Genomic DNA, 72,089 nt, shown 5'->3' with positions numbered 1-72,089 from the left:
AGTTAAAACTACTTTCTGAGTGTATCCTCTCATTGCTAGGTAGTTGAGTCTGTAATACATCTCAGATTTCTCTACACCTTATCACATCAAACTTTGTCAATCCAACACAACAAGCAATTCAAGAAAGAACTTTGGTAACATCTACCTTTAGTGCTAGGGATCCATATGCAAAGCACCCCACCAAACATAAATCTCTCATTTCATCAACAACTCATCATCATTTTCACCCAACTTCAACAAAAACTTATAAACAAAATTGCTCATACCAGATCACGGTCTAGACAACAAGAAATTGAAGAGGAAGAGGAGGAAAATATCAATGAATTCCAAGAAGCCCTTGGAGGAAATGCCAATGATGAAAATCCAAGTACTCCCACTCCAGAAGCAATAGAAAGGGTACAACACAACCCTCTCTTTAATAGACTATTTGATGAAATACTCAAGAGCAATGCCAATGCTCACTTTTTAAGACTTGCTCAAGAAGGAGCCAAACTACCCTCTGACTTTGATGTTGCACAACTAAGGCAAGCATCAGAATGCCAAAGTTGCAATGAGGATGAAAGAGGTCAAGATCAAATCAAATACAACCTTCATCAAGGTAATCCCCAACCTCCTCCTCCTCCAAATGAAATAGACATGTTGCAGCAACAAGTTGAAAATCTTTCCCAACAACTTCATAGTGGTGTGAAAACTAACTAGTTTTCACTTAATGACATTTGTCCCTATCCCTTTGATAGGAATCTTCATATGCCACCTATTCCACAAGGGTTTGAAACACCCAAGTTTGAAAAGTACCAACAAAAAGGAGACCCTCGTGATCATGTTAGAGAATTCCATTCATCTTGCCTCAAAGTGGCATACGAGGACACATACCTAATGCAACTTTTTCCCCAAAGATTGGGAGAAACAACCACATCATGGTTTTCCTAATTACCCGATGGCATTAGGACATTTGAAGAACTCATCCAGAAGTTCCTAGCACATTGCTCACACAACATTGAACGCGATATCACAATGGCTGATCTATGTAACACAAAACAAAAACTAGGTGAGCTATTTTTTCAGTCTTTCTACAATGATGGCGTCAAATATCCACCAGACGTTCTCTTTAGTTACCTGAACAAGAACTAGTGGAAATATTTATTTTAAACTTAAACAAAGAAATGGAATTTCACCTAGACGTAAAAGACATAGATTCTTTAAATGACATGATCACCAAAGGTTTAAAATGTGAGCGGCTTCTCATAAAAAAAGGGCTTATCAAGATATATAATGAGCCAAAGGATGGTCCTCACCCACGCTTCAGTAGTGACAAACCTAACTTATGGAACAAAAACAAAAACATCATCAACAATGAGGTTGTGGATGCAAGAACTATCAAAAGTGCACAACCTGTGGTTTGATTTACAGGACAAAACCCCCCACCCAAGAATAACACAGTTGCTCCTCCAAATCAAGGACACAATGTCCCTCAAGAGGAACCCAGACAACATCAACAAAATTTTAAACCAAAACGAACATATACTCCCTTAGGGGAACCCATTGAAATAGTATTACGTCAGTTGGTTTCTCAAACTTGGGTGTGGTGGAGGGATACTGAACATTGCAATTTCCATCAAGGGAAAGGGCATACGACAAGCAATTGTCACAGATCAAAATTGAAGGACATGACCCAAAGACAACAAACAATGATCATCTCATGTTTAAAAATCCACTTCCATCACAAGATCAAAGGGGTCCTTCCACTTTAGGGAGAAACACAGACACCACTGATTATATGCAAGCCTTGTATAATTACACTGTGAATCACCGATATGATGCTAGTGAACAAATTGCAACTATTACCATAAAAAATCCTAGTTCCAATTGCAATGTTGTTACACGTCGTGACAAGATTACCATAAAAGCAGCTTCAGAAGGAACCACATCTATCCCAAAGTAGTATAACCTTATGGACCAATTAGATAAAACCGCCGCACTAATATCTATCTTAGAGCTATTGCACCTATCTCCATCTCATAAAACCATCTTGGATCAAGCTCTCCAAGTAGTGTCAGTCCCTGCAAACCTAAATACAGATCAATTCCAAGCCATAGTTGGAAATCTAAGGTCGTCACCATGTCTCACTTTCTGAAAGTGACAACACATCCTTCTAGCAACCTCATAATGCCTCACTCTATATTGAAGGGTTTATCAACCAACATAGGATCAAGCGAGTCTTGATCGACAATGGAGCAGGCCTGAATATCTGTACACTACAATTGGTCACAACATTGGGATATGCAATTGAATCAGTGGATTGCTGCAAGAAGATAACAATCAAAGCCTATGATGATGTAGAGTGTTCATCCAAAGGAGCTGTGGTGCCACCAATCCGAGTAGGTCTAGTGGTGAAACACATCATCTGTCAAGTTATGAACCTTCCTCTACCATACAATTTATTGTTAGGAAGACCTTGGATATAGACCATGCAATCCATTCCATCCACTTACCATCAGTGTATCAAGTTTCCGCATAATGGTGTAGAAATCACAATCCTAGGCGATGCAAACCCCTTTGCATATTGTCATAATATCAGTCATCAACCAGAGATTACCATTCCCAACAACAGAGAAGCCATCTCATCCACATCATATGTAAGTCCAACCTCTCTTTCCAGTTCAAACACCACTATACCCAAGCAAGAGAAGCTCAAGATGAAAGTAGCAGAGGAAGGTCCTGGGGAATACAATTTGAGCCAACTCTTTTATGTTGGACAATTGCCTAGTTCTCCTAGAACTCATGGTAAACCTCAATGGTTACTTACAACACCTTTGATCAAGCCATCATGTACTTTGACATCATTCATACTCGAAAAGAGTCAAGAAGAAGAGACCAGAAATGAGGACTTAGCATAATGGATCTATAAAGACCCAATCCCCACAGACATTCCACAAGCTAAGCTTCCGATAGATTAGTATGGAAAAGGCCTTCTCATTATGCAAAGAATGGGCTATGATGGTCAAAGTGCTTTGGGACCTTGCAAGCAAGGAAGACATGAACCACTACAGCCAGAATTAAAGCCCAAAGATAACACAAGATTAGGCTTTCAAAAGGAGATCCTTCCTAAGCTAAGATTCAAAGGAAAACCCAACAAACCTCTATATCAACCAACTATAAAGAAGTCACTTTTGATTATATTAGTGGCACTACGCACCATAGAAACTGCCCCATTGAGGCTAAAATCCTAGCAAAACCATCCACAACACCAGTCATCCCAGCAACCCCATCAGCAACAACAATAACCTCAATATCACCCTTAGTAGCAGCAACTGAATGAGAACCCATAGCAGTATTGACAACACTGGCAATTTCAACAGAAGCAACTTCAACACTACCAACACTTCCCATATCAGATTCATTGATTCCCATAATCCATCCTATATCACCGATCATTTTATCTACAAAGGTACATCAGTCGATCACACCTGCAGTGCTTAACTCAAAGGACATCCTAGTATGGTATAGTAATCAGTTACTGGAAAGCGACTTAGAGACCAACTCGTATGAGTGGGAATTTGATTCAATATAGCTTAATACTTTAGATGAGGAAGATGCATCACCCCCTCCACCTCACAAAGACATCCCTATTTATGAAGAAACACATATAAAGACCTCTTTGGTTCTTGAGCTGAAAACACCTTCCACAGACCCTACATCACATCGTACGCCTAATTCTGACAGGGAGAGTACCATCAATGACCTTCACCACAATGTCTTAACCCTCACTAACACATCTAACGAACTTAACCTAATTGATGAGGTAATGCCCATTTTCCATCTTGAACTCATTGAATGGAACCAACCTAATACCCCATGTCTTGACCATTTCCAAAATGATGAGGCAATCATTGAATTTTTGAAACTATGGGATAACATACCGAGTGGGCATCACAAAGTTGAATTCGCTATAGAACTTAATAGTGTAGCATACTTTAGGGTGGATGCCAAACTTTTCAGCTACAAAAAATATAGCAATAAAACATGGATCTTCCAGTGAAGACCATATTGTGGAACTATTTGATCCCGTAAAAGTAAAAATAAAGAGCGTATCCAATGGTGAAAACCTCTCTGAGGTGCCTGAGGATGAAAGGTTTGACATTCTCCCCTCTAGTACACAGCAAGAATGATCAACAATTCTCATTGAAGAGACAAAAGAATACAACGTGGGGACTCTTGAAACTCCTCACCACATACATCTGGCATCTCTTTTAACTCTAGAGGAACAACTTAAGTTTGTCAAATTCTTCCAGAAACATCAAATTAACTTTGCATGGTAATATGTAGACATGCTTGGTCTTGATCCGGATTTAGTCATGCATCACCTCGCTATAGCAGAAGGAGCCAAACCTATCAAACAGAAGCTTCACAAGATGCACCCTCAGATTGTATTAGTCATCAAAGCAGAACTGAAGAAACTCCTAGATGTTGGTTTCATTAGACCAATTGATTATGCAGATTGGATATCCAACATTGTGCCTATCGGAAAACCAAATGGGGGCCTCCATATTTGTACTGACTTTAGGGATCTAAATAAAGCATGTCCTAAGGATGACTTCCCCCTACCCAACATCGACATAATAGTGGACCTAATAGCAAGACATGTCATGCTCTCACTTATGGATGGATTTTTCAGGGTACAATCAGATAAAGATCGCACCAAAGGTTCAACATAAGACAACCTTCACATGTCCATGGGGCACATACTACTGGAATGTAATTCCTTTTGGTCTAAAGAATGCAGGAGCGACCTATCAAAGAGAAATGACCACCATCTTTCATGACATGATGCATACCATAATGAAAGATTATGTCTATAACCTATGGAATGTAATATGTTTTGGTCTAAAGAATGTAGGAGCGACCTATCAAAGAGAAATGACCACCATCTTTCATGACATGATGCATACCATAATGGAAGATTATGTCGATGACTTACTAGAAAAATCACTGACAAGAGAAGGTCATCTAGAAATATCACAGAAAATCTTTGACAGACTGGAACAATATCATGTTCAACTTAACCCAAAGAAATGTGTCTTTGGAGTAACTTCAGGGAAGATTCTAGGATACATTGTCTCAAGCAAAGGTATTGAGGTCGATCCTGCAAAGGTCAAAGCAATCATGGACATGCCACCTCCAAAGAACATCAATCAGCCAAGGACATTACAAGGGTGACTACAGTCCATCTAAAGATTCATTGCACAACTAGCAGATAAATGCCATCCTTTTACACTCCTGTTACACAAAAAGATCTACTTTCAATGAGATACCAGATGCCAACAAGCATTCCAAATGCTTAAAGACTAACTCATGAATACACCATTGCTGATCCCACTAGATCTGAGTAGACCTCTATTGCTCTATATTTCAGCAATAAGTACATCATTGCATGCACTACTGGCTCAACACAATACAGAAGGGAAAGAGTGTGTTTTTTACTACATCTCTCACACATTGGTCGGCTATGAACTCAATTACACACCTATTGAGTGAGCTTGCCTAGCAGTAATCTTAGCAGCTACTAAACTAAGACACTATATGTTAACACATAAAGTACAACTCATTCCTAAAATCGATCCACTAAAGTACTTACTCAGCAAAGCAGCATTGACAGGCCATTTGGTGAAATGGGTGATGATTCTAAGTGAATTTGACATCAAATATGTGGACCGTAAGGCTATCAAAGGACAAGTTATTGCAGATGAGTTGGCCGATGCACCCCTCATAGGCGATCATCCTCTTATTTCCAATTTTCCAGATGAAGAGATATTCATGATCACAACAGTACAACCATGGAAACTATAATTTGATGGTTCATACACTAGGCATGGCTCGGGGGCCGACATTCTGTTTATCACACCTCAAGGTGACAGCATCCCGAAGTCTAACAGGCTCAAATTTCCATGCACAAAAAACATAGCAGAATATGAGGCCTTGATCATAGGACTCAGACTAGCCATACAATGGAAATTGAAAGAGTTATAGATATATGGCGACTCCCAACTGGTCATCCAACAAGTAACAAATGAATATCAAACCAAGGATGACAAACTCATGCATAACAAGAAAATGGTGAACAATCTAAAGGCATCATTTACTACTATCACCTTTGAGAAGATACCCAGAGATCAAAATTGAGTTGTTGATGCTATGGCTACCATTTCATCTCTCCTATATCTTCCATAGAATTCAACACACTACGAGTTCTTGGTCGAACAACTTTGGATTCCCACTTATGATATCCCCAAATCTAAGATGATATGTCTCCTTGTTAGTTTTGAATCCCCATGGTATGGTGAGTTCTACACTTACCTCCATGATCACACGCTTCCACCTAACCAATCAAATAACCAATGTAAAACCTTCATTCACCAAACCGCTCAAAATAGCATTATTGCCGAAACCCTATACCGATGCAGTCTTGATGGTACTCTCCTTCGATGTCTAGAATAGGATGAGATAACAAAGGCCTTGGAAGAGGTACATGAAGGAATTTGTGGAACTCATGCAAGCGGTCCATCACTATCCAAGAAACTCATGCGCAGTGGATACTATTGGCCATCCATGGAGAAATACTCCTACTACATTGTCAAAAAGTGCAAGAAATGCCAAGTTCATGGAGACCTGATACATGCACCCACACAAGAATTGAAACTAATCACAACACCATGGCCCTTTTGGCAATTGGGACTTGACCTTGTGGGTAAAATCCATCCATCTTCATCCAATGGTCACAAGTTCATCATTACCGCCACCGAATACTTCAAAAAGTGGATCGAAGTTGTTCCACTTACCCAAGTCACTGGCAAGCAGATCACCTCATTCATCCTAAATTACATCATCTACCGGTATGGTGTACCCATGTCCATCATCATAGATAACGGTCTTCCTTTCAAAAATCAAGATTTCTGTGAGCTCTGTGAGAAGTTTCATATCCAACACTACTTTTCCACTCCCTATTACCCACAAGGAAATGGTCAGGCTGAAGCATCAAACAAGAACATATTGAGAATCCTCAAGAAAACCATCAATGATGCTGTTCGTGATTGGCATGTTCAATTGAATCCAACACTATGGGCATATTGAACTAGCATTTGAACCCCTACAGGCACAACTTCCTACTCACTAGTCTATGGTGCAGAAGCTATCTTACCTATTGAGGTAGAGATACCATCACTATGGGTTTCCTTGCATAATCTCATCAATGATGAAGCATACAGAGTCTCACGTCTCCAAGATTTAGATCTACTTGATGAGAAATGACAAGATGCATACAATCACCTCAAAGCCTATCAGTAGTGCATGAGCAAAAGCTATAATCATTGAGTTAGACCTAGCACATTTGAGGTAGGTGATCATGTTCTTTGAGAGAATCCTTGTAACCAACCAAATAGAGAACATTAGGGAAAATTTGAATCAAACTGGCTGGGTCCATATGTTATCACTGCTGTATTTGGGTTCGGGGCATATTAGTTGGCTACTTCAAAAGGACAACTGCTAGTAGATCCAATCAACAGCATGCACCTCAAACGGTTTTATACCTAAGGTGCACAAAGCATCAAGCTCCCATACATATAAGGAAAAACACCAAAAACATTTAGAAAATGTCCTGAAGAAAATACAAAAACATTAAAATAGTAAAGAAAAATCATGCATCCAAATGGTGAACAACCACTCCGGTGGCATCTTGGGTAAGTGCGATGGTGAAAACCTGGCAAACAGGCGCCACTCGTAAAGACTATGGCTCCATTGTCTTTCAAACTTGTTGCGATCACATTCATTGCATCCACACATCCATTAGTCAAAAACCATGGCTCTTTATTGATCTGCAATTAAGGATAGTATTCCATGCGTCTTGCATCCCCCTTTTTCATAGTCATGTCTAAAAACTAGGGGCAATACCCTTGATCCTATTGATGGAAGTGGATTCTGCATTACTTGTGATTCAGTGAGTTCTTCATTCAAAACTATCTCACAAAATCCAAAAACATTCAAAACAATCATCAAAAACCCAAAAACATTGGAAAATTGTTTCACAAAATCAAAAAACATTTGAAAAACATCAAAAATCACTCAAAAACATGACAAACGCTTTTGTACATACGAATCCAAGTGGATAGCAAAAAAACACTGTGGAAATGCTACGTGATCATATGCAAAATATAGTCATGGATCACTATGGCTTGCTGATTACAGAGTATACCTCGACCATATGAGAATGAACCATTATCGAGGATCCATATTCTGTATCCTTTATTTATGATGTTTGCTTGCAGGTACAATACTCCATCCTTGGTTCCTACTGCCTCATCCAAGTTTGATATTATCATGCTCAATGATGAAAATAAAGCACTATGGATCATCATTCCATCCCATCTATTTATATTGCGTTCTGTTGCATGTCACCCATCCATTTAATCATTCATTATTCATATGCACGATTTTGTATGCAAGTGTGAACAAGTGAATATGAGTAGTTATGTGAAATTGAGTTGGTATTAAATATAATCACGACGGAGTTCTCTGATACATCATCAGTGCATCATGCAAAAGTTTCAACAACCTTGCATTCATTATCATAAATCACATCATCATTACATTTAGTTTCATTTGCATAAACCCAACTCATTTACTTGCATATAGGTTTATTAAAAATCTTAAAATCTTAATTAGTATGCATTTCAAATCATTTAGTTGCATTTAAATACATATAGCTCATTATCATTCATCATTATATCATTTCATCATTTCACAAATCATGACATTTAGATTTATTTATAAATTCCTCATCATTGCATTTACTATCATTGTTAGCCATTACTATGCAGTCATTTAGTGTCAGTTACCGATCATCATTTAACATCATTTAAAAACTTGTTTACCCTGTATTTTTTTAGATTCCCATAGTTGCATGCATTTATATATGTCTATCCATTAGTTAAGTGCATTCATCTATACATCTAGTACATCCTTATACTCATTCATTTCATTTCATTTAGGATTCATTACAATGCATTCATTATCCTTTTAATTGCATTTCGGTGCAGTTATTCATTTCTCATAAAGTTGCATTATCATAACATTATCATTTCACTTAGTCATATTTTATCAAATCATAAACAAAACCATTTGTCTCAACATTGGTTTATACATTACACATCTACATTCATTTAGATATCATCATATAAACATGTCTACCTTACATTTGTTTATCCATATTGCATTCATTTTTAACCATCTAAATGCATTTACATAAATCAAGCATTATATTTTCAATATAATCGAACATCATTGCATATCATTATCTCATCATTGTATCAACATAAAGTACATGATACTATCTATATAATCATAAGCATCATTTCAATATGCATACATCATCATCATGGCATTACATACATAAAGAATTTCACCAACACATCATGCACACATATATAAACCTACATCTACATATTAGCATCACATTCATAAAACATGCATATAAACATCATGTAGGAATAAATCATCATACAACATGCAAATAGGAATCATCTCATCAATGCATACATATAGCAAGTACAAGTATCCATCTAAGCATAAATCATAAGATCATCATCCTGCATACATCCATCCATATCATCAAAATGCATATCAACACAAAAATATGGGATCTCCTCATATATAATATCATATCGCCAAAAACATACATGTATCAAAGTACAATGAAGTCCAAAATATCGGCTACCAAGAGCCATCCAAGACATATTCCAAAATGATAATGTAAAAGCATACATAAATGCCCTCTCAGATACCACTCTGACCAGATACCGCACCACCATCACCACCTGCTCCCCCACTAGCCTCTGCACCACCTGATCTATCTCTCCGTGGAGGACCCATCACACCACCACTGCTCTGCATCCTCTGAGATCGCTCTGATCTTGCTCGCGACATCTGGGAATAACTAAGTGATCGCTGACTAACTGGCACCACCTGCTCATATAACCCCCACCAATAATATATCTCCTCCTATGCTCATCACATCTCCCTCATCACATCCCCAGTAGGACCCTATGCTCCTACTCCTGCTCCCACCCATACTCTCTCCTGCAATGCCACAAATATCTCCATGGCCTGATCTCTCTCCCGTAGCACTACCATCAGCTCTGACTCTTGTGCAAGCAGCTGCACATCTCTAGCAGCCACCTCTGCCTCCATATCCTCTAGTCATGTCTGCAAATATAATATCATATGGTCTCACAGATCTCCACCTATAGCTCCCTTCCCCATATCCATAGGTGCCTCTCTAGTGGCTCCCTCCCCTATATCCATAGGTTACTGTCCCTCATCTACATCCTTGCCACCTAGTCTCATGCCTACCTCCATCAAAGGTCCTTGAGATAGCCGCAATGGCTTCCCACCTCTCCCTCTCCGTTGTAACCGTCCACCACCCCCACCTCCACCTCTGAATCCATGATCTCCTCCAAAACCCCCACCCCCTCCTCCTCCTCCATCACCACCTACTCCATCCCCACCACCACCATCCCCTCTCCCTCATCCACCTACTACTCCACGACCTCCTCTCCTCCTCCATCTCTGACCCCTATCCTCCTCAAAATATGGAATCGGCTCTGTCGGATCTGATATCCGCGAAATCGGATGTGCCACAATGTACTGAGTGTACTCCTTTGACACCCCTGCATATACTACCCTTGGCCTCATATGCCATGGTCTCGCCTGTAGCGTGCGAAACTCTACCAATTCCTGATCATAAGGTAACACTGGTCCCCATAAGTACCTCTCTCAGACCACCCGTGCATACTCTCCCGATCCACTAGGCAATCCCTGTCGCTGTCCAACCTGTCTCAATACTCTGCCAGGAAGCTGTCTCTCCACATTGTAGGTTGTCCTACCAATGAGGTATCATTTCATAAACACATATGGAAATGCCTCTGCATCATCCTCCCATGGATCACACTCAATGTACGGCCTCTAGATCACTGTATCCAAATCGTCCAGTGCCCGCCGCCTTCACTCTAACTTCCCCAGGTGGGGCTGACTCATCATACCTCCATACATGTATACATATGGCTAATCCACTGCTTGGAATCTCAAGAATAACTAGTCGAGTAACAGGTAAGTGCTCCCAAGCCCAAATATGCAGCAACGTGATCCCCACTCCCAATGAGCCCACCCCTCGGTATGCTACCTCATGTAGATCCCGATATAAGTGCGATAGCACGCACGGTCCCCATGCAAACCGGGTACCCTCTGTCATCATCTGCTCGATCACCTAACCCCAACCAATGACAAGTCCATGTGATCATCAATCTGGACATAGCAGTCCCCCAAAAATCCCTCATAGCACTGTTGGTAATGACTCATACAAGGCTGCTATATCCTCCCAGGCTATCAATCCATCATCAATAAAGACATCCTCCTCAAAGAATCTCTGCAATGCTAATGTCCCCCATGCTCGGTCATATGTCACCAGCTCTCCTCGAATGGGAATGTGTAGGATGCACCATACATCCTCCAGGGTCATTGTCATCTCCCCCTTTGCCAAGTGAAACGTGCATGTCTCGCTATGCCATCACTCTGCCAATGTTGTCATCAACTCGTGATTCGTCTGAATCATGGGCATATGCATAACATCATACATGCATGGCGCTGCAATGCAATCCACCTCGGCCTCTGTCAATCAATCGCGCAACACCTATGTGGTGGGATGCCTCTTGAGCATTTGTAAGACGCGAAGATCCTCCTACACACATGCATCAACCATCATCATCAGTTGTTTTGTTTCAAACTTTCTTAAGTTTAAACCTAGACTATCAACAGATACTTTGATCAAGTATCTTCGAGTCTCAATAGGTAAGCAATCATGCAACACCTAGACTACAACAGGCATTTATCCTAATGACCTAAGTCTCATCAGGGCTGCTATGGTTCAAAACAACTCTCACCTCACCTCTCCATCCATCCATCATAGGCATTCAGAGATTCTTGTTCAAAGCACACTAGGGCATCTATTTTCCCAACCAAAAGCACTATTTTGAACACAACAGTGCTAAATCAACTATGCAATAGTGCTAAATCAACAATAATGCTACATTGACTATAGAATAGCACCACCTCACAACAACAACACTCAATCAACTACTCAATAGCGCTAAACAAGCAAAAGTGCTCAAGCAACTATACAATAGCCCTAGACTTGACACAAGCGCTAAAACCACTATGCAATAGTTCTATAGCGGCACAATAGCGCTAATTTAGTTGACAATAGCGCCAAAACATCATTTTAGCACTATTGTATTGACTCAACTTGGACTAAGCAAGAAAACATATCAAAAATGCATGAAATTCAAAAATTCAAATTTACATACTACTAGTCCGTAGTCGTCTGGTCGCTGGAATCGTCGAACTTGCTCTAATCAGTGCTCTGCTATGGGAACCGGCATCTTGAGTACTCCTTGCTCTTCTAAAAGCTCACTCCCAGAGCTCAAAATTCACTATGGCCATGAATGCAAATGAGCCTATTTTCACCCCTTTCCCCTCATTTATACCCTTCGTCATAACCCTAATTTTCCCCATCTCACCACCGTGGTCCCCGTGAACTTCTTGCGCCTCCTATTTCTTCATTTTATCTCTGATTTCTTCTATTTTTTCACCAGTCTTACTAAAATCTTATCTTCTATCACCCCGCAATTTTCATTCTTTTTTCAAGAGATCACCTGATGTTTCAAAAAAATTCGGCCCATCTCTCGAGGGGGCATACCACCCACTAAATTTATATTTATGGGGCATATTTCTTCACACCTATTTTTCTTTCTTTTGAACAACGTGAAAAACTGTACCGTCTCAAAGAGGGGAAAATGTAATCACATAAATCTGTCTATTTTAATTAAATGAATATTTTCTATTTATTTGATTAAAAATCCACTAGCCATTAGTTAATTAAATTAATATTTAATTAATTCATCTTCAAACATTCTCCTATTAATTAAATCTGTTATCCAATTTATTTGAATTAATTCATTAAACCAAATTCATAATCAATTAAATGAATAAATCCTATATATTCAATTTAAATCCCCCTTTCGTCTTTTAAATAAATAATTTAAAACATTTATTTAAATCATTCACCCCCCCAATTGCATTTTCCTACAAATGCAAGTTGCAACCACAAGTTGAAATAAATTTATTTATTTAAATTTAAATCCTATTTTCTCTAACCCACCAAACCCACTTGCAATCCTAACCCCCTTCTAGATTCTTCTAACCCTTTCCTAATTAGCCTAATCCATCCCCTAATTATTGTCACATTCGTAAGCAGCTTGAAGTCACTTCTCAAAGACTCCAAAGCCTTTGAAAAGCATTAAATGCTTTGTGTGTTCAACGATTTAACCTCCAAAGTCTTCCAAACCATTAATGGCTCTTACATGACCATTAATGGCTCTTACATAACCATTTATGGTTAATTCCACTTGCACCCATGGTTAGAGACTTTGACCCCTAACTCAACCCTCATGTGACCCATGTGTCTCCTCAAGCATTTATTGCTTTGACCATGGTTATCCCTTTAACCTTTGCACAAGAGTTTATCCATTGGATAAAAGCATTATTCTTTGAATAATGAATTTATTCACTCAACCCAACCTTGACCTTAACTCACAAGTTAACTCTTAGGTCATGTCAAGAATTTAATACTAATTCCCTCTCCTCTCAAGTCATCTCATGTTGACACTTGTTATCCTGGAATTGGGTTGAAAGCCCTCAGATGGATTGAATATCATTCAATCCTGACCCTTGTAGAGACTGTTCAATCTCAACCATCCATTGCTCCATTTTTCCTATAAATAGAGCCTATTTCTTCATAATCCAGATCCTAAAAACTTGTATGCATTTAACCTATAGTGAATTTTAGAGAGCATTTAGCATAAGCATTTACATTTACTCTTTTGGACTAAAATCAACACTAGATTAGATAATAATGTCATTTCTAAGTTTGTTCATGTTTGCATTTCATGAGCTTTTTATTTCATAATCTCGAATCTCCATAAGACATCCAAAAATTGTGCAAAATGCTACTGAGAGCTACACTCATTTGGGAACTTGGAGAGGAGAGGAACAAGGGAGGAGCCACTATGATGTTTTGGTCAGCATTTGGAGGAATTTGTTTTTATTTCTTGTATCTTTGAATGCTTTCCATTTCTTATTTAGTATCTCTCTTGATATGCTTGATTAGGCTATTGTTTAAATTCTGGTTTGCTAACACTAACGCTAGTTGTTTGTATTTTGTCATCCTAACAATCTCCTTTTTACAGAGCATCAAATTCTATGATGATTTTTATGTCTGAGTTCTCTGCCCAATTTTTCTCAACCCCTATGAATTTGCCCAGGTTTTCCCCTATCTCTATAAGGATTTTGGCATGCATTCGTTCTACAAGAACATTGTGGATTTCTATCCATTTTATTTCTATATCAAATTCAAAGCTTTTGGCATCAAAATTTGGTTGCCAATCTATAAATTTAAAGTTTATGCCTTTATAAAAAACATAATCTTCATGCAATAGTTTGGCCTTCATATTTTTATCATTGCATTCTAAATATATGAAATTGTTGGCTAGGGTTGTTATACTTACCTCGCTATGGAATTTTGATTTCCATCATTCCATAATTTCTTCTATTGGTAGGTTGTTCCCTCCCCATTTTGCGAAGAGGTCATGCCCTCTGCAATAATCTGCTAGGACCTCTTCTTCTACGGGAAATTTGATTTTGATGGGCTCTGAAGCAAGATTTAATGTCTCTAGAGTATCTACTTTTCTTGGGTCTTTGTGGGGCATTTTGTCCTACTTGGTGTCTAGGGCTGTATTGACCAATTTAGGGACATTTGTTGCCCTTCCTCCATTTTCCATGGGTCTACCAAAACCCTTCCCTCTACTAGTCCACAGGAACATTGTCTTTTGTGGTCTATGGTTGGAATCTCCGAAGTCAGAGTTTGTTTGAGCACCAAAGGAATCATGTTTGCCTTGGTTGCATAGCTAGGGATTTGTGATCTGATTGGAATCACCCACATTTGTGATTGATCCAATGACCTTCCTTTCTTCATCTCTATTCTAGCTGCTTTCCTTCTCATATCCACAATATTTGAAAGCGTATGTGTTGAAGCATACCTTACATATGGTTGCTTCTTTGCCATCTCCCGGATCCTTCCCTGGTTTAGATGTTTTTCACCATGATATTGAACTAAATAGATTCCATTTGCCTTCACAGCTCGTCTCCTTTCTGCCCTGATGGTTTTCTTACTTTTCACCAATTCCTAGTTGCGTTCTTGCCATAAGGGAGCTTTGTTAGATGTTGTGGCAATTTTGTTAGCTTCTCTCCTCTCTTTGACTACTTTGATGTCCGCATATCTGTTAGGTTGTAGAGCCATTTCGTGGATATGTTGCAGAGCCATTTTGCATAAAACACTTTTTTTATTTTTTATAATTTATAAATGACATGGAATTTTAAGTACAAGAAATGTCATTCTCATGGCATTACTTAATTCTAATACAACTAAATAATTATTTATAAAATATTTTATTACCAAATAAAACCTTGCATGGGACACACTATCTCCTTATAATGCACTTAAAAAGCCACATAGAAACATGAGATGAGGTATGGAAGAATTCAAAATTTTTAGGCCCTATTAAGTTGGGTTTTTTAAAATTAAGCAAATTTTAGGACCTTTCTCAAAGCAAAAATTATCATAATATTAATTTAATAAATTTTTATGTAATAAATTTTGATTTATACTATATAATGTTTAATTTGTATTTAGGGTTATGGTTATGGTTAGTGTTAGGGTTAACATCATGGTTAGGTTTATGTTAACAATTATGGTTAGGGTTAGGTTTAGTGTTTGGATTATTGTCAAGCTTAGGGTTAGGGCCTAGGGTTAGGTTAAAGATAATATATTTAGGGTAAGGGTTAGGATTAACATCATAATTAGGATTAGGGATAGGGTAAGGGTTAGAACTATGGTTAGGGTTAGGGTTTAGGGTTGCTACTTTAGTGAAAAGGTCGAGATTAGAGTCAGGGTTAGGGTTTATGTCAAATTTAGGAATAACTATAGGATTAAGGTTAGGTTTTCATGTAGGGATAGGGTTAGGGTTAGGATTGTGGTTAGTTGGTTTAGGATTCTAGTTAGGGTAAGGGTTAGAATCATGGTTAGGGTTATGCTTAGGCTTAGCTTTGGATTAGAGAGAGAGTTTGGTTTAGGGTCATTATTAGGTTGGCGCTTAGATTGCAGTTATAACTATATATCATTCAGGTCGGGATTTGATTATGATAACGGTTTACTTGTAGTTATGGTTAGTGTTAGATTTCAATTAGGTTTATCATTCAATTATAATTTAATCAAGGTTAGGGTTTGGGCTACTATTATATTTAAAGTAGGATTATAATAAGGGATATGATTCGGGATGAGAGTGGGGAGGAGCAAAAAGGCAGCACTGGATGGCAGCAGGAACGACACTGGCGAATAGAATAGCATTACCGATATGAGGTATTTTGGCTCCCAGTCCACGAAGGTTGGTTCTTGGAGCAATGAAGCAGACATTTCTTTTCCCATTAAGACTGGTAGAATGCAAGCGGTCCAGGAATCAGATAAAGTTGGGGTAACAGATAGGTTTCAGGGCTCCAAATATTTCAGTCTGCGGTTAAACCATGGAAATCCCTATTCAAGTGGCAATCTGTGCTCTATTGACCTGCACAAGTCAATGGTGAATGGTTCATTTGGAACAACAAAGGCTGGTTCCACAAGGCTAACCATCCCGTATCTAAGGACCCTAGAAACTGTTATCCACATCCTAAACCTAACAGTTCTGATGCACCGCTCGAGAGAGACATCCCTCATACTGACTCTTTTCTAGCTCCCCCAACTGAACATGGTAATTTCCAAAAATGGAATGGGCGCTTCAAGAAAGGAAACTCAAAGGTGGATCAAGATAGGTTTTGGAGATATAACTTCCATCCGATTAATTGGAACCCTCTACTGAATCTTGAAAGACACCCAGATTTTCGAAGAGCAAGCTCTCTCTCTTAGTGACCCTGTTTTCATAAACTGGTAAGAAAAACCTCAAGACCCACTATCTTTCTGGATGAGAAGAAAATTAATTATGCTTGGTAAAATTTTCTTGAGTCTTGCCTTTTTATCAAGTGGGGTGGTGGAAAGCGGGTTAAGGACAGCTTTGAATCTAGGTGTAGAGCACAGTGGGGAAAGGATATTAATGTTAATATTCTCCCAAATGATTTCTATATGATTGAATTTATGAGCAATAAGGAGAAATGGCAAGTTAAAAATAGAGGTCCATATATCCTAGATGGCATTGAAGTTCACATCATCGATTGCCAGCCCAATTTCAATCCCCGGACATATGTATTTCTAGATAGCGAGGTATGGATAAGATTATATAATTGTCCCTTAGATTATTGGCACATTGATGTCATTAAGGACATATGCAAAAACCTTGGTACCTTTGTATCAGTAGATGACATCTTGGAAGATAAGCTATGGGGAAGCTTTCTTAGAATTTGTATTAGCAAAAATCAAATCAACAAGATCCCCAACGAAGTCAGAATTATTGGGGCTGGAAAGATCTAGATTCGAAAGATTGACAAGGAAGATCAGCTGCATATTTGTCCTAAATGCTTCTTCTTGGATCATACCAGTATTAGTTGTGATATCTCAGCTATGATACATCCAAATTATTCCTGTATGCAATCTCCTATTGAGGATAAACTGCAACCGAAACCTCTCATTACCAATGACACTAGGAATGCCCTTTGCAATGATACTCTTGAGAAGGAGAATGTTGCGCTAATGGAGGCAACCCCTTTGATCATAGTCCCCCCCTCCTCTGGTCAAAGTGAGAGCCAACAAAATCTTCTCACACTACTAGAGAAGACCAAATCCCTATAGGCAGACATTGAATCCAAGATAGCGGACTCTCTTCCACCCTCCTCCTTTGTGCCTAGGAATCAATTGGCAATTGAAGATGGAAATCCATTCTCTCAGGGTATGGATAATGACAATATAGGGGTGTTGGGAGGGAAGACATGCTCTCCGATAGGCATTGAACTAGAAGATGGTGAAATTGAAAGCTCCTCCTCGGAGGGGGAGGAGGAATTTGAACCTGACTCAGAGCTTATGATGGAGGGTTCCTTAAAAGGTTTTGGAAAATTAGATTCGACTATTGATAAACTAAATCTTAAACCAAAAGGTGTGTCGGGGCGCAAGTCCAAATAAGTCATGCTAGCAGTAGTTGGTGCTGCCTGTGGTCGAACAAAACTTAATTTAGGGAAGGGAAATGCCCTTCCCCAGGAGTCATGAGACTCCTCTCTTGGAACGTCAGGGGAATCAATGCCCCTAACAAATGGTGCTTGATTAAGTGCCATATTGATGACACCAAAGGAGATATTTGGCTACTACAGAAAACTAAATGGAGCAAGGCTGACATTGAGGCCAAAATGAGAGTTTGGAAATAGTGGAATGGGAATTTTAGGCAATCGGATGGAGCTTCTGGTGGCTTGGGAATTATTTGGAACCCCATGAATGTTAAGATCTCACTTGTGGGAGAAGATAAGTATTGGCAACATTGCTTGGTCACTATTCTTGGACGAAATGAGAACTTCAATCTCTTCAATGTGTATGGACCTTGTTCTGCTGGTGATAAGTGGGCTCTCTAGGATCTCCTATCCATTAAGCTAATGAGTATTATCAATGGTAGTTGTGTAGTAGCTGGGGATTTTAATGCGATCCTTTCTGGCACTGAGAAAAGTGGGGGTATTTAGATGACTGGTACATCCCAGAAAGACTTCTTGGACTTTGTTGAGAAGAATCACCTCTTAGACATTGTTCTGAAAAATGGAATTTTCACATGGTCGAACCGAACATTGGGCTTCACTAATATTGTTGAACGACCTGACCAGTTCCTTGTTTCTGGTGAGTGGCTAGGCTAAAATCTAGCCTTAGAATCATAGATTCTATCACTCGCTAGATAAGATCACTACCCGATCTGTCTAGAGGTCACCTTGGCTCAAGTGGAGGGAGGTACTCTGTTCTAGTTTGAGAAAATGTGGCTCAGAGTGGCTGAACTACATGATCTTATAGCGGCTTGGTGGAATGAGTCGGTTTTTAGGAATCATTCGAGACTTCTCATTCTCAATAAAAAGCTCAAGTATATTAAGGTTAAGATCAAAGAATGGAATAATAACCACTTCAAGAATATTCATATGGAGAAATTAAGAATTAAGGTTGAACTGGTAGATTTAACCAACTCTATTACGTCTTCAGGAATGACTGAGGATCTATTCATCAAAGAAACTTCTCTCAAATCTGACCTAAATGAAATCCTTAGATGTGAGGAAATCCACTGCTGACAAAAATCAAGAGAGTTATGATTAAAGGAAGGAGATAAAAACACAAATTTCTTCCACTGGTCGGCCATTGCCAATCGAAATAGAAACAGAATATCAGAGATAATGAGATCAGATGGAGTCACTGTCAAGAATTACGAGGACATTGCACACGAAGCTGTAAGATTCTTTGACTCTCTAATAAATGCTGACCATCAGATCGATCATGAAGCAAGAGCCAGAGTTCTGAACTCAATCCCATCCATCATTTCCGCTAATCAAAATACAGCTCTTTGTACGCCCATTTCCCTTGATAGCTTGGAAAAATATATGTGAACAAAAAATGGCAGGTGGTGCTGGTATTCGCCAAATATCATTTATGAATTTAGCAATGGGTGCTAAACTGGTTTGGGAAATTTGTAGCAGTGGGAAGCAAAAATGGGCAAGGCTCCTGAAACATAAATATTTGGACTCCTTAGAACCTAAGAGGATTCTAACTATCAACAACCCTCCCAGGGGCTCGGCTATCTGGAATTTTATTTTGGATAGCAGGGAAATCATAAGCGATCAGGTTACCTGGGAGGTCAGGAATAATAGGGATGCCTCCTTTTGGTTTGATTCTTGGTCAGGTGAAGCTGACCTATGTCACAACCCCTCTCTAAAACCTGTTATGGAGGAAACATATCATCTCTGGGGGCATAATATATGTGATTGTGGTTATCCGATCGTATAAAATGGTATTGCTAAATGGAAATGGAACTCCTTGGATGAGCTAGACTTGGATTAATTTCAGAAGGACTTATTTACTGACATTCTCAACAAAAGGATTATTTTCCCCTCCCCTGATAAAGATATTATTAGGTGGTGTGGCTCCTCTGATGGAAAACACAACGTATTCTTTGGCTACAAGATAAAAGAAGCGGATATAGACAAAAAGGACTGGCTTGTTAATCTTTTTTTGGCATCAACACCTCCTTCCCAAAGCAGGTTCCTTTGCCTGGTTGGCTTGCCAGAGGAAAATCTTAACTCAAGAAAGGCTCCATTCAGTGGGTATCAATGGACCTAGCAGATGTCCTTTATGTCTAGATAAAGAAGAGACTATAGATCATCTTCTTCTTCATTGCAAATTCTCCAGTCACTATTGGTGGTATTTGATGGGAAAACTGAGAATATTCGGCCCCTTCCCAGCAGGGCTGGACAAATGGTATTTGCAATGTCCTAAACCAGTAGGAAAGCCAATTTTTTTTTTTTCTCAGCATCCTCCCATCACTTCTGATTTGGGAAATTTGGAAAGAAAGGAACCACAGAATCCTCCAGGGTAAAGATATGCGCCCTCAGTCTCTTCGTGTGAAATTTGAGAACCACCTGACTGAGCTCCTGAATGTGGCGGCTCAATCCAAAACACTTAAGAAATTTTTTTTCACAGATTGGGATTGTAAGATTAAGATGGTTCTTCCAAACCTACTCATCCCTCTGATTTTTTATCTGGGCACTCCGGTGGATCAGACCAATCCAAGAGCGGGGGTGATCTAGGACGCACCAGTGGTTGGGTGGAGCAAGGTAAACTTTGATGGTGCCTCTATAGAAAATCTAGGCCAAAGTGCTATTGGTTGCATTCTGAGGGACTCTAATGGTCTCTGTATAAAAGAAATCTCTGAAAAAGATTGGAGTGGCTACTAATAATGAAGCGGAATTTAGAACGGCATTAAGATGTATTCAGCTAGGGAAGGAGCTTGGGGTGTAGAAAATTCATTTGGAGGGTGATTCATTAAACGTCATTAACGCGATCCGCTGCAATAGCACCCCTTGTTGGTGCCTTAACTAGTGGCTTCAACCGATCCTGGCGCTGCTAGCGACCTTTAATGAATTTTGGGTTCGCCATATCTAGAAAGAAGGCAATGGTGAAGCTGATAGACTTTCTAAATTGGCTATAACCGGTAGTGACCCCCACTGAAGATCCACCGATGATTTTTTTTGTTGGGCCGATTGACATGCTCTCCTCACTCAAGTTGGGTCCTTTGAAATATGGCATGTGTCGGTGGGTCTCTTGATAGGTGCACGCTCTTCGTTTCTATCTGCCTCTTCTAGTTGTGGTGCAAACTGGTACTCTGCTCCCCAGTAGCCGTAATTCCCCCTCTCCACCTTTTGGTCTTGTTTTCGGTGGAAAGATCGACCGACTGCCTTGTTAACTGGTTAAGGTCTCCTCTTATCATTGTGATGTGATGCATTGCCGACACTATTGATCAGTGCTAGCTTTTGGCTCGTGGCTATTAAATTCAAGTGTACTTGAGTATCTAGTTATGACTATATACTTTCAAGATTTGTTAAGATCACTTGATGCTTAAAGTCAGTCGTCAGTAAGTTGAGGAGTTTTGGAGCAGATGGTTAGTCGGATACCAGCAGCTCATGTATGTGGGCATTTATTGGAGATGCAGTTGTAGGGTGTCATATTCTCTAGTTCAATTCCTTTCTATTTAATAATGGAATAACCCTTCTTTCCACCATATTTTTCTTTCCTCTCTTGGCAACTCAGTATGGAGACCCCAATCCTCCTCGAAGCTACTTGTCGATAGATGGCTTTCCTAGGCGAAATCACAGATAGGCATTTGCAAGAGATCCTTTTCTCTTGACATCCTCTCATTCTTCACAGCTTAAAGAGGATTTTGGGAAAGGAATTTCTTATGGCTTACCACAGGTATAGAGCCAATGCTGATATTCTAGCATTTTTTCTTGCAATATTAATCTACATGGGGACTAGTAAGCAGCAAGCAAAACTGCTAACCCAGATGATGTTCAACCACCGCCTGTTAGGGGAAATAGATGTTGTATTGGACAATATTGATGCCAATCTCATTATTCTGCTTCCCCAAAATTACTATATGTCACTTAGCAATGGAGCAGAGCTGAAGAAGCTTGTGATTGTTAATTCTTTGGATTTTGAATCCTTCCAAGCAACTTGGCCTGTCATCTTCAAGAACATTGAGTTCCTTCTAAAAGTAGCTAGTATACAAAGCGGTTTCATGTCGAATTAGAGGGTAATATTTCTCTATGGTGAAGATCTAGCGGTGACTGATGACCTCAGGATCTTTGAGAATGGTGATCTGGTGGATGGAAACCACTGGGGGTTTGGGCTGGGTGAAGAATGGTATCCAAATGACTACCGACTCCCTAAGGAGAAGGTAAAATTGGCAACTCATTTGAATTGTGGCCCTGAATGTCTTATTGTCCTAGATGCGGCTAATGCGCCCATGGGTGATGTTTCTGATGGCTCTCTATGACTCTGGTTGACTCTAAGCTCTCTGGTCTCTCTGCTTTTTGAGATTGTTTGTTTTTGTTTTATGACCTCTACGTCCTTAAGAGGTCGGTATATTGTTGTTCTCATCCAGTCCTGTGTTGGTTTCTCTTTTCCAAGGATTAGAGTGATGGTAGGGGGTATTCTTCCTGATTTTTTGCCCCTACTGCTCTTATTGAATCAGGCCTTGTATTCTCCTTCTTGTTTAACACAAGGGTATTGACCCTCTGCATATATTTACTTATTAAAATAAAAAATAAAATAAGGGATATGATTCATATATATGAGGGTTAGGGTTGAATAAGGATTAGAGTTCAATGAGGGTAAAGGTTTGGGTTAGAATTTAACTAGGATTAGGGTTTAGTTTAGGGTAGGGTTTCAAACATGGTTAGATTAGGGTTCAATTTTGATTATTAATATAAGTTTAAAATACAAACACTTTAAAATAGGATTAGGGTTAAAATGATAGTTATTACCATGTTATTATTGGGGTTAGGGGTTAGAATTGAATTAGAGGCATTAGGGTTAAGGGTTAAGGTTATAGTTAATTAGATTTAGGGTCCAATTACGATTAGGGTTTGATTATGGTAATGATTTAATTATAGTTAAGATTAGACTTTAATTAGGAATTTAAAGCCTATTAATAGCCTATTTTTTATTAATTTTAAACCCTAAAGTCAAATAGGGGCCTCAAGATGGATATCTCTCCGTGTATTTTATATAGATTAAATTAAAATTTAAGTTATATATGCTAGTGGCAGTCGTGTGGTGCAACATGGAAAGCATAAAAGAAATCAAAATTATAATTATATAGTATCTTTATATTAAAATAAACTATATAATAATATTATTAAATTATTATATTATTACAAGAGATATTAAATTTTAAATTTTTTTACACTATTTTCAATAATATATATGTGTTGCAAGACCAAAGCAAATACTAAAATCTACGATATATTAAACTTTATTTAATGGTAAGTATTATGGTTATGGTTAGTGTTAGGGTTAAGGTTAGTGTTATGGTCAAGGATAATGTTTAGATCATGGTTTGGGTTCAGGTTATGATTAAGACTAGGGTTATGATAATGGTTCAAGTTTATATCATGGTTAGGGTTAGCATCAACATTAGGATTTGGTTTTTGTTTAGGATTATGGTTAGCATCAAGGTTATGGTTATGATATAATATTAGGGTTAAATTTATGGTTAGGGTTAGAGTTTATTGTGAGGGTTACAATTATGTTTAGGGTTTACATCAAAGGTAGGGTTAGGGTAAGCATAATTAAAGTTAGGGTTAGAGTTAGAATTATAACTGGGGGTATTGTTAAGATTAAGATTTGGTTTATGGTTATGTTTTGGATCAATGTTAAGGTTAGTATTATGGTCAGGGTTAAGGTTTACATCATGGTTAGGATTATGATTAGGGTTAGGGTTTAAAGTTAGGGTGTATATCATGCTCAAAGTTAGCATCAAGGTTAGGGTTTGGTTTTGGTTTAGGATTATGGTTAGGGTTAGGGTTTACGATTATGGCTAGGGTTGGGTTTTAGTGTTAAGGTTAAGTCCATGGTCAGGGTATAGTGTGAAGTTTATAAATATGTTTCGGGTTTACATCAAATTTAGGGTTAGAATTAGGGTTATGGTTCAATTATATTAAGGTTAGGGTTGAATTAGTATTAAAATTCAATTAGGATTAGGATTTGGGCTAGATTAAGGTTAGGAACAAATTAGGATTAAAGTTAAATTCGGGTTAAGGTTAAGTTTAAGTTTAGGGTAGGATTATTGTTATGGTTAGGGCTTAGGATTATGGTTAGGTTAGTGTTATGGTTAGGGTTAGGGTAAGGATTATGATTAGGGTTATGGTTAGGTTTATTGTTTACATCATGGTTGGGGTTAAGGTTTGGTTTAGGATTATAATTTGGGTCATAGTTAGGATTATGGATAGGATTAGGGTTTACATCATAGCTAGGGTTAGGATTAAGGTTAGGGTCAGGGTTAGGGTTATGATTAAGATTATAGTTAGGGTTGGGTTTAGGATTATTGTTAGGCTTTACATCATGCTTAGGGTTAGGGTGAGGATTATGGTTGGGGTTAGGGTTTAAAATTAAGGTTAGGGTTGGGGTTTTTTTGGGTTAGGGTTTACGGTTAGGATTAGAATTATGGGTAGGATTTACTCTTAGGATTAGGGATAGGTTTTGAGTTATGGTTATGGTTAGGCTTATGATTAGGATTAGATTTTATGGTTAGGGCTAAGGATTATTGTTAGGGTTAGGGTTTATGGTCATAGTTAGGTTAGGGTTAAGGTCTAGAGTTATGGTTAGGGTTATGGTCTACATCATGGTTGGTGTTAGAGTTAGGGTTAGGTTTATGGCTAGGCTTAGGGTTACAGTTATGGTTAGGATCATGGCTAGGGTTAGGGTTTAGATCATGGTTAGGGTTAGGGTTAGGATTAATGTTAGTGTTTATATCATGGTTATGGTTATGGTTATGGTTATGGTTATGGTTATGGTTATAGTTAGGATTATTGATTGGCTTAAGGTTTAGGGTTCGGGTATTAGTTAGGTTTAAGGTTATAATTCTAGATATGGTTAAGGTTAGGATTTAGATTTACATCATGTTTAGGATTAGGGTTTACATTGTTGTTAGAATTATGGATAGGGTTAGGGTTAGCTTTAGGGTTATTTTTAGGGAAATAACTATCTAGCCCTTAGGATGCACCAAGATATTAATGCCATTCATATATTATTAATACATTGTAATAGATGATTGGTTCATCCGAAGGGTTGTAGAGTCATTCCCTATAATTAAGGGTTAGGGTTTAGGCTTATAATTAGGCTAGGTTAGGTTTAGGGTTACCATTATTATTAGGGTAATTGTTTAGAGTCATAGTTAGGAATATGGTAAAGTTTATGGTTTACATCATGGTTTGGATTAGAGTTATCGTTAGGGTTAGGGTTAGCAGTAGTATGTGAAAATATTATAATGGGGAATGCACATGCATTTAGGCACATTGCCTAGAGCTCACTGCTCAAATAATATTTTCCTGGAAGGCTACAACTGCCAGGAAGTCTCACTAACTTACAATAGGATTCAGACTACAATGCAGAAGAAATGAACTGAAAGAATAACATCTTCAAATGCTTGATTACAATTCCAGTTAAGCACAAATGTCTGCCCTGCAACATCGAAGGATAAATCACTTGTTCACACATAATCCTTTCTCTGATAATGCAGACACAACATCAACACCCAAATTACATGAATATATCACCTATATATACAATTCATCAAGGTACCTTGACAACAAGGTCATCTAAACCCTCAACCCTCAATTACAAAATTACATCACACGATACAAAGATCGACCATCAAACCAATCTAATGATTTACATAGCATAGCATGCTCCTACATTAAATTCCCAAATGATTACATCCACCAGAAATCATGCCAAGATCAACCGCAACATGCTACACCACCAGAAATAACGCATAACACGCAAATCATCACCGGTTGATAGAAACCACCAAAAACTCACACAATGATCAATGCATATTGCCAAAACAAATAGGTCATGACTAGGAAACACCAACAAGCATGTTAGAATCATTTAGAACAGTTGCACCAACACCACTTATCAAATCTTCATTGATCAACGTCTGAAAGCTCAAGAACACAACCAATCAACAACTGTCACAAAGAAAGATAACTTGCGGAGAACCAAATCACGATCCATCTAAACTGAACATACAAAATACCATTCAAGATAATATACCAGAATCTCAGCACCAAATCTGATCAAACCAGAATATACAAAAGAAAATATCAACCTCTGCAAAAGAGTGATCAACAAAACAATACTACAAATCGAATCAGAAAATATTCCCAATCTATAGTCACGAGAGCAAATGACAAGAATATGTTGGCATCAACGACAACAACATATCCTAGCAACAATAATGACCAACCACATCCAGCAAGATTAGGGTTAAAGTTGTAGTTAGGACTTAATTGTAGGGTTGTACCTAAATTTAGGGTTAGGTTATGGTTAGGTTTAAATTATAATAGCTTATTAACTAATTATGAAATTGTTATGTTTATAAGCTATTAAGAAATTAAAAAACCATGAGGAACAATTTCCTGGCATGAGATATTGCACCCCCCCTGGTTGTTACAATTTACTATAATAATTGAAAAGCATTATTTAATTTTTAACAACTGGCTTGAATTAAGCTCATTATTGAATGTCATTTTTTTTTTTTTCTGACTTTAGACATTACAGATATTACACTCCCCTAGTCCTGGTTGTTACAATTTAATATAACAATTTAATATAAGAAATTAAAAAACCCCCGAGGAGCAATTTCCCAACATGAGATATTACACTCTTGGTTGTTACAATTTACTATAATAATTGAAAAGTACTCCTCAATTTCCCAGCATGAGATATTACACTCTTGGTTGTTACAATTTACTATAATAATTGAAAAATAATCCTTAAATTTTGGAATTTTTGTGTGGAGATTATCTTGTAGGATCTTTTTTTATTTTGGTAATCATAAGAATATTACTCATCGTTACTTGATCACAAAGAATCTAAGCTTAGTCCTTGGGGGTTTAATGTTCTTAAGGACCTAGCCTCAAAGAATTCAAAATTTTTCAGACTTGATTAAGTTTTTTTTTTTTTAATAATTTTTTTTAATAACTAACTTGCATAAAGAAAACAAATTTAGGGGCCTTGCTCAAGGAAAAATGTATAGAAGAGTGAGTTGTATTGGCCATAGGCGATTTGAAAGAAAGAAAGAAAGAAATAGTTTTAACAAGGTTAGGATTAGTCTTGAGATAAATTGTCCGAAGTTAGGTTTAGTCTATGGGACAAAGAGATGATAAATTTGACTAAGCTCAATTGTTTGAGGTTAGGTTTAGTCTATAGGAATCAAGAGCCATTTGTCAAAATATGAATCAACGGAAAGAAATGCATGCTGTTTTGTTTGATATAGTTAGGACTTATTGTAGGGTTGCACCTAAAATTAGGGTTAGGTTATGGTTAGGTTTAAATTATAATAGCTTATTAACTAATTATGAAATTGTTATGTTTATAAGCTGTTAAGAAATTAAAAAACCATGAGGAACAATTTCCTGGCATGAGATATTACACCCCCCTGGTTGTTACAATTTACTATAATAATTGAAAAACATTATTTAATTTTTAACAATTGGCTTGAATTAAGCTCATTGTTGAATGTCATTTTAAGCTCATTGTTGAAAGTCATTTTTTTTTCCCGACTTTAGACATTACAGATATTACACTCCCCTAATCCTGGTTGTTACAATTTAATATAAGAAATTAAAAAACCCCGAGGAGCAATTTCTCAGCATGAGATATTACACTCTTGGTTGTTACAATTTACTATAATAATTGAAAAATACTCCTCAAATTTTGGAATTTTTGTGTGGAGATTATCTTGTAGGATCTTTTTTTATTTTGGTAATCATAAGAATATTACTCATCATCACTTGATCAAAAAGAATCTAAGCTTAGTCCTTGGGGGTTTAATGTTCTTAAAGACCTAGCCTCAAAGAATTCAAAATTTTTCGGACTTGATTAAGTTTTTTTTTTCTTAATAATTTTTTTTAATAGCTAACTTGCATAAAGAAAACAAATTTATGGGCCTTGCTCAAGGAAAAATGTATAGAAGAGTGAGTTGCATTGGCCATAGGCGATTTGAAAGAAAGAAAGAAAGAAATAGTTTTAACAAGGTTAGGATTAATCTTGAGATAAATTGTCCGAAGTTAGGTTTAATCTATGGGACAAAGAGATGATAAATTTGACTAAGCTCAAGCTCAATTGTTTGAGGTTAGGTTTAGTCTATAAGAATCAAGAGCCATTTGTCAAAATATGAATCAACGGAAAGAAATACATGCTGTTTTGTTTGACTTGGTGCATTAAAACCAGCATGACCGCTGTGGAACATATTTTCCCACAACTATTATACTGGGGTTGGTGCTTTGTCACATATAATAGCCAATCAACTAAAGTGTTTGTGAAATCAACTAAAGTGTTTGTGAAATTGTGAAGTTGTTACTTTAGTTTTCATGGATTTAATGGAATTGTGATTGATTTTAGTTGCAGTGGATAGGCAGAGATTCGATTTTTTCTGAACAACGGAGATCTGTGCTTCAAAACAAGGTCTTTGGTGCTTATCTTGATTCGCTTTTTCTATTTTATTTTGTATTGTATTGCAATGCCGTTTGTCTGTTCCTTGAAAGTGTTTAGTGTGGAAGCTAGTCTATTATGTTTTAAAATGATGCTCTTTTTTAAGCAGGCTTTAGTAATAGTTGGGGTTTAAATTTATTTTACATCTGCCGTTAAGCTTGCAAGGATCTGTTTGAGAAAGGAAAAAAATGCGAGACAAGGTTGAGAAATTGAAATAAGCTTTATTCTTTTGTTCTATCTTTTTTCTTCTTGGTGTTTAGAGGAGCTCGATCTTAATTTTGTATTTGAGTATTTGGTGGTTTTATTGGGTTTTGAATTTGTTTCCATTTTGACTGTTGAGAATTTGAGGTTTTAGTGATTGTAGGGGGTTGTAGTGAAAGGAGGAGAAGGGGGTTGTAAAAACAAGATTTTTTTTTTTTTTTTTGGTGGGCAAAAGCAGATTGAAGTGTTCATATAAATGGAGAGAGGAAGCGAGGAGAGCTACATGGTGGCTGCTCAAGTGAAGCGCCCTTCTACATCTAGAGGCGAACCGTAAGTTCTTGTCCTTATCCCTGTTAATTCAAAGGTCATTGTTTTGTAGTTTTTTGTGAGAACTGTTACAGGAATTTAATTCCTGGTTGCTATGTTTGTTTGAGGTTTAGTGGGGAGACTATATCTCTATTTTATTTTTTGAATGGCTCAAATGAGTGCATAATATGGATAGTATATTTTTATTTGCTGGAAATAATCAATCTGCAGTTTTAGATCTTTCTTATTTTCTATCTTGGTGTTTCTGCCCTCCATGATTATGCAATCTAATATCATTTTTCCTACAATCTGTTAATATTTGGTCAATCTGCATCAGTTGTAGTGGTTCAAAGAACTGGGTTACAATCTAAACAATGTTATCTTTGAGTTTATTAAATGTTTCAGTCTTAAATCACACATATTAAGTCTAAAAATGTTAGTCAATTCTGAATGTTTAATACTTGTAAGTTTAGAAATGTAAACTTAATGTGTGTGATTTAAATTGTTCCTATTAAATCTTATGTTAATTGTTCTATCAAACTATTTCTAGATGTCAGATTTTTCATATAGGTATTCAATTTTTATGAGATATAGGTATTCAATGTTTATGAGGTATCCCTGGTTTTCCTCATCTGGTCGGATTGCATGTAATAGCAAGTTTACCTTAGGGCTTTTGTGCACAGCGCGGTAATATATCCTTTCAACAGGACCCTCTGTGCAATTATTTTCATTAGAAAAGGCTATTCTATGAGCCTCAAGATTAGGGCTTTTGTGTTTATCTCTGTGGGGAGAGTCGGATTGCGGCAAGTTTACCTTAGGGCTTTTGTGTTTATTTGGCACTATTCATTTCGTGCAGCGTGGTAATATCATCTTTCAACATGAGCTTTTAAAATTATTTTCATTGGAAAAGGCTATTCTATGAGCTAAACTCTTGCAAGTTTTGGATCATGGAGAGGAAACAAACTACACTCTTGCAAGTTTCGGATCATGGAGAGGAAACAAACTACACTCTTGCAAGTTTTGGATCTGGGCTATGTAGGTCAAAGCTTTGGATCTGGGATACATGGTCTGCTCTGCAAATTTACATTTTGTTAATTTTTTATATTTGTATGAATTTGTGAGTTTTTTATTTCACAATTTTTTTGGTCTGAGTGGTTACAATATCAGGACCATCTTCACTGTCAAACTTGTATTATTGACCTTAAATTGGTTCTTTGCAAATAAAAGATTAGGTTATTTTGTCTTTCATTTATGAAGGATTTTCAAAATTTTATTGTCTTGGGTGAGTTGAAACAGCTCTGGACCGCCAGAAAATTTAGGAGGAAAACGGGAGTTAACAAAAGACGATGCATTGGCCTATCTGAAAGCAATGGCAGTAACGTTCAAAGACAGAAAAGAGAAACACGATGAATTTATTGAAGTATTGAAAGATTTCAAGGCACAAAGGTTTGTAACTGATTGTATAGAAATGTTTTCATGGAGTCGATGTGCCTTGTTTATTTGCACTGTTTAAGTGGAACTTCATTTTGAGAAGAGTTTGTTTGCCTTGCAGAATTGATATGACTGGTGTTATTACCCGTGTGAAAGAATTATTTAAAGGGCATCCCAATCTTATTTTGGGCTTTAACACCTTTCTTCCTAAAGGTTTTCAAATTATACTTGCGCCTGAGGATGAACTCCCACCCATAAAGCAACCTGTTGACTTTGACCAAGCCATTAATTATGTCAGTAAGATCAAGGTAAATCTCACGGCCATTCAAGTTCATGGTTATGGATTAAAAGTTTGAAGCCTTTATTGCCATACAAACAGTTCTAAATTATAATTGATGTGTTTTGCTAGACTCGGTTTCAATATGACGAACAAGTATACAAAGCTTTTCTGGAAATTTTGAATATGTATCGGAAGGGAAACAAGACAATCAGTGAAGTGTATCAAGAGGTAGTGTGCAGTAGGGTTTTTTTTGGCATTCTACTATCATATTTGTGTATTATACCTATTTCATTATCTCTAGGAAGTCCTCAAAAGTTTATATTTGTTTTAAGTATCCAAATTCACATTTTTTAAAAAACTTTGCTTCACAGGTGGCTTCATTGTTCAAGGACAATCAAGATTTAGTTGAGGAATTTTGTTATTTCTTACCCAATTCCTCAAAAACAGCATGTGTGCCACATGCTCCATCTTCTGCAACACAGACAGCTTTTCCTGCTCTGGAAGGGATGAGAGAAGTCCTAGAGCAATATCTAGAAAGGTTCTAAGAGGCTTTCGTAGAGGATTCATTGGTTCTACAAGGATACAGCCTTCTTTGGAGTTTTCATAATAATGATAATTATGTTGTCCAAGTTCTGCTATATATCGTATCTGATTATTTATTATGAATTTTTCTCATCTTAAGGATCAGTCCTTTCTATATGGGTTAGTAATGTTTGGAATCGTAGAGCTTGGGTTAGTAATGTTTGGAATCGTAGAGCTTAAGTTGCCTAGTTTTCGTTTGATACCAAAAACAATTGATTGGTAATCTGCTATTGAGACTGCTGCAAAGCATTTAAGAATTTAAGGGAAAGATATAGATAAGTAGATGTTGAATAAGAATAGGGAGGGTCGAGAGAGTCTTATTGAGATGAAGACTTGACTTCAAGATAATTCCTGAGATGTTAATATTGGGTTTAGAGTAAGAATGATTTGATTCAAATTGTGGGATAAAAGGTCTTTTTTTTTTCAGATGTTTTAACATTTTAGATAGAGAATATTTGTAATTGATGTTGGAATTAAGTTATTAAAGGAGTCTCAAATAAGATTGGCCTTCTGATCTTTCTTTAGTGATTTGTTTTCATCTAATGGTTTATGAGAATGTTGACAAGTTCAAGATTTCTATCAATTAAGTCTTTCCTATAAGAACTTGAGACCCATTACCCTCCTTAATGTTTCTTACAATATTTTTGATGCAATTGTGCTCACCTAACATAAACCAACTCACAAAAATAACAATAATATTATAGGAAACAAGGAAGACATGATTCTTGCTTTTTTCTTAAAATGGAATTAGAGAGTTGTTTAAAAAGTTACAATAGATTTCAGCCTTAGTGGCTAAATACAAAACTATTACCTCCTCCTCTAAACTACAGAAAGAAGGTTAACCCTTAAAGTGTCCAAAAACATGGATGGTTCCAACTCCCAAAATTTCACACCAATATAAGGAGCCTAAATGAATTTTGAAGATTGCCTAAATTGTTCTCCCTCAATTGCAAATGGTCACCATGCAAATGGACTCCTAAGAATTAGGAGATTAAGTGCCAACTAACTCCATAAAAGCAGGAGTTGATTTTTTAGTTTTGATTCTTGTTAATATTCAAACTTTGTAGGAACTCATTTTGGAGTTGGTTATTCTATTTAAAACTATTGATGCCTAGCAAGCTTAATAGATGTTAACTTTTCTGTTTAGGAGGTAATTTAAATAAAAAGGGATAGCAAGAATTGTAGGAATTCATATTTGAAGATGTAATCTTTCATGCTCAAAATAAAGATTTTAGAGAAGTGTTTTCATGATGTATGTATTTCTTTAGCTAACAAAAGAGTAAATGAAATAATTCTATCTTACTTTCTATCTTTAAAATAATGGTCACATTAATATTAAAAATTACTTGCTTTTTAACTCACCCGTATCAAGAGAGTAAGGGACGCGTAGGAATTAATTTCTAATGCATGATTTAATGATAGAGCTAACTCCTAAACTTATAATCTTAACCTCCCACATCAAACTTTATAGCAATCTTCAAAACTATTTATTTAATCTTTCTGCAAGGATTTCCCAGCTCTAAAGGCAACTCGCATTGCCCAACCATTTAGATAGATTATTGATTATTTTATTTTCTTATGTTTTTTTCTTAATTATTTTTGAGAATGAATACTGTAACATATCGCTCAAGTGGGAAGCCTTTTGTTTTGGTGGGTTATATAAATCCTATAATATTTCATTTATAAGAGCTAGAATAATGTTTATAAAATAATGAGATAGTACACATCTTGAAATATTTTCTTAAAAAGTTAGTTTCTAATAAATTTAATTAGTAGTTATTGTATCTATAATTTCTCATGAATTTTGCATTATTAGTACTTGGCAATCTAGTACTATTGTAATCTATTGCATAATAGTTAAGATGCATGATTTTCAAATTAAATTAATATTTAGCATGTTTTCATTTTTAGGTCATTAAAATATTTTGATGTTAATTAATTAATAAATACATTCTTGAATTAGGTTTATGCACAAATACAATGTTGTTCAAGGTTTCTTGTAAACATTTTTTTTCTTCTTAAATTATTCTAGACAGTTTACTTTGTCATATTTTCTTTTTGTTTGTATCCATATTCAATGCCTCTTGATATATATGATCTGGTTCCCTCTATAATTGGTTATCTATATTAGTGTCACATGTATATATGATAGAAAAAGAGGCTCACAAATGTACATAGTAAAATTTACATTATATAAATTTTCATTTAATTTTGTGTCCATTTTGAACAAAAAATTACTACATTTAAATATTAGCAAATGATGAAATATTGTGTCAAATATGTGTTATTTTATTAACTCTAACAATTATAAATGAAATATAATTGAATATTATTACAAGGTATCTTTCCCTTTCTAATACACATCATCGATTAAAATCAAAATTCAAATCAAATTACAATTAATATAATTTTAACGTAGAATGCATATAATTCAAAGTTACAATTACATTGACAATTTCTATTTCTATTTTATATATACTTAACTTATTATATTTATTACTTCTATTACAATATTAGAACAACAAGTACTCGCCACTATGTGGCACTTGTTCTAGATGCTCCCACAACTATGGTATATTAAAATGGCTTAACACCTGATAATAATGACCAATAATCAAATTTAAGTAAGATGTGCTCAATAGTTTTGTCTACAACACTTCTTTTTAAATTCCTTAATTCTACCTAATTTCTAAAGTAGAATACTATTCTTCATGTAGCCTAAACATAGTTTTAATCCATAATTAATCTTTTATATGCTACTTTCTTCCCTTTTCTATGCACAGATATGAAACAATGCATATACAATCTTTGGGAAATAGTAGAGCACGACTTCTTTGCAACAATAAATACATACTTTAATTATTATTGTGCAGCTAAAACAATAACTTTTAGAATGAAAGGAATCAATTTTCTTTTAGAACAAATTATAACTTTTGCATACTTCTCCCCACTATAAGAGGACAACCAAATCAATGTGTTAATTCTCCTTAAACAACCATCTCAAAAGAATCATACTAGATAAATATTTCTCTATTACATAATAAAGTCTTCAACCAAAGCATAATAAAATTACTCATAAGTTATTATCTCAAAGAAAGAACAACTATACACTCGTCATAGAAGCATGCAATAGAAATGATTAGTGAAAGGTCTTTCTCTCTTATTAACAATGATACTCCTTAAACTTCTTTATTCAAATTAATCATATGATATTGAATGAAGAAATCTAATGAAAAAAACCACAAAATCCAGTCTTTCTCTGTACCTTATTATAATGGCATCATGGAGCCTCATGGGTTCTAACCATACCCCCAAGAAAAAAAACTATTATAGACCCATGTCAAATTCACAGATCACAAAACAACCACAAGTAATGTAATTTTAGAATTTGCACATGGCCATTAAAAAACTCATATAAATATAAATATACCACTCACTAAACATCCTATTTTAGATTTAGCTCCTATCAAATTATAGATGAACTTTGAAAACCTATCTCAATTTTACAACCCATAAACAAGAAGGCTAGATAAGGTAGGGAAGACTCATCTCTCCAAATCTATGCATCATTATTGTCCATCTCTACATGCAAGGGATCCTTGTTTCCTTCAAACCTCTCCTTCCTTCTCAAAATTATGCAAGAGTTCTCCAAAATGGAGAAGTGGGTAACAATTCATTCTCTCTTTGCAAACTCAATATAAGGAAGATTAACTTGCAATACTTGGATGGGGAGATGACACCTACCACCTTCTCATCCTCTCTTCCATGAGGTATTTTTCTCATTTTAGAGGGTACAAAAATTAGGACACCCATTCCCCAAGTCTTCCCTCATAAATGAGGTACGGGGGGTGGGGTTAGTACCATCAACTCATCTATCCTCCAAATTCATCACTCATCTTAATGAGGACTTTTGGAGAGTGAAATAAAGTCTTAGGGCCTTTATTTCATTCCCAAAAGGCTCTCACCTCTAGGGTATAGACCCTAGGGGTCTAGCTTTTTAATTTAAACATGGTAATTGACTCAAAAACTCCCAATAAAGCCCCATAATAATAAACTTCACATACACATTTATATCAAATAATAAAACTTTACTTTTTTCTAAATCAACAATTTAGTTAAACTTATAACTTCTTGTAGAGGAAATTGATTTGTTTTGTGTTTCTCCCATAGTCCTTGTTATTTTCCCGCACAACCAACATGTTCATAAGCATAGTTAGATAAGAATAGTAAGGCATTATTTTCCATCTATTTTCCATCAAGTTTTATATTAAATTGTGTGTCTATTTTCCCATTTGGTGTTGCATTTCTGTCCACATCTGAATCTTGTGGCTTCTGATGATTAGGGTTTAACTTCTTGCAAAAGGCTAGATCTTCTATCACCTACCCATTGAACCAGACCTACTTTAGAGTATATGTGTCATCAGTAGTTTCTATAGTTATATTTTTTAGATTACCTTTAGCTTTATTGAATTCTATAATCACATAAATCTGTCCATTTTAATTAAATGAATATTTGATATTTATTTGATTAAAAATCCACTAGCCATTAGTTAATTAAATTAATATTTAATTAATTCATCTTCAAACATTCTCCTATTAATTAAATAAATTATTCAATGTATTTTAATTAATTCATTAAACCAAATTCACAATCAATTAAATGAATAAATCCTATTTATTCAATTTAAATCCCCCTTTCCTTTTTTGAATAAATAATTAAAAACATTTATTTAAATCATTCACCCCCCTACTTGCATTTTCCTACAAATGCAAGTTACAACCACAAGTTGAAATAAATTAATTTGTTCTAAATTTAAATCCTATTTTTTCTCACCCACCAAACCCACTTGCAATCCTAACCCCCTTCTAGATACTTCTAACCCCTTCCTAATTTGCCTAATCCATCCCCTAATTATTGTCACATTCCTAAGCAACTTGAAGTCACTTCTCAAAGACTCCAAAGCCTTTGAAAAGCATTAAATGCTTTGTGTGTTCAACAATTTAACCTCTAAAGTCTTCCAAACCACTAATGTCTCTTACATGACCATTAATGGCTCTTACATAATCATTTATGGTTAATTCCACTTGCATCCATGGTTAGAGACTATGACCCCTAACTCAACCCTCATGTGACCCATGTGTCTCCTCAAGCATTTATTGCTTTGACTATGGTTATCCCTTTAACCTTTGCACAAGAGTTTATCCATTGGATAAAAGCATTATTCTTTGAATAATGAATTTATTCACTCAACCCAATCTTGACCTTAACTCCCAAGTTAACTCTCTAGTCATATCAAGCATTTAATGCTTATTCCCTCTCCTCTCAACTCATCTCATGTTGACACTTGTCATCCTGGGATTGGGTTGAAAGCCCTCACATGGATTGAATATCATTCAATCCTGACCCTTGTTGACATTGCTCAATCTCAACCATCCATTGCTCCATTTTTCCTATAAATAGAGCCCATTTCTTCATAATCCAGATCCTGAAAACTTGTATGCATTAAACCTATAGTGAATTTTAGGGAGCAGTTAGCATAAACATTTACATTTACTCTTTTGGACTAAAATCAACACTAGATTAGATAATAATCTCATTTCTAAGTTTTTTCATGTTTGCATTTCATGAGCTTTTTATTTCATAATCTTGAATCTCCATAAGACATCCAAAAATGGTGCAAAAAGCTACTAAGAGCTAAACTCATTTGGGAACTTGGAGAGGAGAGGAACAAGGGAGGAGACACTATGATGTTTTGGTCAGCATTTGGAGGAATTTGGTTTTATTTCTTGTATCTTTGAATGCTTTCCATTTCTTATTTAGTATCTCTCTTGATATGTTCGATTAGGCTATGGTTTAAATTCTGATTTGCTAACACTAACGCTTGTTGTTTGTGTTTTTTCATCCTAACAATCTCCTTTTTACAAAGCATCATTTGGTGAACCTGATGTGAATCAAACAATAATTTTTTTTTTTGACAAACTAACTTTTTGACTATTTAGCTTGACACATAGGTCGCGCTTCAGCGCTTTTGTTCCCACTTTAGTGCTATCATTTTTGGTCTTCTGGCATTTTTGTTTTTACAATATCGCTATTGTACAAAACTTAGCACTTTTGTTAATAATTTAGTGCTTTTGTTCATTAGTTAGTGTGTTTGTTTCATCATTAGCGCTTTTGTATTGCTGCATAAATATTATGTTTTAGTGCTTTTGTTTTTACTTTAGCGCATTTGTGGTATGTAGCGCTTCTGTTTTCACACAGAGTAGCGCTATTGTAACAGAACGTTGTAAAAAAGGCCTTGTAACCGATAATTTTTTTTTTTTTTAGGCTTGTTGAAGCCCACCATATAGGCGGATTTTACTAACTATTTTTTTCTGTTGTGCAGGTTTAAATTAGACTAAAAAGTAGATTTATTTGTTTTACTAACTTTCCTTTCAAAGTTGGTCTTAAAATGAATTCACTTTTTATTGTTGTTTAAAATTGAATTACACACTTCATTTTGGGTTCTAAAAATTAAATCACACTTTTCAACTTGTATTTAAAAATGAATTTCATTTGTCCAAGTTAAAAAGAACAACAAATTCAAAACCCCACAAACTTGCTTTCATTGCAAGTTAGGATACACTCTATTTTGGTTCTTAAAACAAAACAAGACAAATCTCATTTCTTGCATCAAACTTAAGGAAATTCACAATCAACACTTCAATTGTGTCCAAGTAAAGAACAATCAACTTGTTTCATTTTGCGAAAATGATTTACTTCATGCATGCATGTTTCAATTTCAATTGACCAAGATTTCAAATTCCTAGTTTACTCAAACATAATGCCTTTGAAGTTAAAAAGAACATCATGGTTGTTGGAGCAACATCTCCAAATAGATAGAACATCATTGCAATGAAAAGTTTAAAAGAACAAGTGTATTTTGTGCTTGGCACACTTTTGCAAAAAGAGTTTGTCGAGTGGTCCTACTTCTAACACACACTATCCTCTCCCTTGGCTTTCGTGGTCCTAGGTGCAAGAGAAAAGTGTTAGTAACACTCAAATTTTATCTTTTTAAGAGAGGCTTGCCAAGAGACACATCACTCTTGGGAATGACCTCGCACAGTAAATCCTTCGAGCTATTATAGAAATCAGGTGTGAGCGAAAGTTGTAGCCTTGGGTATAGCTATTCCTACAGTGTAACTTGCCGAAAGGACAAATGGGCCCCACCACAAGTTACAAGGCTCTTAAGTGAGTCACTGCAGAATGAACTTATGTCCAAAAACATCAAAAATTACTAAACACCTCTAAGTAGTAGCCAACCCATTCTATTGATTGAGGATATTTATGATAAATTCAGTATAAGAGCATAGAAGGTTTTGCTCCCAAGGTACTCACCATACATATTTCCTTGAGTAGAAACATAGCTTTTTGAAAGGTTACTTGTAGCCTGATAAAAGTTGTGACTCCCCCATCATAGGGATCATCTATCTGTTATGCTTGTGCAAGACTTAGTATATCACATCCTTACTTGCCACGATGGGATTCATAAGGTATGTAGTACCAAAGTTGAAGAAATATCAAGATGTGGGCTGAAATTATCACAATTGGCCATTTTACCTTAGGGATAAAGAGTGTTTGAAGTGTTTTCATTTTTTGAGTCAAGACCAGTGCAAATTGAGCCAACTTCAGGCTTTGGAAAACACCTAAAATACATTTGAAGGAAAGGGTCATAAAAGTTCAAAAGATTGGGTCGATCTAGACCCATACTTACTTGTGCCTTTTGAGGCAACATTCTTGTGTTTGTGTGCTTGTTTTGTTTTCTTGTCAAAGAAACATCATAAAATCCAAGTCCAAAACAAGTATTCATCCAACACAAACATTTTCAAAAACAAGAGATCAAAAACAAAGTGCAAATAACAAAAGTGTCAAACTATATGACCATTCTTCACATCTTAAGAAAGAAGAATCTTCATCAACATGTCAACTTGAAGAGAAGACCATTGAGCTCAAAGGCTTTTATCAAAAGGAGGAAATTCTTCTATCTTAATAGACAAATCTTTGTCTCTCATAGAGCTTTCTTATGTCACATGTGTCTATATCTTCAAGGAAAATCGAACGAATTTGATCAAGTCTCTAAACCGCAGAGCTTTTACTCAATATAGAGCTTTGAGTTATCACAAAAACAAAGAAGGAAAAATCAATCCTGACTTCTTTTGAGACATTTGCATCACATATAATGTAGCTAAGGAAGAACCACCAACTCCCGAAAGAGAAGAGGAAGAATTTGTCCCCTATGTAACATGGAGTTTTTATTAAAGTTATCATCTCATCCTTTCCTTCATTCACATATCATCAATCCATTCCAACTCTCAAAATATTAGGAGGTTTTTGTCCTAAGTTCTATTTTGGATATTGCTTGAATCAAACACAAAACACATCACTTTTAGAGTGTCTCTACATCTAGGATAAACTCATCCTAAGAGGCATTTCTACATAGTTAAAACTACTTTCTGAGTGTATCCTCTCATTGCTAGGTAGTTGAGTATGTAATACATCTCAGATTTCTCTACACCTTATCACATCAAACTTTGTCAATCCAACACAACAAGCAATTCAAGAAAGAACTTTGGTAACATCTACCTTTAGTGCTAGGGATCCATATGCAAAGCACCTCACCAAACATAAATCTCTCATTTCATCAACAACTCATCATCATTTTCACCCAACTTCAACAAAAACTTATAAACAAAATCGCTCATACCAGATCATGGTCTAGACAACAAGAAATTGAAGAGGAAGAGGAGGAAAATATCAATGAATTCCAAGAAGCCCTCGGAGGAAATGCCAATGACGAAAATCCAAGTACTCCCACTCCAGAAGCAATAGAAAGGGCACAACACAACCCTCTCTTTAATAGACTGTTTGATGAAATACTCAGGAGCAATGCCAATGCTCACTATTTAAGACTTGCTCAAGAAGGAGCCAAACTACCCTCTGACTTTGATGTTGCACAACTAAGGCAAGCATCAGAATGCCAAAGTTGCAATGAGGATGAAAGAGGTCAAGATCAAATCAAATACAACCTTCATCAAGGTAATCCCCAACCTCCTCCTCCTCCAAATGAAATAGACATGTTGCGGCAACAAGTTGAAAATCTTTCCCAACAACTTCATAGTGGTGTGAAAACTAACTAGTTTTCACTTAATGACATTTGTCCCTATCCCTTTGATAGGAATCTTCATATGCCACCTATTCCACAAGGGTTTGAAACACCCAAGTTTGAAAAGTACCAACGAAAAGGAGACCCTCATGATCATGTTAGAGAATTCCATTCATCTTGCCTCGAAGTGGCATACGAGGACACATACCTAATGCAACTTTTTCCCCAAAGCCTGGGAGAAACAACCACATCATGGCTTTCCTAATTACCCGATGGCATTAGGACATTTGAAGAACTCATCTAGAAGTTCCTAGCACATTGCTCACACAAAATTGAACGCGATATCACAATGGCTGATCTATGTAACACTAAACAAAAACTAGGTGAGCTATTTTTCAGTCTTCTACAATGATGGCGTCAAATGTCTACCAGACGTTCTCTTTAGTTACTTGAACAAGAACTAGTGGAAATATTTATTTTAAACTTAAACAAAGAAATGGAATTTCACCTAGACATAAAAGACACAGATTCTTTCAATGACATGATCACCAAAGGTTTAAAATGTGAGCGGGTTCTCATAAAAAAAGGGCTTATCAAGATATATAATGAGCCAAAGGATGGTCCTCGCCCACGCTTTAGTAGTGACAAACCTAACTTTTGGAACAAAAACAAAAACATCATCAACGATGAGGTTGTGGATGCAAGAACTATCAAAAGTGCACAACCTGTGGTTTGATTTACAGGACAAAACCCCCCACCCAAGAATAACACAGTTGCTCCTCCAAATCAATGACACAATGTCCCTCAAGAGGAACCCAGACAACATCAACAAAATTTTAAACCAAAATGAACATATACTCCCTCAGGGGAACCGATTGAAATAGTGTTACGTCAGTTGGTTTCTCAAAATCGGGTGTGGTGGAGGGATACTGAACATTGCAATTTCCATCAAGGGAAAGGGCATACGACAAGCAATTGTCACAGATTGAAAGATCTCATCCAAGATTTTATTGACCAAGGTGAGATCAAAATTGAAGGACATGACCCAAAGACAACAAACAATGATCATCTCATGTTTAAAAATCCACTTCCATCACAAGATCAAAGGGGTCCTTCCACTTCAGGGAGAAACACAGACACCACTGATTATATGCAAGCCTCGTATAATTACATTGTGAATCACTGATATGATGCTAGTGAACAAATTGCAACTATTACCATAAAAAATCCCAGTTCCAATTGCAATGTTGTTACACGTCGTGACAAGATTACCATAAAAGCAGATTCACAAGGAACCACATCTATCCCAAAGTAGTATAACCTTATGGACCAATTAGATAAAACCGCCGCACTAATATCTATCTTAGAGCTATTGCGCCTATCTCCATCTCATAAAACCATCTTGGATCAAGCTCTCCAAGTAGTGTCAGTCCCTGCAAACCTAAATACAGATCAATTCGAAGCCATGGTTGGAAATCTAAGGTCGTCACCATGTCTCACTTTCTCTGAAAGTGACAACACATCCTTCTAGCAACCTCGTAATGCCTCACTCCATATTGAAGGGTTTATCAACCAACATAGGATCAAGCGAGGCTTGATCGACAATGGAGCAGGCCTGAATATCTGTACACTACAATTGGTCACAACATTGGGATATGCAATTGAATCAGTGGATTGTTGCAAGAAGATAACAATCAAAGCCTATGATGATGCAGAGTGTTCACCCAAAGGAGCTGTGGTGCCACCAATCCGAGTAGGTCCAGTGGTGAAACACATCATCTATCAAGTTATGAACCTTCCCCTACCATACAATTTATTGTTAGGAAGACCTTGGATATAGACCATGCAATCCGTTCCATCCACTTACCATCAGTGTATCAAGTTTCCGCATAATGGTGTAGAAATCACAATCCTAGGCGATGCAAACCCCTTTGCATATTGTCATAATATCAGTCATCAACCAGAGATTACCATTCCCAACAATAGAGAAGCCATCTCATCCACATAATACGTAAGTCCAACCTCTCTTTTGAGTTCAAACACCACTATACCCAAGCAAGAGAAGCTCAAGATGAAAGTAGCAGAGGAAGGTTCTGGGGAATACAATTTGAGCCAACTCTTTTGTGTTGGACAATTGCCTAGTTCTCCTAGAACTCATGGTAAACCTCAATGGTTACTTATAACACCACTGATCAAGCCATCATGTACTTTGACATCGTTCATACTCGAAAAGAGTCAAGAAGAAGAGACCAGAGATGAGGACTTAGCATAATGGATCTATAAAGACCCAATCCCCACGGACATTCCACAAGCTAAGCTTCTGACAGATTAGTATGGAAATGGCCTTCTCATTATGCAAAGAATGGGCTATGATGGTCAGAGTGCTTTGGGACCTTGCAAGAAAGGAAGACATGAACCACTACAGCCAGAATTAAAGCCCAAAGATAACACAAGATTAGGCTTTCAAAAGGAGATCCTTCCTAAGCTAAGATTCAAAGGAAAACCCAACAAACCTCTATATCAACCAGATATAAAGAAGTCACTTTTGATTATATTAGTGGCACTGCACATCATAGAAACTACCCCATTGAGGCTAAAATCCTAGCAAAACCATCCACAACACCAGTCATCCCAGCAACCCCATCAGCAACAACAATAACCTCAATATCACCCTGAGTAGCAGCAACTGTATGAGAACCCATAGCAGTATTGACAACACCGACAATTTCAGCAGAAGCAACTTCAACACTACCAACACTTCCCATATCAGATTCATTGATCCCCATAATCCATCCTACATCACCGATCATTTTATCTACAAAGGTACATCAGTCGATCACACCTGCAGTGCTTAACTCAAAGGACACCCTAGTATGGTATAGTAATCAGCTACTGGAAAGCGACTTAGAGACCAACTCGCATGAGTGGGAATTTGATTCAATATAGCTTAATACTTCATATGAGGAAGATGCATCACCCCCTCCACCTCACAAAGACATCCTTGTTTATGAAGAAACACATATAAAGACCTCTTGGGTTCTTGAGCTGAAAACACCTTCCACAGACCCTACGTCACATCCTACGCCTAATTCTGACAGGGAGAGTACCATCAATGACCTTCACCACAATGTCTTAACCCTCACTAACACATCTAACGAACTTAACCTACTCGATGAGGTAATGCCCATTTTCCATCTTGAACTCATTGAATGGAACCAACCTAATACCCCATGTCTTGACCATTTCCAAAATGATGAGGCAATCATTGAATTTTTGGAACTATGGGATAACATACCCAGTTGGCATCACAAAGTTGGATTCGCTATAGAACTTAATAGCGTAGCATACTTTAGGGCGGATGCCAAACTTTTCAGCTGCAAAAAATATAGCAATAAAACATGGATCTTCCAGTGAAGACCATACTGTGGCACTGTTTGATCCCGCAAAAGTAAAAAGAAAGAGCGTATCCAATGGTGAAAACCTCTCTAAGGTGCCTGAGGATGAAAGGTTTGACATTCTCCCCTCTAGTACACAACAAGAATGATCAACAATTCTCATTGAAGAGACAAAAGAATAAAATGTGGGGACTCTTGAAACTCCTCACCACATACATCTGGCATCTCTTTTAACTCCAGAGGAACAACCTAAGTTTGTAAAATTCTTCCAGAAACATCAAATTAACTTTGCATGGTAATATGTAGACATGATTGGTCTTGATCCGGATTTAGTCATGCATCACCTTGCTATAGCAGAAGGAGCCAAACCTATCAAACAGAAGCTTCACAAGATGCACCCTCAGATTGTAGTAGTCGTCAAAGTAGAACTGAAGAAACTCCTAGATGTTGGTTTCATTAGACCAATTGATTATGCAGATTGGATATCCAACATTGTGCCTATCGGAAAACCAAATGGGGGCCTCCATATTTGTATTGACTTTAGAGATCTAAATAAAGCATGTCCTAAGGATGACTTCCCCCTACCCAACATCGACATAATAGTGGACCTAATAGCAAGACATGTCATGCTTTCACTCATGGATGGATTTTCTGGGTACAATCAGATAAAGATCGCACCAAAGGTTCAACATAAGACAACCTTCACATGTCCATGGGGCACATACTACTGGAATGTAATGCCTTTTGGTCTAAAGAATGCAGGAGCGACCTATCAAAGAGCAATGACCACCATCTTTCATGACATGATGCATACCATAATGAAAGATTATGTCTATGACCTATGGAATGTAATATGTTTTGGTCTAAAGAATGTAAGAGTGACCTATCAAAGAGAAATGACCACCATCTTTCATGACATGATGCATACCATAATGGAAGATTATGTCGATGACTTACTAGAAAAATCACTGACAAGAGAAGGTCATCTAGAAATATACAGAAAATCTTTGATAGACTGGAACAATATCATGTTCGACTTAACCCAAAGAAATGTGTCTTTGGAGTAACTTCAGGGAAGATTCTAGGATACATTGTCTCAAGCAAATGTATTGAGGTCGATCCTGCAAAGGTCAAAGCAATCATGGACATGCCACCTCCAAAGAACATCAATCAGCTAAGGACATTACAAGGGCGACTACAGTCCATCTAAAGATTCATTGCACAACTGGCAGATAAATGCCATCCTTTTACACTCCTGTTACACAAAAAGATCTACTTTCAATGGGATACCAGATGCCAACAAGCATTCCAGATGCTTAAAGACTATCTCATGAATACACCATTGCTGATCCCACAAGATCTGAGTAGACCTCTATTGCTCTATATTTCAGCAATAAGTACATCATTGCATGCACTACTAGCTCAACACAATACAAAAGGGAAAGAGTGTGTATTTTACTACATCTCTCACACATTGGTCAGCTATGAACTCAATTACACACCTATTGAGTGAGCTTGCCTAGCAGTAATCTTAGCAGCTACTAAACTAAGGCACTATATGTTAACACATAAAGTACAACTCATTCCTAAAATTGATCCACTAAAGTACTTACTCAGCAAAGCAGCATTGACAGGCCATTTGGCGAAATGGGTGATGATTCTAAGTGAATTTGACATCAAATATGTGGACCGTAAGGCTATCAAAGGACAAGTTATTCCAGATGAGTTGGCTGATGCACCCCTCATAGGTGATCATCCTCTTATTTCCAATTTTCTAGATGAAGAGATATTCATGATCACAATAGTACAACCATGGAAACTATAATTTGATGGTTCATACACCAGGCATGGCTCAGGGACCGACATTCTGTTTATCACACCTCAAGGTGACAGCATCCCGAAGTCTAACAGGCTCACATTTCCATGCACAAAAAACATAGCAGAATATGAGGCCTTGATCATAGGACTCAGACTAGCCATACAATGGAAATTGAAAGAGTTACAGATATATGGCGACTCCCAACTGGTCATCCAACAAGTAACAAATGAATATCAAACCAAGGATGACAAACTCATGCATAACAAGAAAATGGTGAACAATCTAAAGGCATCATTTACTACTATCACCTTTGAGCAGATACCCAGAGATCAGAATTGAGTTGTTGACGCTATGGCTACCATTTCATCTCTCCTATATCTTCCATAGAATTCAACACACTACGAGTTCTCGGTCGAACAACTTTGGATTCCCACTTATGATATCCCCAAATCTGAGATGATATGTCTCCTTGTTAGTTTTGAATCCACATGGTATGGTGAGTTCTACACTTACCTCCGTGATCACACGCTTCCACCTAACCAATCAAATAACCAATGTAAAACCTTCATTCACCAAACCGCTCGAAATAGCATTATTGCCGAAACCCTATACCGATGCAGTCTTGATGGTACTCTCCTTCAATGTCTAGAACAGGATGAGATAACAAAGGCCTTGGAAGAGGTCCATGAAGGAATTTGTGGAACTCATGCAAGCGGTCCATCACTATCCAAGAAACTCATGCGCAGTGGATACTATTGGCCATCCATGGAAAAATACTCCTACTACTTTGTCAGAAAGTGCAAGACATGCCAAGTTCATGGAGACCTAATACATGCACCCGCACAAGAATTGCAACCAATCACAACACCATGGCCCTTTTGGCAATTGGGACTTGACCTTGTGGGTAAAATCCATCCATCTTCATCCAATGGTCACAAGTTCATCATTACCGCCACCGAATACTTCAAAAAGTGGATCGAAGTTGTTCCACTTACCCAATTCACCAGCAAGCAGATCGCCTCATTCATCCTAAATTACATCATCTACCAATATGGTGTACCCATGTCCATCATCATAGATAACGGTCTTCCTTTCAAAAATCAAGATGTCCGTGAGCTCTGTGAGAAGTTTCATATCCAACACTACTTTTCCACTCCCTATTACCCACAAGGAAATGGTCAAGCTGAAGCATCAAACAAGAACATACTGAGAATCCTCAAGAAAACCATCAATGATGCTGGTCGTGATTGGCATGTTCAATTGAATCCAACACTATGGGCATATCGAACTAGCATTTGAACCCCTACAGGTGCAACTTCCTACTCACTAGTCTACGGTGCAGAAGCTATCTTACCTATTGAGGTAGAGATACCATCACTATGGGTTTCCTTGCATAATCTCATCGATGATGAAGCATACAGAGTCTCATGTCTCCAAGATTTAGATCTACTTGATGAGAAATGACAAGATGCATACAATCACCTCAAAGCCTATCAGCAATGCATGAGCAAAAGCTATAATCATCGAGTTAGACCTAGCACATTTGAGGTAGGTGATCATGTTCTTTGAGAGAATCCTTGTAACCAACCAAATAGAGAACATTAGGGAAAATTTGAATCAAACTGGCTGGGTCCATATGTTATCACTGCCATATTTGGGTTCAGGGCATATTAGTTGGCTACTTCAAAAGGAGAGCTGCTAGCAGATCCAATCAACAACATGCACCTACAAAGGTTTTATACCTAAGGTGCACAAAGCATCAAGCTCCCATACATATCAGGAAAAACACCAAAAACATTCAAAAAATGTCCTGAAGAAAATACAAAAACATTAAAATAGTAAAGAAAAATCATGCATCCAAACGATGAACAACCACTCCGGTGGCACCTTGGGTAAGTGCGATGGTGAAAACCTAGCAAACAGTCGCCACTAGTAAAGACTATGGTTCCATTGTCTTTCAAACTTGTTGCGATCACATTCATTGCATCCACACATCCATTAGTCAAAAACCATGGCTTGTTATTGATCTGCAATCAAGGATAGTATTCCATGCGTCTTGCATCCCCCTTTTTCATAGTCATGTCTAAAAACTAGGGGCAATACCCTTGATCCTATTGATGGAAATGGATTCTGCATTACTTGTGATTCAGTGAGTTCTTCATTCAAAACTGTCTCACAAAATCCAAAAACATTCAAAACAATCATCAAAAACCCAAAAACATTGTAAAATTGTTTCACAAAATCAAAAAACATTTGAAAAACATCAAAAATCACTCAAAAACATGACAAACACTTTTGTACATACGAATCCAAGTGGTTACCAAAAAAACACTGTGGAAATGCTCAAAAGATGACCACTTATCACATCAACCAAACAATCAACAATCGACACACCAACTGTCTTAACAAAGATGCATTCTTCCTTACCAAAACAAAGACAAGATGACATATTCTTTGGCAAGAAAATTTTTTTTAAAGATATCAAGTACTTGGTTGGTTGTAGGTTATTTATTCATCTATATCAGGTTCCTACACTACTCTGGTATATCCACAAGTGATTATAGTGGTTGGGATGGTTCCTAAACATTGTTTGTATGTCTTCTGTGAATTATTCTCATAGAATTTTGGAGCATGTACTAAAGGTGTCTACGTGGGAAGTTCACTAAGCTACGTGATCATATGCAAAATATAGTCATGGATCACTATGGCTTGCTGATTACAGAGTATACCTCAACCATATGAGAATGAACCATTATCGAGGATCCATATTCTGTATGCTTTATTTATGATGTTTGCTTCCAGGTACAATACACCATCCTTGGTTCCTACTGCCTCATCCAAGTTTGATATTATCATGCTCAATGATGAAAATAAAGCACTATGGATCATCATTCCATCACATCTATTTATATTGCATTCTGTTGCATGTTACCCATCCATTTAATCATTCATTATTCATATGCACGGTTTTGTATGCAAGTGTGAACAAGTGAATATGAGTAGTTATGTGAAATTGAGTTGGTATTAAATATAATCACGACGGAGTTCTCTGATACATCATCAGTGCATCATGCAAAAGTTTCAACAACCTTGCATTCATTATCATAAATCACATCATCATTACATTTAGTTGCATTTGCATAAACCCAACTCATTTACTTGCATATAGGTTTATTAAAAATCTTAAAATCTTAATTAGTATGCATTTCAAATCATTTAGTTGCATTTATATACATATAGCTCATTATCATTCATCATTATATCATTTCATCATTTCACAAATCATGACATTTAGATTTATTTATAAATTCCTCATCATTGCATTTACTATCATTATTAGCCATTACTATGCAGTCATTTAGTGTCAGTTACCGATCATCATTTAACATCATTTAAAAACTTGTTTACCCTGCATTTTTTTAGATTCCCATAGTTGCATGCATTTATATATGTCTATCCATTAGTTAAGTGCATTCATCTATACATCTAGTACATCCTTATACTCATTCATTTCATTTCATTTAGGATTCATTACAATGCATTCATTATCCTTTTAATTGCATTTCGGTGCAGTTATTCATTTCTCATAAAGTTGCATTATCATAACATTATCATTTCACTTAGTCATATTTTATCAAATCATAAACAAAACCATTTGTCTCAACATGAGTTTATACATTACACATCTACATTCATTTAGATATCATCATATAAACATGTCTACCTTACATTTGTTTATCCATATTGCATTCATTTTTAACCATCTAAATGCATTTACATAAATCAAGCATTATAGTTTCAATATAATCGAACATCATTGCATATCATTATCTCATCATTGTATCAACATAAAGTACATGATACTGTCTATATAATCATAAGCATCATTTCAATATGCATACATCATCATCATGGCATTACATACATAAAGAATTTCACCAACACATCATGCACACATATATAAACCTGCATCTACATATTAGCATCACATTCATAAAACATGCATATAAACATCATGTAGGAATAAATCATCATACAACATGCAAATAGGAATCATCTCATCAATGCATACATATAGCAAGTACAAGTATCCATCTAATCATAAATCATAAGATCATCATCCTGCATACATCCATCCATATCATCAAAATGCATATCAACACAAAAATATGGGATCTCCTCATATATAATATCATATCGCCAAAAACATACATGTATCAGAGTACAATGAAGTCCAAAATATCGGCTACCAAGAGCCATCCAAGACATATTGCAAAATGATAATGTAAAAGCATACATAAATGCCCTCTCAGATACCACTCTGACCAGATACCGCACCACCATCACCACCTGCTCCCCCACTAGCCTCCACACCACCTGATCTATCTCTCTGTGGAGGACCCATCACACCACCACTACTCTGCATCCTCTGAGACCGCTCTGATCTCGCTCGCGACATCTGGGAATAACTAAGTGCTCACTGACTAACTGGCACCACCTGCTCATATAACCCCCACCAATAATATATCTCCTCCTATGCTCATCACATCTCCCTCATCACATCCCTAGTAGGACCCTATGCTCCTACTCCTGCTCCCACCCATACTCTCTCCTGCAATACCACAAATATCTCCATGGCCTGATCTCTCTCCCATAGCACTACCATCAGCTCTGACTCTTGTGCAAGCAGCTGCACATCTCTAGCAGCCACCTCTGCCTCCATATCCTCTAGTCATGTCTGCAAATATAATATCATATGGTCTCACAGATCTCCACCTATAGCTCCCTTCCCCATATCCATAGGTGCCTCTCCAGTGGCTCCCTCCCCTATATCCATAGGTTCCTGTCCCTCATCTACATCCCTACCACCTAGTCTCATGCCTCCCTCCATCAAAGGTCCTTGAGATAGCCACAATGGCTTCCCACCTCTCCCTCTCCATTGTAACCGTGCATCACCCCCACCTCCACCTCCGAATCCACCATCTCCTCCAAAACCCCCACCCCCTCCTCCTCCTCCATCACCACCTACTCCATCCCCACCACCACCATCCCCTCTCCCTCATCCACCTACTACTCCACGACCTCCTCTCCTCCTCCATCTCTGACCCCTATCCTCCTCAAAATATGGAATCAACTCTGTCGGATCTGATATCCGCAAAATCGGATGTGCCACAATGTACTGAGTGTACTCCTTTGACACCCTTGCATCTACTGCCCTTGGCCTCATATGCCATGGTCTCGCCTATGGTGTGCGAAACTCTACCAATTCCTGATCATAAGGTAACATTGGTCCCCATAAGTACCTCTCTCGGACCACACGTGCATACTCTCCCGATCCACTAGGCAATCCCTGTCGCTGTCCAACCTATCTCAATATTCTGCCAGGAAGATGTCTCTCCCCATTGTAGGTTGTCCTACCAATGAGGTATCATTTCATAAACACATATGGAAATGCCTCTGCATCATCCTCCCATGGATCACACTCAATGTACGGCCTCTAGATCACTGTATCCAAATCGTCCAGTGCCCGCCGCCTTCACTCTAACTTCCCCAGGTGGGGCTGACTCATCATACCTCCATACATGTATACATATGGCTAATCCACTGCTTGGAATCTCAAGAATAACTGGTCGAGTAATAGGTAAGCGCTCCCAAGCCCAAATATGCAGCAGCGTGATCCCCACTCCTAATGAGCCCACCCCTCTGTATGCTACCTCATGTAGATCCCGATATAAGTGCGATAGCACACACGGTCCCCATGCAAACCGGGTACCCTCTATCATCATCTGCTCGATCACCTAACCCCAACCAATGACAAGTCCATGTGATCGTCGATCTGGACATAGCAGTCCCCCAAAAATCCCTCATAGCATTGTTGGTAATGGCTCATACAAGGCTGCTATATCCTCCCAGGCTATCAATCCATCATCAATAAAGACATCCTCCTCAAAGAATCTCTGCAATGCTAATGTCCCCCATGCTCGGTCATATGTCACCAGCTCTCCTCAAATGGGAATGTGCAGGATGCACCATACATCCTCTAGGGTCACTGTCATCTCCCCCTTTGCCAAGTGAAACGTGCATGTCTCGCTATGCCATCACTCCGCCAATGTTGTCAACAACCCATGATTCGCCTGAATCACGGGCATATGCATAACATCATACATGCATGGCGCTGCAATGCAATCCACGTCGGCCTCTGTCAATCGATCGCGCAACACCTATGTGGCGGGATGCCTCTTGCGCATTTGTAAGACACGAAGATCCTCCTACACACGTGCATCAACCATCATCATCAGTTGTTTTGTTTCAAACTTTCTTAAGTTTAAACCTAGACTATCAACAGATACTTTGATCAAGCATCTTCGGGTCTCAACATGTAAGCAATCATGGCACACCTAGACTATAACAGGCATTTATCCTAATGACCTAAGTCTCATCAGGGCTGCTATGCTTCAAAACAACTCTCACCTCACCTCTCCATCCATCCATCATAGGCATCCAGAGATTCTTGTTCAAAGCACACTAGGGCATTTATTTTCCCAACCAAAAGCACTATTTTGAACACAACAGTGCTAAATCAGCTATGCAATAGTGCTAAATAAACAATAATGCTACATTGACTATAAAATAGCACCACCTCACAACAACAACACTCAATCAACTACTCAATAGCGCTAAATAAGAAAAAGTGCTCAAGCAACTATACAATAGCCCTAGACTTGACACAAGCGCTAAAACCACTATGCAATAGTTCTATAGCGGCACAATAGGGCTAATTTAGTTGACAATAGCGCCAAAACATCATTTTAGCACTATTGTATTGACTCAACTTGGACTAAGCAAAAAAACTTATCAAAAATGCATGAAATTCAAAATTCAAATTTACATACTGCTAGTCCGTAGTCGTCTGGTCGCTGGAATCGTCAGACTCGCTCTAATCAGTGCTCTGCTATTGGAACCGGCATCCTGACTGCTCCTTTCTCTTCTAAAAGCTCACTCCCAGAGCTCAAAATTCACTATGGCCATGAATGAAAATGAGCCTATTTTCATTCCTTTCCCCCCATTTATACCCTTCGTCATAACCCTAATTTTCCCCATCTCACCACCGTGGTCCCCGTGAACTTCCTGCGCCTCCTATTTCTTCATTTTATCTCTGATTTCTTCTATTTTTTCACCAGTCTTACTAAAATCTTATCTTCTATCACCCCGCCAATTTTCATTCTTTTTTCAAGAGATCACCTGATTTTTCAAAAAAATTCGGCCCATCTCTCGAGGGGGCATACCACCCACTAAATTTATATTTATGGGGCATATTTCTTCACACCTATTTTTCTTTCTTTTGAACAACACGAAAAACTGCACCGTCTCAAAGAGGGGCATATGCAATCACATAAATCTGTTTATTTTAATTAAATGAATATTTGCTATTTATTTGATTAAAAATCCACTAGCCATTAGTTAATTAAATTAGTATTTAATTAATTCATCTTCAGACATTCTCCTATTAATTAAATCAATTATTCAATTTAGTTTAATTAATTCATTAAACCAAATTCATAATCAATTAAATGAATAAATCCTATATTCTCAATTTAAATCCCCTTTTCGTCTTTTAAATAAATAATTAAAAACATTTATTTAAATCATTCACCCCCCAACTTGCATTTTCCTACAAATGCAAGTTGCAACCACAAGTTGAAATAAATTTATTTATTTTAAATTTAAATCCTAATTTCTTTCACCCACCAAACCCACTTGCAATCCTAACCCCCTTCTAGATTCTTCTAACCCTTTCCTAATTAGCCTAATCCATCCCCTAATTATTGTCACATTCCTAAGCAGCTTGAAGTCACTTCTCAAAGACTCCAAAGTCTTTGAAAAGCATTAAATGCTTTGTGTGTTCAACAATTTAACCTCCAAAGTCTTCCAAACCATTAATGGCTCTTACATGACCATTAATGGCTCTTACATAACCATTTATGGTTAATTCCACTTGCACCCATGGTTAGAGACTTTGACCCCTAACTCAACCCTCATGTGACCCATGTGTCTCCTCAAGCGTTTATTGCTTTGACCATGGTTATCCCTTTAACCTTTGCACAAGAGTTTATCCATTGGATAAAAGCATTATTCTTTGAATAATGAATTTATTCACTCAACCCAACCTTGACCTTAACTCACAAGTTAACTCTTAGGTCATGTCAAGAATTTAATACTAATTCCCTCTCCTCTCAAATCATCTCATGTTGACACTTGTTATCCTGGAATTGGGTTGAAAGCCCTCAGATGGATTGAATATCATTCAATCCTGACCCTTGTAGAGACTGTTCAATCTCAACCATCCATTGCTCCATTTTTCCTATAAATAGAGCCTATTTCTTCATAATCCAGATCCTAAAAACTTGTATGCATTTAACCTATAGTGAATTTTAGAGAGCATTTAGCATAAGTATTTACATTTACTCTTTTGGACTAAAATCAACACTAGATTAGATAATAATGTCATTTCTAAGTTTGTTCATGTTTGCATTTCATGAGCTTTTTATTTCATAATCTCGAATCTCCATAAGACATCCAAAAATAGTGCAAAATGCTACTGAGAGCTACACTCATTTGGGAACTTGGAGAGGAGAGGAACAAGGGAGGAGCCACTGTGATGTTTTGGTCAGCATTTGGAGGAATTTGTTTTTATTTCTTGTATCTTTGAATGCTTTCCATTTCTTATTTAGTATCTCTCTTGATATGATTGATTAGGCTATTGTTTAAATTCTGGTTTGCTAACACTAATGCTAGTTGTTTGTATTTTGTCATCCTAACAATCTCCTTTTTACAGAGCATCAAATTCTATGACGATTTTTATGTCTGAGTTCTCTGCCCAATTTTTCTCAACTGCTATGAATTTGCCCAGGTTTTCCCCTATCTCTATAAGGATTTTGGCATGCATTTTTTCTACAAGAACATTGTGGATTTCTATCCATTTTATTTCTGTATCGAATTCAAAGCTTTTGGCATCAAAATTTGGTTGCCAATTTATAAATTTAAAGTTTATGCCTTTATAAAAAAAATAATCTTCATGCAATAGTTTGGCCTTCATATTTTTATCATTGCATTCTAAATATATGAAATTGTTGGCTAGGGTTGTTATACTTACCTCGCTATGGAATTTTGATTTCCATCATTCCATAATTTCTTCTATTGGTAGGTTGTTCCCTCCCCATTTTGCGAAGAGGTCATGCCCTCTGCAATAATCTGCTAGGGCCTCTTCTTCTATGGGATATTTGATTTTGATGGGCTCGGAAGCAAGATTTAATGTCTCTAGAGTATCTACTTTTCTTGGGTCTTTGTGGGGCATTTTGTCCTACTTGGTGTCTAGGGCTGTATTGACCAATTTAGGGACATTTTTTGCCCTTCCTCCATTTTCCATGGGTCTACCAAAACCCTTCCCTCTGCTAGTCCATGGGAACATTGTCTTCTGTGGTCTATGGTTGGAATCTCCGAAGTCAGAGTTTGTTTGAGCACCAAAGGAATCATGTTTGCATTGGTTGCATAGCTAGGGATTTGTGATCTGATTGGAATCACCCACATTTGTGATTGATCCAATGCCCTTCCTTTCTTCATCTCTATCCTAGCTGCTTTCCTTCTCATATCCACAATGTTTGAAAGGGTATGTGTGGAAGCATACCTTGCATATGGTTGCTTCCTTGCCATCTCCCGAATCCTTCCTTGGTTTAGATGTTTTTTGCCATGATATTGAACTAAATAGATTCCATTTGCCTTCACAGCCCATCTCCTTTCTGCCCTGATGGTTTTCTTAATTTTCACCAGTTCCTAGTTGCGTTCTTGCCATAAGGGAGCTTTGTTAGATGTTGTGGCAATTTTGTTAGCTTCTCTCCTCTCTTTGACTACTTTGATGTCCGCATATCTGTTAGGTTGTAGAGCCATTTCGTGGATATGTTGCAGAGCCATTTCGCATAAAACACTTTTTTTATTTTTTATAATTTATAAATGACATGGAATTTTAAGTACAAGAAATGTCATTCTTATGGCATTACTTAATTCTAATACAACTAAATAATTATTTATAAAATATTTAATTACCAAATAAAACCTTGCATGGGACACACTATCTCCTTATAATGCACTTAAAAAGCCACATAGAAACATGAGACGAGGTATGGAAGAATTCAAAATTTTTAGGCCCTATTAAGTTGGGTTTTTTAAAATTAAGCAAATTTTAGGACCTTTCTCAAAGCAAAAATTATCATAATATTAATTTAATAAATTTTTATGTAATAAATTTTGATTTATACTATATAATGTTTAATTTGTATTTAGGGTTATGGTTATGGTTAGTGTTAGGGTCAACATCATGGTTAGGTTTATGTTAACAATTATGGTTAGGGTTAGGTTTAGTGTTTGGATTATTGTCAAGCTTAGGGTTAGGGCCTAGGGTTAGGTTAAAGATAATATATTTAGGGTAAGGGTTAGGATTAACATCATAATTAGGATTAGGGATAGGGTAAGGGTTAGAACTATGGTTAGGGTTAGGGTTTAGGGTTGCTACTTTAGTGAAAAGGTCGAGATTAGAGTCAGGGTTAGGGTTTATGTCAAATTTATGAATAACTATAGGATTAAGGTTAGGTTTTGATGTAGGGTTAGGGGTAGGGTTAGGATTGTGGTTAGTTGGTTTAGGATTCTAGTTAGGGTAAGGGTTAGAATCATGGTTAGGGTTATGCTTAGGCTTAGCTTTGGATTAGAGAGAGACTTTGGTTTAGGGTCATTATTAGGTTGGCGCTTAGATTGCAGTTATAACTATATATCATTCGGGTTGGGATTTGATTATGATAACGGTTTACTTGTAGTTATGGTTAGTGTTAGATTTCAATTAGGTTTATCATTCAATTATAATTTAATCAAGGTTAGGGTTTGGGCTACTATTATATTTTAAGTAGGATTATAATAAGGGATATGATTCGGGATGAGTGGGGAGGAGTGAAATGGCAGCACTGGATGGCAGCAGGAACGGCACTGGCGAATAGAACAACGTTACCGATCTGAGGTATTCTGGCTCCTAGTCCACGAAGGTTGGTTCTTGGAGCAATGAAGCAGACATTTCTTTTCCCATTAAGACTAGTAGAATGCAAACGGTCCAGGAATCAAATAAAGTTGGGGTAAGAGATAGGTTTCAGGGCTCCAAATATTCTAGTCTGCGGTTAAACCATGGAAATCCCTATTCAAGTGGCAATATGTGCCCTATTGACCTGCACAAGTCGAAGGCAAATGGTTTCATTTGGAACAACAAAGGCTGGTTCCACAAGGCTAACCATCCCATATCTGAGGACCCTAGAAACTGTTATCCACATCCTAAACCTAACAGTTCTGATGCACCGCTCGAGAGAGACATCCCTCATACTGACTCTTTTTTAGCTCCCCCAACTGAACATGGTAATTTCCAAAAATTGAATGGGCGCTTCAAGAAAGGAAACTCAAAGGCGGATCAAGATATGTTTTGGAGATATAACTTCCATCCGATTGATTGGAACCCTCTATCGAATCTTGAAAGACACCCAGATTTTCGAAGAGCAAGCTCTCTCTCTTAGCGACCCCGTTTTCATAAACCGGTAAGAAAAACCTCAAGACCCACTATCTTTCTGGATGAGAATAAAATTAATTATGCTTGGCAAAATTTTCTTGAGTCTTGCCTTTTTATCAAGTGGGGTGGTGGAAAGCAGGTTAAGGACAGCTTTGAATCTAGGTGTAGAGCACAGTGGGGAAAGGATATTAATGTTAATATTCTCCCAAATGATTTCTATATGATTGAATTTATGAGCAATAAGGAGAAATGGCAAGTTAAAAATAGAGGTCCATATATCCTAGATGGCATTGAAGTTCACATCATCGATTGCCAGCCCAATTTCAATCCCCGGACATATGTATTTCTAGATAGCGAGGTATGGATAAGATTATATAATTGTCCCTTAGAATTATTGGCACATTGATGTCATTAAGGACATATGCAAAAACCTTGGTACCTTTGTATCAATAGATGACATCTTGGAAGATAATCTATGGGGAAGCTTTCTTAGAATTTGTATTAGCAAAAATCAAATCAACAAGATCCTCGACGAAGTCAGAATTATTGGGGCTGGAAAGATCTAGATTCGAAAGATTGACAAGGAAGATCAGCTGCATATTTGTCCTAAATGCTTCTTCTTGGATCATACCAGTATTAGCTGTGATATCTCAGCTATGATACATCCAAATTATTCCTGTATGCAATCTCCTATTGAGGATAAACTGCAACTGAAACCTCTCATTACCAATGACACTAGGAATGCCCTTTGCAATGATACTCTTGAGAAGGAGAATGTTACGCTAATGGAGGCAACCCCTTTGATCATAGTCCCCCCCTCCTCTAGTCAAAGAGAGAGCCAACAAGATCTTCTCACACTACTAGAGAAGACCAAATCCCTATAGGCAGACATTGAATCCAAGATAGCGGACTCTCTTCCACCCTCCCCCTTCGTGCCTAGGAATCAATTGGCAATTGAAGATGGAAATCCATTCTCTCAGGGTATGGATAATGACAATATAGGGGTGTTGGGAGGGCAGACATGCTCTCCGATAGGCATTGAACTAGAAGATGGCGAAATTGAAAGCTCCTCCTAGGAGGGGGAGGAGGAATTTGAACCTGACTTAGAGCTTATGATGGAGGGTTCCTTAAAAGGTTTTGGAAAATTAGATTTGACTATTGATAAACTAAATTTTAAACCAAAAGGTGTGTGGGGGCGCAAGTCCAAAAAAGTCATGCTAGCAGTAACTGGTGCTACCTGTGGTTGAATAAAACTTAATTTAGGGAAGGGAAATGCCCTTCCCCAGGAGTCATGAGACTCCTATCTTGGAACGTCAGGGGCATCAATGCCCCTAGCAAATGGCACTTGATTAAGTGCCATATTGATGACACCAAAGGAGATATTTGGCTACTACAAGAAACTAAATGGAGCAAGGCTGACATTGAGGCCAAAATGAGAGTTTGGAAACAGTGGAATGGGAATTTTAGGAAATCGGATGGAGCTTCTGGTGGCTTGGGAATTATTTGGAACCCCATGAATGTTAAGATCTCACTTGTGGGAGAAGATAAGTATTGGCAACATTGCTTGGTCACTATTCTTGGACGAAATGAGAACTTCAATCTCTTCAATGTGTATGGACCTTATTCTGCTGGTGATAAGCGGGCTCTCTAGGATCTCCTATCCATTAAGCTAATGAGTATTATCAATGGTAGTTGTGTAGTAGCTGGGGATTTTAATGCGATCCTTTCTGGCACTGAGAAAAGTGGGGGTATTTAGAGGACTGGTACATCCCAGAAAGACTTCTTGGACTTTGTTGAGAAGAATCACCTCTTAGACATTGTTCTGAAAAATGGAATTTTCACATGGTCGAACCGAAGATTGGGCTTCACTAATATTGTTGAATGACCTGACCAGTTCCTTGTTTCTGGTGAGTGGCTAGGCTAAAATCTAGCCTTAGAATCATAGATTCTATCACTTGCTAGATCAGATCACTACCCGATCTGTCTAGAGGTCACCTTGGCTCAAGTGGAGGGAGGTACTCTATTCTAGTTTGAGAAAATGTGGCTCAGAGTGGCTGAACTACATGATCTTATAGCGGCTTGGTCGAATGAGTCAGTTTTTAGGAATCATTCGAGACTTCTCATTCTCAATAAAAAGCTCAAGTATATTAAGGTTAAGATCAAAGAATGGAATAATAACCACTTCAAGAATATTCATATGGAGAAATTAAGAATTAAGGTTGAACTGGCAGATTTAACCAACTCTATTACATCTTCAGGAATGACTGAGGATCTATTCATCAAAGAAACTTCTCTCAAATCTGACCTAAATGAAATCCTTAGATGTGAGGAAATCCACTGCCGACAAAAATCAAGAGAGTTATGGTTAAAGGAAGGAGATAAAAACACAAAATTCTTCCACTGGTCGCCATTGCCAATCGAAATAGAAACAGAATATCAGAGATTATGAGATTAGATGGAGTCACTGTCAGGAATTATGAGGACATTGCACATGAAGCTGTAAGATTCTTTGACTCTCTGCTAAATGTTGACCATCAGATCGATCATGAAGCAAGAGCCAGAGTTCTGAACTCAATCCCATCCATCATTTCCGCTAATCAAAATATAGCTCTTTGTACTCCCATTTCCCTTGATAGCTTGGAAAAATATATGTCAACAAAAAATGGCAGGTGGTGCTGGTATTCGCCAAATATCATTTATGAATTTAGCAATGGGTGCTAAACTGGTTTGGGAAATCTATAGCGGTGGGAAGCAAAAATGGGCAAGGCTCCTGAAACATAAATATTTGGACTCCCTAGAACCTAAGAGGATTCTGACTATCAACAACCCTCCTAGGGGCTCGGCTATTTGGAATTTTATTTTGGATAGCAGGGAAATCATAAGCGATCAGGTTACCTAGGAGGTCAGGAATAAGAGGGATGCCTCCTTTTGGTTTGATTCTTGGTCAGGTGAAGCTGACCTATGTCACAACCCCTCTCTAAAACCTGTTATGGAGGAAACCTGTCATCTCTGGGGGCATAATATATGTGATTGTGGTTATCCGATCCTAAAAAATGGTATTGCTAAATGAAAATGGAACTCCTTGGATGAGCTGGACTTGGATTAATTTCAGAAGGACTTATTTACTGACATTCTCAACAAAAGGATTATTTTCCCCTCCCCTGATAAAGATATTATGAGGTGGTGTGGCTCCTCTGATGGAAAACACAACGTATTCTTTGGCTACAAGCTAAAAGAAGCAGCTATAGACAAAAAGGACTAGCTTGTTAATCTTCTTTTGGCATCAACACCTCCTTCCCAAAGCAGGTTCCTTTGCCTGGTTGGCCTGCCAGAGGAAAATCTTAACTCAAGAAAGGATCCATTCAATGGGTATCAATGGACCTAGCAGATGTCCTTTATGTCTAGATAAAGAAGAGACTGTAGATCATCTTCTTCTCCATTGAAAATTCTCCAGTCACTACTGGTGGTATTTGATGGGAAAACTGAGAATATTCGGCCCCTTCCCAGCAGGGTTGGACAAATGGTATTTGCAATGTCCTAAACCAGTAGGAAAGCCAATTTTTTTTTTTTCTCAGCATCCTCCCATCACTTTTGATTTGGGAAATTTGGAAAGAAAGGAACCACAGAATCATCCAGGGTAAAGATATGCGCCCTCAGTCTCTTTGTGTGAAATTTGAGAACCACCTGACTGAGCTCCTGAATGTGGTGGCTCAATCCAAAACACTTAAGAAATTTTTTTTCACAGACTGGGATTGTAAGATTAAGATGGTTCTTCCAAACCTACTCATCCCTTTGATTTTTTATCTGGGCACTCCGGTGGATCAGACCAATCCAAGAGCGGGGGTGATCTAGGACGCACCAGCGGTTGGGTGGAGCAAGGTAAACTTTGATGGTGCCTCTATAGAAAATCTAGGCCAAAGTGCTATTGGTTGCATTCTGAGGGACTCTAATGGTCTCTGTATAAAAGAAATCTCTGAAAAAGATTGGAGTGGCTACTAATAATGAAGTGGAATTTAGAACGGCATTAAGATGTATTCAGCTAGGGAAGGAGCTTGGGGTGTAGAAAATTCATTTGGAGGGTGATTCATTAAACGTCATTAACGCGATCCGCTGCAATAGCACCCCTTGTTGGTGCCTTAACCAGTGGCTTCAACCGATCCTGGCGCTGCTAGCGACCTTTAATGAATTTTGGGTTCGCCATATCTAGAAAGAAGGCAATGGTGAAGCTGATAGACTTTCTAAATTGGCTATAACCGGTAGTGACCCCCACTGAAGATCCACTGATGATTTTTTTTGTTGGGCCGATTGACATGCTCTCCTCACTCAAGTTGGGTCCTTTGAAATATGGCATGTGTCGGTGGGTCTCTTGATAGGTGCACGCTCTTCGTTTCTATCTGCCTCTTCTAGTTGTGGTGCAAACTAGTACTCTGCTCCCCAGTAGCCGTAATTCCCCCTCTCCACCTTTTGGTCTTGTTTTCGGTGGAAAGATCGACCGACTGCCTTGTTAACTGGTTAAGGTCTCCTCTTATCATTGTGATGTGATGCATTGCCGACACTATTGATCAGTGCTAGCTTTTGGCTCGTGGCTATTAAATTCAAGTGTACTTGAGTATCTAGTTATGACTATATACTTTCAAGATTTGTTAAGATCACTTGATGCTTAAAGTCGGTCCACAATAAGTTGAGGAGTTTTGGAGTAGATGGTTAGTCAGATACAAGCAGCTCACGTATGTGGGCATTTATTGGAGATGTAGTTGTAGGGTGTCATATTCTTTGGTTCAATTCCTTGCTATTTAATAATGGAATAACCCTTCTTTCCACCATATTTTGCTTTCCTCTCTTGGCAACTCAGTATGGAGACCCCAATCCTCCTCGAAGCTACTTGTCGATAGATGGCTTTCCTGGGCGAAATCACAGATAGGCGTTTGCAAGAGATCGTTTTCTCTCGACATCCTCTCATTCTTCACAGCTTAAAGAGGATTTTGGGAAAGGAATTTCTTATGGCTTACCACAGGTATAGAGCCAATGCTGATATTCCAGCATTTTTTCTTGCAATGTTAATCTACATGGGGACTAGTAAACAACAAGCAAAACTGATAATCCAGATGATGTTCAAGCACCGCCTGTTAGGGGAAATGGATGTTGTATTGGACAATATTGATGCCAATCTCATTATTCTACTTCCCCAAAATTACTATATGTCACTTAGCAATGGAGCGGAGCTGAAGAAGCTTGTGATTGTTAATTCTTTGGATTTTGAATCCTTCCAAGCAACTTGGCCTGTCATCTTCAAGAACATTGAGTTCCTTCTAAAAGTGGCTAGTATACAAAGCAGTTTCATGTTGAATTAGAGGGTAATATTTCTCTATGGTGAAGATCTAGCGGTGACTGATGACCTCAGGATCTTTGAGAATGGTGATCTGGTGGATGGAAACCACTGGGGGTTTGGGCTGGGTGAAGAATGGTATCCAAATGACTACCGACTCCCTAAGGAGAAGGCAAAATTGGCAACTCATTTGAATTGTGGCCCTGAATGTCTTATTGTCCTAGATGCGGCTAATGCGCCCATGGGTGATGTATCTGATGGCTCTCTATGACTCCAGTTGACTCTAAGCTCTCTGGTCTCTCTGCTTTTTGAGATTGTTTGTTTTTGTTTTATGACCTCTACGTCCTTAAGAGGTCGGTATATTGTTGTTCTCATCCAGTCCTATGTTGGTTTCTCTTTTCCAAGGATTAGAGCGATGGTAGGGGGTATTCTTCCTCATTTTTGCCCCTACCGCTCTTATTGAATCAGGCCTTGTATTCTCCTTCTTGTTTAATACAAGGGTATTGACCCTGTGCATATATTTACTTATTAAAATAAAAAATAAAATAAGGGATATGATTCAAATATATGAGGGTTAGGGTTGAATTAGGATTAGAGTTCAATGAGGGTAAAGGTTTGGGTTAGAATTTAACTAGGATTAGGGTTTAGTTTAGGGTAGGGTTTCAAACATGGCTAGATTAGGGTTCAATTTTGATTATTAATATAAGTTTAAAATACAAACACTTTAAAATAGGATTAGGGTTAAAATGATAGTTATTACCATGTTATTATTGGGGTTACGGGTTAGAATTGAATCAGAGGCATTAGGGTTAAGGGTTAAGGTTATAGTTAATTAGATTTAGGGTCCAATACGATTAGGGTTTGATTATGTTAATGATTTAATTATAGTTAAGATTAGACTTTAATTAGGAATTTAAAGCCTATTAATAGCCTATTTTTATTAATTTTAAACCCTAAAGTCAAATAGGGGCCTCAAGATGGATATCTCTCCGTGTATTTTATATAGATTAAATTAAAATTTAAGTTATATATGCTAGTGGCAGTCGTGTGGTGCAACATGGAAAGCATAAAAGAAATCAAAATTATAATTATATAGTATCTTTATATTAAAATAAACTATATAATAATATTATAAAATTATTATATTATTACAAGAGATATTAAATTTTAAATTTTTTTACACTATTTTCAATAATATATATGTGTTGCAAGACCAAGGCAAATACTAAAATCTACGATATATTAAACTTTATTTAATATTAAGTATTATGGTTATGGTTAGTGTTAGGGTTAAGGTTAGTGTTATGGTTAGGGATAATGTTTAATCATGGTTTGGGTTCAGGTTATGATTAAGACTAGGGTTATGATAATGGTTCAAGTTTATATATCATGGTTAGGGTTAGCATCAACATTAGGATTTGGTTTTCGTTTAGGATTATGGTTAGCATCAAGGTTATGGTTATGATATAATATTAGGTTTAAATTTATGATTAGGGTTAGAGTTTATTGTGAGGGTTACAATTATGTTTAGGGTTTACGTCAAAGGTAGGGTTAGGGTAAGCATAATTAAAGTTAGGGTTAGAGTTAGAATTATAACTGGGGGTATTGTTAAGATTAAGATTTGGTTTATGGTTATGTTTTGGATCAATGTTAAGGTTAGTATTATGGTCAGGGTTAAGGTTTACATCATGGTAAGGATTATGATTAGGGTTAGGGTTTAAAGTTAGGGTGTATATCATGCTCAAGGTTAGCATCAAGGTGAGGGTTTGGTTTTGGTTTAGGATTATGGTTAGGGTTAGGGTTTACAATTATGGCTAGGGTTGGGTTTTAGTGTTAAGGTTAAGTTCATGGTCGGGTATAGTGTGAAGGTTATAAATATGTTTTGGGTTTACATCAAATTTAGGGTTAGAATTAGGGTTATGGTTCAATTATATTAAGGTTAGGGTTCAATTAGTATTAAAATTCAATTAGGATTAGGATTTGGGCTAGATTAAGGTTAGGAACAAATTAGGATTAAAGTTAAATTCGGGTTAAGGTTAAGTTTAAGTTTAGGGTAGGATTATTGTTATGGTTAGGGCTTAGGATTATGGTTAGGTTAGTGTTATGGTTAGGGTTAGGGTAAGGATTATGATTAGGGTTATGGTTAGGTTTATTGTTTACATCATGGTTGGGGTTAAGGTTTGGTTTAGGATTATAATTTGGGTCATAGTTAGGATTATGGATAGGATTAGGGTTTACATCATAGCTAGGGTTAGGATTAATGTTAGGGTCAGGGTTAGGATTATGATTAAGATTATAGTTAGGGTTGGGTTTAGGATTATGGTTAGGCTTTACATCATGCTTAGGGTTAGGGTGAGGATTATGGTTGGGGTTAGGGTTTAAAATTAAGGTTAGGGTTGGGGTTTTTTTGGGTTAGGGTTTATGGTTAGGATTAGAATTATGGGTAGGATTTACTCTTAGGATTAGGGATAGGTTTTGAGTTATGGTTATGGTTAGGCTTATGATTAGGATTAGATTTTATGGTTAGGGCTAAGGATTATTGTTAGGGTTAGGGTTTATGGTCATGGTTAGGTTAGGGTTAAGGTCTAGAGTTATGGTTAGGGGTATGGTCTACATCATGGTTGGTGTTAGAGTTAGGGTTAGGTTTATGGCTAGGCTTAGGGTTACAGTTATGGTTAGGATCATGGCTAGGGTTAGGGTTTAGATCATGGTTAGGGTTAGGGTTAGGATTAATGTTAGTGTTTATATCATGGTTATGGTTATCGTTATGGTTATGGTTATGGTTATGGTTAGGATTATTGATTGGCTTAAGGTTTAGGGTTCAGGTATTAGTTAGGTTTAAGGTTATAATTCTAGATATGGTTAAGGTTAGGATTTAGATTTACATCATGTTTAGGATTAGGGTTTACATTGTGGTTAGAATTATGGATAGGGTTAGGGTTAGCTTTAGGGTTATTTTTAGGGAAATAACTATCTAGCCCTTAGGATGCACCAAGATATTAATGCCATTCATATATTATTAATACATTGTACTAGATGATTGGTTCATCCGAAGGGTTGTAGAGTCATTCCCTATAATTAAGGGTTAGGGTTTAGGCTTATAATTAGGTTAGGTTAGGTTTAGGGTTACCGTTATTATTAGGGTAATTGTTTAGAGTCATAGTTAGGAATATGGTAAAGTTTATGGTTTACATCATGGTTCGGATTAGAGTTATCATTAGGGTTAGGGTTAGCAGTAGTATGTGAAAATATTATAATGGGGAATGCACATGCATTTAGGCACATTGCCTAGAGCTCACTGCTCAAATAATATTTTCCTGGAAGGCTACAACTGCCAGGGAAGTCTCACTAACTTACAATAGGATTCAAACTACAATGCAGAAGAAATGAACTGAAAGAATAACATCTTCAAATGCTTGATTACAATTCCAATTAAGCACAAATGTCTGCCCTACAACACCGAAGGATAAATCACTTGTTCACACATAATCCTTTCTCTGATAATGCAGACACAACATTGACACCCAAATTACATGAATATATCACCTATATATACAATTCATCAAGGTACCTTGACAACAAGGTCATCTAAACCCTCAACCCTCAATTACAAAATTACATCACACGATACAAAGATCGACCATCAAACCAATCTAATGATTTACATAGCATAGCATGCTCCTACATTAAATTCCCAAATGATTACATCCACCAGAAATCATGACAAGATCAACCGCAACATGCTACACCACCAGAAATAACGCATAACATGCAAATCATCACCGGTTGATAGAAACCACCAAAAAATCACACAATGATCAATGCATATTGCCAAAACAAATAGGTCATGACTAGGAAACACCAACAAGCATGTTAGAATCATTTAGAACAGTTGCACCAACACCACTTATCAAATCTTCATTGATCAACGTCTGAAAGCTCAAGAACACAACCAATCAACAACTGTCACAAAGAAAGATAACTTGCGGAGAACCAAATCACGATCCATCTAAACTAAACATACACAAGACCATTCAAGATAATATACCAGAATCTCAGCACCAAATCTGATCACACCAGAATATACAAAAGAAAGTATCAACCTCTGCAAAAGAGTGATCAACAAAACAATACTACAAATCGAATCAGAAAATATTCCCAATTTGTAGTCACGAGAGAAAATGACAAGAATATGTTGGCATCAATGACAGCAACATATCCTAGCAACAATAATGACCAACCACATCCAACAAGATTAGGGTTAAAGTTGTAATTAGGACTTAATTGTAGGGTTGTACCTAAATTTAGGGTTAGGTTATGGTTAGGTTTAAATTATAATAGCTTATTAACTAATTATGAAATTGTTATGTTTATAAGCTATTAAGAAATTAAAAAACCATGAGGAACAATTTCCTGGCATGAGATATTGCACCCCCCCTGGTTGTTACAATTTACTATAATAATTGAAAAGCATTATTTAATTTTTAACAACTGGCTTGAATTAAGCTCATTATTGAATGTCATTTTTTTATTTTTTTTCTCACTTTAGACATTATAGATATTACACTCCCCTAGTCCTAGTTGTTACAATTTAATATAATAATTTAATATAAGAAATTAAAAAACCCCGAGGAGCAATTTCCCAGCATGAGATATTACACTCTTGGTTGTTACAATTTACTATAACAATTGAAAATTTTTCGGACTTGATTAAAAAGAATCTAAGCTTAGTCCTTGGGGGTTTAATGTTCTGTAGGACCTAGCCTCAAAGAATTCAAAATTTTTCGGACTTGATTAAGTTTTTTTTTTTTTAAATAATTTTTTTTAATAACGAACTTGCATAAAGAAAACAAATTTATGGGCCTTGCTCAAGGAAAAATGTATAGAAGAGTGAGTTTTATTGGCCATAGGCGATTTGAAAGAAAGAAAGAAAGAAATAGTTTTAACAAGGTTAGGATTAGTCTTGAGATAAATTGTCCGAAGTTAGGTTTAGTCTATGGGACAAAGAGATGATAAATTTGACTAAGCTCAATTGTTTGAGGTTAGGTTTAGTCTATAGGAATCAAGAGCCATTTATCAAAATATGAATCAACGGAAAGAAATGCTTGTTGTTTTGTTTGATACAGTTAGGACTTAATTGTAGGGTTGTACCTAAATTTAGGGTTAGGATATGGTTAGGTTTAAATTATAATAGCTTAATAACTAATTATGAAATTGTTATGTTTATAAGCTGTTAAGAAATTAAAAAACCATGAGGAACAATTTCCTGGCATGAGATATTACACCCCCGTGGTTGTTACAATTTACTATAATAATTGAAAAACATTATTTAATTTTTAACAACTAGCTTGAATTAAGCTCATTGTTGAATGTCATTTTAAGCTCATTGTTGATTGCCATTTTTGTTCTCCTACTTTAGACATTACAGATATTACACTCCCCTGGTCCTGGTTGTTACAATTTAATATAAGAAATTAAAAAACCACGAGGAGCAATTTCCCAGCATGAGATATTACACTCTTGGTTGTTACAATTTACTATAATAATTGAAAAATACTCCTCAAATTTTGGAATTTTTGTGTGGAGATTATCTTGTAGGATCTTTTTTTATTTTGGTAATCATAAGAATATTACTCATCGTCACTTGATCACAAAGAATCTAAGCTTAGTCCTTGGGGTTTTAATGTTCTTATGGACCTCGCCTCAAAGAATTCAAAATTTTTCGGACTTGATTAAGAGTTTTTTTTTTTTTAATAATTTTTTTTAATAACTAACTTGCATAAAGAAAACAAATTTATGGGCCTTGCTCAAGGAAAAATGTATAGAAGAGTGAGTTGTATTGGCCATAGGCGATTTGAAAGAAAGAAAGAAAGAAATAGTTTTAACAAGGTTAGGATTAGTCTTGAGATAAATTGTCTGAAGTTAGGTTTAGTCTATGGGACAAAGAGATGATAAATTTGACTAAGCTCAATTGTTTGAGGTTAGGTTTAGTTTATAGGAATCAAGAGCCATTTGTCAAAATATGAATCAACGGAAAGAAATGCAAGTTGTTTTGTTTGATATAGTTAGGACTTAATTGTAGGGTTGCACCTAAAATTAGGGTTAGGTTATGGTTAGGTTTAAATTATAATAGCTTATTAACTAATTATGAAATTGTTATGTTTATAAGCTGTTAAGAAATTAAAAAACCATGAGGAACAATTTCCTGGCATGAGATATTACACCCCCCTGGTTGTTACAATTTACTATAATAATTGAAAAACATTATTTAATTTTTAACAATTGGCTTGAATTAAGCTCATTGTTGAATGTCATTTTAAGCTCATTGTTGAATGTCATTTTTTTTTTCTGACTTTAGACATTACAGATATTACACTCCCCTAATCCTGGTTGTTACAATTTAATATAATAATTTAATATAAGAAATTAAAAAACCCCAAGGAGCAATTTCTCAGCATGAGATATTACACTCTTGGTTGTTACAATTTACTATAATAATTGAAAAATACTCCTCAAATTTTGGAATTTTTGTGTGGAGATTATCTTGTAGGATCTTTTTTTATTTTGGTAATCATAAGAATATTACTCATCATCACTTGATCACAAAGAATCTAAGCTTAGTCCTTGGGGGTTTAATGTTCTTAAAGACCTAGCCTCAAAGAATTCAAAATTTTTCGGACTTGATTAAGTTTTTTTTTTTTAAATAATTTTTTTTAATAACTAACTTGCATAAAGAAAACAAATTTATGGGCCTTGCTCAAGGAAAAATGTATAGAGGAGTGAGTTGTATTGGCCATAGGCGATTTGAAAGAAAGAAAGAAAGAAATAGTTTTAACAAGGTTGGGATTAATCTTGAGATAAATTGTCCGAAGTTAGGTTTAATCTATGGGACAAAGAGATGATAAATTTGACTAAGCTCAAGCTCAATTGTTTGAAGTTAGGTTTAGTCTATAAGAATCAAGAGCCATTTGTCAAAATATGAATCAACGGAAAGAAATGCATGCTGTTTTGTTTGACTTGGTGCATTAAAACCAGCATCACCGCTGTGGAACATATTTTCCCACAACTATTATACTGGGGTTGGTGCTTTGTCACATATAATAGCCAATCAACTAATTGTGAAAGTGTTTGTGAAATTGTGAAGTTGTTACTTTAGTTTTCATGGATTTAATGGAATTGTGATTGATTTTAGTTGCAGTGGATAGGCAGAGATTCGATTTTTTCTGAACAACGGAGATCTGTGCTTCAAAACAAGGTCTTTGGTGCTTATCTTGATTCGCTTTTTCTATTTTATTTTGTATTGTATTGCAATGCCGTTTGTCTGTTCCTTGAAAGTGTTTAGTGTGGAAGCTAGTCTATTATGTTTTAAAATGATGCTCTTTTTTAAGCAGGCTTTAGTAATAGTTGGGGTTTAAATTTATTTTACATCTGCCATTAAGCTTGCAAGGATCTGTTTGAGAAAGGAAAAAAATGCGAGACATGGTTGAGAAATTGAAATAAGCTTTATTCTTTTGTTCTATCTTTTTTCTTCTTGGTGTTTAGAGGAGCTCGATCTTAATTTTGTATTTAAGTATTTGGTGGTTTTATTGGGTTTTGAATTTGTTTCCATTTTGACTGTTGAGAATTTGAGGTTTTGTCTGTGAAGGAATCATGCTTTGTGTGATTCTAGGGGGTTGTAGTGAAAGGAGGAGAAGGGGGTTGTAAAAACAAGATTTTTGGTCTTTGTCTTTGTTTTTTTGGGCAAAAGCAGATTGAAGTGTTCATATAAATGGAGAGAGGAAGCGAGGAAAGCTACATGGTGGCTGCTCAAGTGAAGCGCCCTTCTACATCTAGAGGCGAACCGTAAGTTCTTGTCCTTATCCCTGTTAATTCAAAGGTCATTGTTTTGTAGTTTTTTGTGAGAACTATTACAGGAATTTAATTCCTGGTTGCTATGTTTGTTTGAGGTTTAGTGGGGAGACTATATCTCTATTTTATTTTTTGAATGGCTCAAATGAGTGCATAATATGGATAGTATATTTTTATTTGCTGGAAATAATCAATCTGCAGTTTTAGATCTTTCTTATTTTCTATCTTGGTGTTTCTGCCCTCCATGATTATGCAATATAATATCATTTTTCCTACAATCTGTTAATATTTGGTCAATCTGCATCAGTTGTAGTGGTTCAAAGAACTGGGTTACAATCTAAACAATGTTATCTTTGAGTTTATTAAATGTTTCAGTCTTAAATCACACATATTAAGTCTAAAAATGTTAGTCAATTCTGAATGTTTAATACTTGTAAGTTTAGAAATGTAAACTTAATGTGTGTGATTTAAATTGTTCCTATTAAATCTTATGTTAATTGTTCTATCAAACTATTTCTAGATGTCAGATTTTTCATATAGGTATTCAATGTTTATGAGGTATCCCTGGTTTTCCTCATCTGGTCGGATTGCATGTAATAGCAAGTTTACCTTAGGGCTTTTGTGCACAGCGCGGTAATATATCCTTTCAACAGGACCCTCTGTGCAATTATTTTCATTAGAAAAGGCTATTCTATGAGCCTCAAGATTAGGGCTTTTGTGTTTATCTCTGTGGGGAGAGTCGGATTGCGGCAAGTTTACCTTAGGGCTTTTGTGTTTATTTGGCACTATTCATTTCGTGCAGCGTGGTAATATCATCTTTCAACATGAGCTTTTAAAATTATTTTCATTGGAAAAGGCTATTCTATGAGCTACACTCTTGCAAGTTTTGGATTATGGAGAGGAAACAAACTACACTCTTGCAAGTTTCGGATCATGGAGAGGAAACAAACTACACTCTTGCAAGTTTTGGATCTGGGCCGTGTAGGTCAAAGCTTTGGATCTGGGATACATGGTCTGCTCTGCAAATTTACATTTTGTTAATTTTTTATATTTGTATGAATTTGTGAGTTTTTTATTTCACAATTTTTTTGGTCTGAGTGGTTACAATATCAGGACCATCTTTACTGTCAAACTTGTATTATTGACCTTAAATTGGTTCTTTGCAAATAAAAGATTAGGTTATTTTGTCTTTCATTTATGAAGGATTTTCAAAATTTTATTGTCTTGGG

The sequence above is a fragment of the Cryptomeria japonica genome, chromosome 10 (assembly GCF_030272615.1).
Source record: "Cryptomeria japonica chromosome 10, Sugi_1.0, whole genome shotgun sequence".
Taxonomy (NCBI): domain Eukaryota; kingdom Viridiplantae; phylum Streptophyta; class Pinopsida; order Cupressales; family Cupressaceae; genus Cryptomeria; species Cryptomeria japonica.
This window is presented reverse-complemented; position numbering follows the sequence as displayed.